Source organism: Ursus americanus, chromosome 27 (genome assembly GCF_024610735.1).
Source record: "Ursus americanus isolate L20-20 chromosome 27, mUrsAme1.1.p, whole genome shotgun sequence".
Taxonomy (NCBI): Eukaryota; Metazoa; Chordata; class Mammalia; order Carnivora; family Ursidae; genus Ursus; species Ursus americanus.
In genome coordinates this window covers 14,874,026-14,945,847 of record NC_142153.1, presented here as the reverse complement: position 1 = coordinate 14,945,847, position 71,822 = coordinate 14,874,026, and the positions used below count along the sequence as shown (strand labels likewise).

At 45.2% G+C, this 71,822-nt stretch overlaps 1 protein-coding gene across 2 annotated transcripts; it reads left to right on the top strand.

The window, feature by feature from the left end:
- Positions 1–36,711: 36,711 nt before the first annotated feature.
- PPP1R3B (protein phosphatase 1 regulatory subunit 3B) lies at positions 36,712–63,480 on the top strand. Of its 2 annotated transcripts, XM_045779303.2 has the most exons (3): positions 36,712–36,966; positions 42,973–44,924; positions 56,408–63,480. In XM_045779303.2, exons 1-2 carry the CDS (start codon positions 36,830–36,832, stop codon positions 43,853–43,855), a joined length of 1,020 nt encoding a protein of 339 aa, XP_045635259.1. In that variant the 5' UTR covers positions 36,712–36,829; the 3' UTR covers positions 43,856–44,924; positions 56,408–63,480. The 2 variants fall into 2 exon arrangements, with proteins under 2 accessions (XP_045635259.1, XP_045635260.1); XM_045779304.2 differs by lacking the exons at positions 36,712–36,966; positions 56,408–63,480 and adding an exon at positions 37,004–37,785 and having other exon boundaries at positions 42,973–44,484.
- The last annotated feature ends 8,342 nt before the right edge of the window (positions 63,481–71,822 follow it).

The window sequence follows — 71,822 nt, the reverse complement described above, 5'->3', positions numbered from 1 at the left end:
TAGAGGGTCCCTCATGCCTAAAAAATTTTGTTAAAGGTAAGAATTAAATTTCCCAAGTTTGCCAACACTAAATCTTACCAACTCACGAGATTGGGGGACCCAGGCTGGACATCCCAGTGGGGAAGCCCACTATACAGAGAAGCGTCTGAGGAAGGGCCATCCAGCCTGGAGAACTGCACATGACTCCTGCTTCTCTGGGGCTCTAGAAAGAGTCAGGGAAACCTGGCAGGGCAGAAGTTTACATCCAGAAAGAGCAGGAGTGCAGGCCTAGGCAGAGCTGGGTTAGAACCCTAATATCTACCACTAAGTGACCATCCTGGCCCTAACATTTCATGACCTTCTCTTCCCTTATCTGTATAATAGGAACAGGGTCATTGAAGGACTAAAAATCTAATAGACTGAAAAAGTAAACTAGGCCTTGGCATTGTGCCTAGCCACACGGTAGGAAGGCACATTCATTTTCTGTCCTTTATCTGGACAATAAACCTGTGAACACATGCCCAAAACTTTTTTTTTTAATTGTGGTAAGATACACACAACCTAAAATTTACCATCTCAACCATTTTTAAGTGTAGGGTTCAGTGGTGTTAAGTATATTCACACTGCTGTGCAACCGATCTCCAGAACCCTTTTCATCTTGCAAAACCGGACCTCTATGCCCATGAAGTCAGTCCCCATTTCCCTGGGCCCCAAAACTTTTTAATTGAAAAGAACAAATCAAAAAGTAAGAACTTCAAGCACTACCCTGAACAGCTACTTAGAATCAAGTTTATTTAATGAACTAAATTCCAGATTAAAAAAACCAAATAAGACATCACAGTTGTTCAACAATTAGCAGTTCATGAAGGAACGCATGATGAGTTAGAAGTGTGTAAAAAGCTTGATCTGGTAGAACTCCATTAAAAAAAAAATGACAAGGACTTAAAATTGCCATATTATATTCAAACCACCCGTGGAAGAGCACACCTTCATTACAAAGACAGCATGGATTGTGGGGCAAATATTTCGCAGGTCTATGTGACTGGGGTGCAAAAGAGAAGAGGAAAGTCGAGTATACAATAAAGCAGTGTTTTCCAGGCTTCTCTGATGATAAGAATCATCCGAGATACTTGTTAAAACTACAAATTCCTGGGCCTCATCCCAGACCCACTGAATCAGAATCTTCAAGCTGGATTCCAGATATAAAGTTTTCAAACAACAGTCTTCCAGAGAGTAAGAGATCTGTATCCAAGTACGGGTCCAACTTTCGCCAAAGCTGCCTGGTAACGCTGATTACAATATAAACAAGTAATCGAGTATGGTTGTTCCAATCTGTTAGACTCTGAAAGGTGAGCTCAATTGTTTATTCCAAGCACAGCCACTCAATTAGTTGCAAATGAGGCTAATTGTTTAGGGGACACTGTTAGGGGCACTTGGAATGAAATCAGAGACATGGCGCCTGTAGGACTTGGGTAGAACTGAACTAAGGGCACGGGTCATAAATACGACATGGTGGAGGGGGAAGGGCTTCTGTATACCCATGTCACAGTGCTCCTTCCAACCTCAAAAAAAAAAAAAAAAGTATAACTTTTCAGAACATCACAGAACATGGAGCTAGTTTATAACAGGGCTCTATCTGTTCCTTGACATTGAAAACATCACCCATTTCCCATCACAGTGGAAACTGAAAGCAAAGAAAAGTTCTGTACTACCTCCTAGAGAGACCTGTCTATACCACCTGGAGCTTCTAGTCCCAGGTGCAGGGTCTCCTGCAATCACCCAAGCTGATGAAAAGGGGAGATCCTGGGGGTGCCGATGGGGACTGAGATGGGAAACAGGTTCATAAGAGGAAGTTAGCTCTGGTTCTGAGTTGGGGGGCCCCAGTTGTCTTGTGCCCGATGAAGCCTCCAGCCCTGTGCCTCCTGCCCAGCGCCCACTAAGACAGGTTCTAGGAGAACCACCCCTCGTTGGCTTCTAACCTGACCATTGCATGCTCAGTTACAAGTACGGGCGTTAATGCCACCATCCGTGGCAGTGATTCCTTGCTCAATGTTATTTATTTATTCTCTTTATTTCAATACCTCTCTTTATTTCCATAGTTCAACCCAGTATCTTAAGTCCCTTTATTTCAAATTTACATCAAAGAAGAAAAATAAGAAGCATTTCTTTGCAAAGCTCAACCAACGCTCTCCATTTGTTGAAAAATGAGGTTTTCTTGTATTGGTACGTGCCTTCCACTCCAGTACTTTAAGCATAGATTCACATACAATTCATTCCGCCAGATTTTCCATTGCTTTCCTTTCTCGTTGTTGAAGGATTAATAGATCGTGTCTAACCAAAGTCATTTAGAAGGCAGTGGTGTGGGTGGAGGAGAAAGTGGGGACTGTGTCAAAACCATGCAGTCGATGTTTAAAGAAACTCCATATACTTCTAAATTCTAGACTAACGCACATGGCCTCAGGTACATCAGTCTGTTTCAATCCCCGCTTCCTTCAGATCCCCATTACTGAAGCACAGCCCATTATTCTAAATGAATGCTATTCAAGTCACCGATGAAAAGCACGAATGATTGCAAATCCCTTTTGCTATTGCAACGTTTCACAGATCTACTGCTGCGAGATCGTGGTTCGACAGTAATGGAAGAACTTACCACTCAAGGTCAGGGGATGGAGGATGAGGCAGGAAGAGAGGACTGGAAATATGGGAAAAATGGAACATGTCTATGAGGGTCCGTACGTTTTTAATAAGACTCGATTCTCAAAACTGCCCAAACTTGGCACACGTTTGCAATTCCTAAAAGAGAGATGGTCAGTTAAAAACTCTGCCAAATTGTTGACAAATATATATTCTCCAGAAGAAAGTAAGTTTTTCAAGGGCTTCATCTCTCTCATAGGACCGTCTTAGAAATTACTTCGCTCTAACTGAAGAATTAGAGGGACACATTGAAAGGCTACATTGACCTTTCAAAGCTGAAAGTGAGACTTGTACCCAGCAGAGAGAGGATAAGGATGTAACTCCACCTTTCGCGCCAGGGAGAAATGCAATGACCAAAATAATTTTAAGCAGCAGGAAGTCCATTATTTTCCCAGGCTTCCCGGCAGTCCTGATCATCCACTGGTCATTGTGTCAGAATCATAGAGCTAGGAAGCCACATGATTCATAGAGACAGAAATACATATACCAATATTTTATCTGGATTCCACACCGCAAATGCCTAGGTATAGTAACAGGTGGGAAAGTACTAGGGAGAAATGAACCTAAAGCAGTAACCCTAGAAATAGGCAGAAAAGCTAAGCCAGTGCAAACAATGGCTCACAAATTAATCCCATGGCAATTTCTTAGAAAGCTGGCACCATGGAGACCTGCAGTTCCTCACAGAGAGGCCACAGTAATTGGGACAGGTGTGCACTGGTCCTGGTGGTGACTCACAGGGTCCCTGAGGGAGGGAAGATGTAATAATAATGATAATTCAGTGATTAATGTTTATCAAGCATTGACTACCTTCCAGGAACTGTGCGAAGGGCTTGACATTTAGCATCTCATATAATCCACGTTATATCTCACATAATCCATGCCGTTAGTATCCCCACTTAACAGATTAAGAAACAAGGTTTTGTGAGGTAAAGAAAGTTGCTCAAGGTCACACAACTGATTAGTAGCACATGACGTTCCTGGTAGAACTTTCTGGAACTTCCTGATGTTACAGAGCATCAGAGTTCTACCATTTCAAACTTCATGTTGCAGTCAAGCAGGAATGCTGCCCCCTTGCTCAGAAAAGCCTTGCCCCATCTACCTTTGCTAGTTCACTTCCACTTTACCTCTCAGTTTCAGCTCCAATGCAACCTCTTCTGGAAAGCTTCTGCTCCTTGATATTCTCACGGCCCCTTCCACTTCCTGTCACAGAACTTAACTCTTAATACTGTGAATTCCTGATGACTTAGGATTCCGCCCTCCCCCAGAAGACTACCCTCATGGAAGGCATAAATCTTATCTATGCTCCCACTGTTGGACTATGGTGCTAAACACAGTGTCTGGTACACAGCAGGTGCTCCACACATATTTCTGGAATGGATGAGTCCTCTAACTGCTCCATTTACTGTTGAGGCAATGGAAATTCAGGAAGGTGATGGAGCCTGCCCTGTGCCACACAGGAAGCTGGAGCACATGTACAGAGATATGAGAGCTGGAGCACACACAGAGAAGACCCAGGTCTCCTGACCCCTGGGGTTAGAGAGACGGGGAGAGATAGAGAGAGAGAGAGCACCAGCAGGGGGGAGGCATAGAGGGAGAGGGAGAAGCAGACTCCTCACCGAGCAGGGAGCCCGATGCGGGACTCGATCCCAGGACCCGTGGATCCTGACCTGAGCCGAAGGCAGACACTCAACCGACTGAGCCAGCTAGAGGCTGGCTGCTGCCACTTTCTACCGAAAGTGTCTCAGCGGTGCTCCCCACCATCTAAATCCTCCCGTCCTTAGAGCCCCAGCTCCTGTCCCGTCCTTGCTCATACTGACTCAGAGGGTCTATCAAGATCTAAAGCATTCATCAGATAATTGATCACAGGCCACCTTTTGCTAGAAATTTCATTGTGGTTTCCATTTACTTTTTAAGGCTCTCCCACCCATAGCGAATGCTCTTCAGCACCCCCGGCCGCCCGTCCACTTCACTTGTAGTCTGGAGTACAAATCAATATTGATTTGATTTGGCTGCACCAGGCAAAGCACAGACTATCCTTCCTTTTTCTGAGGCTTGTAACAGCAAAACAATCAACTGAGAGATCCCCACGCCGAGACTGCCGGAGAGCGCAAAGTGGATTCCTATTCCACATTCTTGCTGCAGTTCTAAAAATGCTAATACTTCATACCAATCCTAATACTTCATAGCAATTCTAGTCCTAGTGGCCAAGGGTTTTCTGACACCTGTCTCCTCCTCTACTGTATGTATTGATTTAGTGAGGGGCCTCAACCATCTCCCTGGGAGATATTCACATCAAAATCAGCAGATTACCTCCAAAACACTGCAGGCCGGTCAACTGGTCAACGGATGAGAACAATCAATGCCAAGATTTCAAAATCACTACTGAATGGAAGCCTAAAGGAAGGAAACAGAACATAAAGGAGAGGAAGAGCTTCAAGGAAGCCGCTGTGCTGTCCTCGAAAGTACTGGAACACAGGAGCCAGCAGACAGGCAAGGGCACAGAGAGCAAAGTAGCCAGGGCCCGCCACCCTGCCTGTGTCCAGGTGTCACTCTGACCCTCAGGCAAGAGAAATAAGAGGGAAACACAGCCTGCTCCATATACACTGTCCCAAAGAGAAGAAAATATTAAAATATATTATTGACGTGTAAAAAAAATCTGGTTGCAGGAGAAAAATCTTGGCCCATTTTACTGCTCTGTTACACAGTAAATATATTCATTCATCACTTAGCCAGCATATCTCTTTGAAATTCTATAAAATGCTGTCTACTTCATCTTGAAATATCTGTGCTTGGAGAAGAGTGTGCAGTTTAAGCACAAAAGCTTTAAAATGCCACAGGAGTAATATCAAAAATCAGCTTAAGAACTTAATGCAACAAGACAAAAGAACAATAAATTCTAAGTATGAGTATGTGCGTGCATTTTAATAAGAGAATTCTTGAGGACAGTTTTACTGTTTTGCTTGCCAAATATAAGACACTTTCCAGTGTCCTATGTTCATAATTGTAATAAAAGGTCTTCATTGTAAATTCTACAGTCAGGGGCAGGTGGAGAGGGCATTTTGGATTAAAGAGTTTTACTAAGGAGGTTGATTTAAGATTACTGGAAAAATTTTCCATTGACTTTTCCAGCTCAAATGCAGGATTTGAAGTAAGGCAGTTGAGTCTAGCCTTTTACATTTTTTTTTTCCAAACAGCTTTTGGGTTTTTAAAATGGTGATTACGGGGCGCCTGGGTGGCACAGCGGTTAAGAGTCTGCCTTCGGCTCAGGGCGTGATCCCGGCGTTATGGGATCGAGCCCCACATCAGGCTCCTCCGCTATGAGCCTGCTTCTTCCTCTCCCACCCCCCTGCTTGTGTTCCCTCTCTCTCTGGCTGTCTCTCTCTCTGTCAAATAAATAAATAAAATCTTTAAATAAATAAAAAAATAAAATGTTGATTACATGGGAAGCTCCCATGACTTCTCTTCCCTTGCCCTTACTTGTTAACTTGATCAGAGACACAGTATTTACATTAATACTCATCCACACATTTACCTCTAAGTGCTTAGGAATACTCAGATGTAGTTTTTAGTGTTAGGAAAAATAACATTCCCTTCCGAACTTCCACTTCAAACACACAAGTTCCCATTCAGCATTGCAGCAGGTGATGAGAAAAGATTGTGGCATCTCAGCTCCTAGAGGCATTGCAGGGAGACTGTCATCAGACTCACATGGTTGAAAGGCACTGGGCCAGGTGGCTCTCAAGAGATATGAGTTTGCTTTCCTGCATCCCTAAGGGGATGGGACAGAGTTAGAGCAAAAGCTATTTAGACACCATGGCAACTGAAATGTCCTATCAGATGGCAACATTGTCCATGGACAGAGGAGAAAAATAGACAAAGGATTTTCTGCTTCCTGAAATCACGAGTAAATCACTTTCACCCTAGGATAAAATCGAGGTAAGTTATTTACTCTCCACTTACTGTTACTGGAAACACACACACACACACATACACTCTTAACTGTTAGAACAATTGAATTATACTTAGAATGCTTGCCTTCCATCCCTAGAAAGGGCAGGCAGGGGCAACTCGGCCACTGTAGGCACTCAGGACAAAGTACTGGAAAAGTCACCCTATTAAAGTATTGCATAAGCCCCTGGGGTGTCACTAAAGACAAAAAGCTAGAAATAGATTTGAATGTTAATCAGGGAAGAGGTGTAAGTTACAGCGCCTCATGTGGTCATTCTGCAACTCATCTTCTTTCTTGGGCCTCCAAGTGTATCATCAGTGTGTGTGTGTGTGTGTGTGTGTGTGTGTGTGTGTGTGTGTGTGTGTTGACAGAGAACATATTGCTTTCTGCAGTCCCCTTTGGGCTCATAAGCAAGCGCTTGTTTACAGGAAAGGGAAAAGTGGCTCTTTAGCACCTTATATTGACAAAACAAGCCATCCAAAGTGTATCATGGATCAACTTCTTGACAGCTCAATATCAAAAGGTCAAAACCAGAGAGGGGAAGAAATCCCGCTGGGGAAAGCCAGCCGCATTGGCCAAAGTTCTAAGTGCTTAATCATTATCTCTTCTCATCCCCAAAGGTGAGCAAACACAATCCCATTTGTTATCTTCTGGCATTTATTTCTAGACTTAGACAAATTTGTCTCCAAAAGGACCACGAACCATCTCCAGTCCCTTCCCCTCATTTTAGTATCGAGAAAGCTGAGCCTCAAGTAGGTTTGGGGGTTTCCATGACCTTCTCACAGTCTTACCTGGTGGTAACTAAGTAAGAAAGCCCAGCTTGCCTGGCTCTCTCTCCGTCTGGGTAATACAAGGCAACTATGAGAGCCGCAGGGTGGGGACAAGAACGTATTCCCAGCCTTGTCCCGTGGTGGTGATGGTCATGTGTCCCTGTCCCTGTGTTAATGGTGACCAACACTGCAGTAGGAGTTTGGCGTTTTGATCCTCCTGATAACCTGCATCCTTATTCTTTTTTTTTTTTTTTTTAAGATTCACTCATTTATTTGAGAGGGAGATAGTGTGCAGGAAGGGCAGAAGGACAGGGAGAGAAGCAGACTCTGCTAAGCGCAGGGCCCAACACGGGGCTCGATCTCACGATCCTAAGATCATGACCTGAGCTGGAAATTGAGAGTCAGACGCCCAACCAACTGAGCCACCCAGGCGCCCCCACATCCCTATTCTATAGATCAGAAACCGAGGCTCTGAGAGCTGAGACAACTTACCAAATTACCTAGCTCATAAGAGACTCTGAATTTTACTTCCCTGCTTCCCTTTCTGCTATGTCCAATATTTCAAACAGGTCCACTCATTACACAGACGTGCAACTCTTACAAGGTAGAGGAAAAGAGAAAGAAAACAAACACAAAGCTCCATATACCTCCTCCTGACAAACTGTAGTGAGGCTGACCCATCACGCACACACACACTCTTATCTGTTCAAACAATTGAACAGTACTTCCAATGTTTGTCTTATATCAGTTTTCTACATGAAGGCCAACATTTATTATTACAGTGCAAACTGAGTTGAAATCAAAGTGAGATCCTTCAAAGAACTACATGATTCCCCCCTGATTCACGGACTACCATTGCTGCCATGCGTTTCGTTAACTTTTAGGAATGTCTAAAACTCACACTCCTTAGTGGAAAAATAAGACAGAATTGCTATTGTTACTGCAGACTACTGGCAAGTATCCATACCTTTCTATTAAGTCATGGTTCATCTGTACTTCCCTAGCATTTCTTGCTTAAAAATGAAAACCTGATATATTGTACACCTGAAACTAATATAACAGTATATATTCACTATACTGGAATTAAAGAGAAAGAAAGAAAGAAAATGAAAATCTGACCCTGGGCAAGCACCAAGCACTGGTCTTCACATTTCAGCCTCTCTGTCCAAAGCAGAGGATTAAAACAGTCAGATGCAGCCCCTTTGAGACCTGCTCCCAGATGTTGTTTTGGTCAACAGCAGTAATTCCAAACCAGGGTGTCTGGTCTCTGAGCTGTGCTCAGAGCAGATTTATATCATGTAAATGGATGTTCTCATGAACAGACTGGCACATTAGCCAAAACTCAGGGACATGCAGAATGTATTAGGTAATTTATAGTCCAACACGTTTCCTGTAGCAGAGGCAGAGAAACATTTCCAAAATAAATGTCATTTTAATTCTTAATCTAAAAAGAATCATCATAACCCCCACTAGTTTTCCCCTTTATAATTCTTCATTATCACTTCTAATGAAGCAGGACATTATAAAACTGTGACAACCTTCTGCCCCCACTGACACCACTTTGGGAGAAGTTCACCACTGCTCAGCATGACAATCGCATCTCTCAAATGCACAGAAGTCCTTTGAATTCCCTAGAACCACATAAACCTAAAAATGTGGCATTATTCTGTAGACTATGTTAGTATACTTTCAATCAGTAATAATTGCCATTGCTAAAAATGATCTTTAATGGTTGTATGTATTTACCACATTCAAAATACTCATGACATTGCATTGTGGAAATAAAAGGGAAATGGAAAAAACTCTCATTACTGGCAGAGCTATGATTCTGAGTTATTATAACTCTTTTAAAAAATGATGCAGAGGAATTAGTAGTAAAAAAAAAATAAATGACCCAAATCAGAAAAACCATATTTTTATCTCGATGGATTAAAAAAAAGCACTTGGTAAAATTTAGCATCAATTTATGATAAAAACTCTCAAAAGAGTAGGTATACAAGAAACTTATCTCAACGTAATAAAGCCCATATATGACACACTTACAGCTAGTCTCACATTCAATGGTGAAAAGTTGAAAGCTTTTCCTCTAAGATCAGGAATAAGACAAGGGTGTCCACTCTCACCACTTGTATTCAACATAATATTGGCAGTCCTAGCTACCGCAATAAGGCAAGAAAAAGGAATAAAAGGCACCTAAGTTAAATGGGAAGAAGTAAAACTGTCACTATTGCAGATGACAGAATACTATATATATAAAAGACTACACACACACACAGTTATCAGAACTAATAAATTAATTGAGTAGGGGCGCCTGGGTGGCACAGTGGTTAAGCGTCTGCCTTCGGCTCAGGGCGTGATCCCGGCATTATGGGATCGAGCCCCACATCAGGCTCCTCCGCTATGAGCCTGCTTCTTCCTCTCCCACTCCCCCTGCTTGTGTTCCCTCTCTCGCTGGCTGTCTCTATCTCTGTCAAATAAATAAATAAAATCTTTAAAAAAAAATTAATTGAGTAAATTTGCAGGATACAAAATTAACATACAGAGATTTGTTGTGTTTCTATACACTAATAATGAACTATCAGAAAGAGAAACTAAGAAAACAATCCCATTTACAATTACATCAAAAAGAATAAAATACCTAGAAATAAAGTTAACCAAAGACATGAAAGAACTATATTCTGAAAACTAAAAAGATGTTGATGAAAGAAATTGAAGATGACATAAATAAATGGAAAAATACACCATGCTTATGGATTGGAATAATTAATACTGTTAAAATGTCCACACTATCCAAAACAACAGATTCAATGCAATCCTCATCAAAATACCAATGAAACTTTTCAAAGAATTAGAATAAAGAATCCTAAAATTTGCATGGAGCCATAAATGACCCAAAATAGCCAAAGCCATGTTGAGAAAAAAGAACAAAGCTGGAGGTATCATGCTGTCTGATTTCAAACCATACTACAAAGCTATACCAATCAAAACAGTATGGTACTATCATAAAAGCAGACACGTAGATTGACAGAACAAAATAGGGGGCCCAGAAATAAACCCATGTGTATATTGTCAATTAATCTATGATAAAGGAGACAAAAATACACAATGGGGGAAAAGACAGACTCTTCAATAAATGGTGTTGGGAATACTAGACAGCCACAAGCAAAAGAATGAAAGTAGACCTGGGGCACCTGGATGGCTCAGTCGGTTAAGCTTCCAACTCTTGATTTCTGCTCAGGTCATGATCTCAGGGTCATGAGATTGAGCTCCACGTTGGGCTCTGCTGGGCATAGAGCCTGCTTAACTTTCTTTTTTTCTCCCCTCACACTCTCTCTATTTAAAAAAAAATTAAAAAATTAAAAAATAAAAAAGAATGAGGGGCACCTGGATGGCTCAGTCTGTTGGATGTCTGCCTTCAGCTCGGGTTTGATCTCGGGGTCCTGGGATTGAGCCCTGAGTCGGACTCCCTGCTCAATGGGAGAGTCTGCTTCTCCCTTTCCCTCTGCCCCTACATCCACCCATGCTGTTTCTTTCTTGCTCACTCTCTCTCAAATAAATAAATAAAATCCTTAAAAAAAAAAAGAATGAATGAAACTCGACCACTATCTTACATCATATACAATATTAATTTCAAAATGGATCAAAGACTTGAATATAAGACCTGAAACCACAAAACTCCTAGAAGAAAACATAGGCAAGTAAGCTCTTAGCAATATTTTTATGGACCAGTTTCTTCAGGCCAGGGCAACAAAAGCTAAAATAAACAAAGGGAATTACATCAAACTAAAAAGCTTCTGCAAGTGAAGGAAACAATCAACAAAACAAATAGGCAATCTACTGAATGGAAAAAGATATTTGCAAATCATACATCCAATAAGAGGTTAATATCCAAAATGTATAAAGAACCGACACAAGTTAATACAAAAAAGAAAAAAAAAACTGATTGAAAAATGGGCAGAGGACTTGAACAGACATTCTTCCAAAGAAGACATCCAGATGAAAAAGAGGCATGAAAACATGCTCAACATCACCGATCATCAGGGACATGCAAAACAAAACCACAATGAGATGTCACCTCGCACCTGTCAGATAGGAATTATCAAAAAGACAGAAAATAACAAGCATTGGAGAAGATGCTGAGAAAAAGGAACCTTCATAAACTGTTGGTGGGAATGCAAACTGGTGCAGCCACTGTGGAAAACAGTGTGGACGTTCCTCAAAAGACTATAAATAGAACTAACATATAATGCAGCAATTGCATTTCTGGGTATTTATCCAAAGACAATGAAAACCTCAATTTGAAGAAATATATGCACCTCTCTGTTCATTTCAGCAATATTTACAATAACCAAGACATGGAAGGAAAGCAACCTAAATGTACGTCGATAGATGAACGGATAAAGAAGATATTATATATACATAAATATAGTGGAATATTATTATAATATATAAAATAGAATGAGATCTTGCCATTTGCAACATCGATGGACCTAGAGGTATATATGCTAAGTGAAATAAGTCAGACAAAGATAAATACCTTATTTTTTCATTTATATGTGCAATTAAAAAAAAGCAAAGAGAATGAAAACAGGAACAGACTCATAGATACAGAGGACAAACTGATAGTTGCCACAGGGGAGTGGCTTTGGGGGGGAGTGACTTTGGGGGGCACAGACAAAATAAGCGAAGGGTATTAAAAGATACAAACTTTCAGTTTTAAAGCAAGTCAATCATGAGAACGTAATGTACAGCATAGGGAATATAGTCAATAAAATTGCAATAACTTTGTATGGTGACGGATGGTAACTCCACTTATGGGGGGGATCATTTCATAATGAATAAAAATAATGAATTTTTTTCATTTGAAAAAAGAGGCACAGAATTTAATGCAGGTGATAATGGGTTCTACTGGTAGAAATTGCCAATAACAGATAATATTTAAGACTTTTCTGTGTTCAGTTAGCAAAGTATTATCTATCATCAAGGCTGCCGCTGGCCTCTAGAGCCTTTGTGCTAATTAGAAAAAATGTTCTTCGGCCTGCGCCCTTCCCCCACCCCCACCCTGTAGCCTGTGCATGCGCAGGTCCCAGGAAGGAGGGCACCAGCCAGATTTCAGCCTTGCCCCAAACTGACAGAAGCCCCTTTGCAGCACACAAAATAACACACTTCCTTTATGAAGGCCCTGTCTCTAGAGGGAAGGAAATCAAGGAACAAATCAATAAATTATGGTCTCTCTGTATGATGGAATATTAGGAAGTCACCAAAATTGTGTTTTACAGAATATTTATTCAAACTATGCTTTAACTAGATCAAGGAAATATTCATGATATAATGTCCAGTTAGAGAAGTAGATTGTAAAGCCAAAAATGTAATAGAATTCTGATTTTATGAACAAATTATCATATGTAAATAAAACAAGGAGGTGTATACCAAAATGTTCACAATTACTATCGCTGGACAATACAATCATGGCTAACTAGTTATTTTTATGTTAAGAAATTTCTTCATTCCAAAGATTTTCTTCAATAACCATGAACTCCTTGTATAATAAACAATGAATTCCAAATAACAAAGAAATATCTATAATCCCATCTGCGTTTCAATCCAGGAAATAATACCATCTAGTTACTCATTTTGATTCAAAATCTGTCCAATTAAGGACACATGGAGAGGCTGAACACGAAATTCATTGTTTCTCCGAGACTATGATCCCCTTACGGACAGGAAAGGACTCTAGAGCGGTTTTAAAAAGAAGAAAAGTACAGTTTAAAGCAGGGGATGAGGGTATGAATTCTATCTCCAATAGCCATTAGAATACGACCTTGGAAAAATGATTTAATCTTTTTGATTGTGTTTCTCCTTTTTATGATACGGTTAATCATTTCTACGTTAAAGACTACCCTGAACATCAGAGGAGCCCGTGGACCTAAAGCACATCCCAAGGGGCCTGGGACTTCATACCTATACAATAATTTAGGTCCTGTTACAGTGATCTCATATACCTTACCTGTCCCTAGCCCACAGCCTTGCACACCGTAGGAGCTCAATAAATGCCACAATGTGTCGTATTAGATTTAGAAGATGCCTGACAGTCTCGAGAGGAAATCTCCAATGTTACATGGTGAGGTAAGCCCTATAGAAGTGGCCTGGTTAGATCGGACCCTAGATTGTGTTAACAAGCACAGAGCCTCTCCAAAAGATCACCACCGCCACTCCTGACTAGACGTTTGATGACTTGTTATGCGTGTGAATATAGGGCGCCAGCCCCTGGGCTCTGCGCCCTCTGTGGATGGCCATTTAAAAGCACAATTCTCGCTGTGTGGGAAAGGCAACTCGGGGCTGATGAATGAATCTGGACTTCCTTTGAAAACTCTTTTTATTAATCACCGAGGCCAGCCGCCCTTGGACTATTAGTAATAATAATGGCAAATACACAGCACTTACGAGGTGCTGGGCACCTTTATAAACACCTTACTTATGCCCCTCCCCCCGCCCATTTACTACACGAGGACCTCTGTCCCCCTCTGCAGGGGACAGAACCTCTGTGAGGTTTGACTCCCTAAATGTTCTGAGCTCTGACAGGACAGGAATTTGTAGCGATATCAGGGGAAGGCAAGACCAGACCAGCCCCTCCTCAGACGGGGGCGACGCAGGGGATACTCCTCATGTGGGAGCAGGAAGCCCAGGAGACGAGACTTACAGAAAGTTGGATGAGCTCTCCGGGGCCGTAACGTAGCTCGTGCCCTCTAAGAGGTGTCAGGACTAGTCCAGAAATCCCTTCGGTGCTCCTACTCCACTCCGCGGACGCAGACACGTCACCGTGCAATCCGGACAATGTTCACATCATTTTTCTTTTCTCTAACTCCTCCTGGCATTTTGCTTATGTTCATTTTGAAAATACCAGCCGATCAGAGGGGAAGGTGTTCTCCTGCTGCATCCTGACCCCTCTGACTTGGGGACACTTGGAGACAGGGAGGCCACCTCCCACAGGACAGGACTATACAGGTGACAGCCAGGGGTGGGTTCATGTGAATTTAAGAAAGTCAAGAGAAGGGGCCTCTCACTTGCCTGGGACCCTTCCCAAATCTTGTACCCAGCTCTGTATTATTCATCTGCTTCCTGTGCGGAGGGCTCCAGGCTGCACGCGCTCCGAGCCCCGCCCACCCGGTGCCCAGGGAAATCAGATGAGAAATACAGAGGGACACCGAGTCCGGGCAGAGGCATGGGGGGCCGTCTCATCACGGGCTCTGACCTCCGCCGCAAGCTTGCCTTGCTTTAAGGGTTTGGACTGGGTCCCCCACCGCCCACCAGCAGGGAGTTATTTGTAGGCTTTTATTGTTTTATGTACTGACAACTGGTATCTGAACAGAGTGAAAAGGGCTTCGTTAGCATCTGATGCAACACTCCATCAGGCAATCCTGAACGATACAATGGAGCAGGACTGGAGCCTCAGATGATTATCTCTCCCTGGGCAGCACTAAAGGCTTTAAAAAGAAAAAAGAGAGAGAGAAAGGTAGCACTTCCAGTGGTGGGGGGGCTCTTTGCCTGTAACCCAGTGAGAGCACCTGTGTCCTCGGGAGGAGGTGGGGAGCTGGCCTAGCAGCTGACTCCTTAGAAACTGCGGGGGTCCGACTCTGAATTGTTAGCATACCCTGAGCTCATTGCCCCCTGAGCAATATTGCGGTGGGTGGGTGTGGTGGGGAATGGGGTGGGGGCGTGGTGAGCATCTTAGAATAACAAACAAACAAAACCCTTAAGGTGATTTCTCAGAACACTCAAGGCCCTCGTTTGCACTGACTTATCAATCTGCTCTGGACTTTGGAATGTTCCCGGAAACTCTTCCCGCTACCTTGTTGCATCCTAGCCACTAGCGTTCATAAAATGGCCTCATTCCGAAAAAGCAGAATAAAATGTTTTATATTCAGCATTATTACAACCGCATACATATTTTATGCACCCAGGAAGAAAATACATCAGAATGCTACCAGCAGTTATATTCGATTTTTTCCCCAAATTTTCTTTAATAATGTACTACTTCAAGGGACACAATAAGTTTGGTGGGGGAGAATATTTTTTTAGTGGCTGTGTCCCCGTGACAGGACCTACTGGAAAGCCCACAATATACGCTGTTTGAAATGAGTAATCCTTAGGGAGAGATGGGGATGCCAGGCTTGTCAACAGTACTGAGCAGAACGCACAGAAGCCGTAAGGCTGTCTTGGTAGAGATGGCTGTCACTCTTCTCAAACTATTTTCATTAGACTCTTTCTTTTTACAATTATTTTCCTGGCCATTTGTATGGGTCCAGCAAAAAGGTGAAGACCCAAAGAACACACTGCTTTAAGTGACAATAAACAAATTACTTCTTTTCCCTAAGATTCTGAAACACCTAAGTTCTTTTTTTTTTTTTTTCTATTTGAGATAGAGGAAGCGTAAGAGAGAGAGAGCACTAGGGGGGAGGGGGGAGGGGAGAGTAGAGGGAGAGAGAGAAGCAGGCTCCTCGCTGAGCAGGGAGCCCGATGCAGGACTCGATCCCAGGACCCTAGGATCATGACCTGAGCTGAGGGCAGGCACTTAACTAACTGAACCACCCAGGTGTCCTGAGCCACCTAAATTCTTATGCAAAGTTGATGTTTAATTCTTCAGCTTTATTATCAGTATTCATTTGCACAACAAAAAAATATGCCTCTGGTTTCAGCCAGATGGGCAAGTATCAACTCAAGCCAAGTCAGTAACAAAAATTCTGATTTAATTCACCACTTGAAGGTCCCCTGCATGGGATAAATTGGCCTAGCAAACCTTGTGTATTTATTTTAAATACTGTAACCTAGAAGTGGGGAAACAGCTGTTTTGGAGGGGGCGGGGTGGGGGGGAGCAGAGCGAGAGAGACACGCAAGCTAAAGCAAGGCTTATTAAAGTTTCCTTATTTTTACCAGGGAGACCAGCCAAGGTCACCGGCCCTGGTCACGCTGAGTCAATGCTAACTTCGACCACCTTTTAATCAGGCTGCCTTTTCTCTGTTTGTTCTCTGTTTCGTCTCTCTCCATACTTTTCTCCCTCCAGTGGCTCCTCGGCCTTGGGATGATTTCTCACCTCTTTTGCCGAGACCAGGTGTCTAGGGTTGGTAGGTGTGTGGTTCCTTTAGTTCCCACCAAGAGGAGATGGCCACAAACAATCGAGGTGAAGAGCCACATAGTGGAAAACATCTCTATGGTAACTGTTGGTACTTGGCCGAATCAGACGTATGCCAGTCCAAACACAGAACAGCTCCAGGCAGAATTTAGGTCAGGCCCTGGTTTTTACATGAAGATCCAGCGACCCACAGGTTGCCCAAGGCCACAAAGCTAGTTTGTGGCTGAACAGACTGGGAGCCCAAATGCCTCCCCAGTTCCTTCAATTCCTAGTGGAGAGCGACTGAATATCACCCATGGGTGACTCTGAAAAATCCCAGGGACTCTGGTGGCTCAGCAGGTGCTTGGGTGCCTCGCGACTACTCTGGATGGCCTTTTCCATCGTCAAAGTCCATCCGTCACAGATAGGTGGAGGTATTATTTACTAGGGCGCTTGGTGAGTGGAATGACGATAGCCAAGAACTCACAGTGAGATGAAACCTTGTTAACCAAGAAAGTGTGGCAGATGGTATTTTCCAAAAATGCTCGCAACAAGATTTCCAGACCCTCGTGCTCTTGCAGAACCTTGCCACTCTCCCATCAAGAGGTAGAGTCTCTGTCCTCTCCTCTGTACCCGGGCGGGCCTTTGTGATGGCCTGGACCAATACAGTGTTGCGAGGCTTCTGAGAGTGGGTCACAAAAGGCTAACTGGCTTCTGGCTACCTCCCTTCCTCTCTCCTTCCCTCCCCCCGTGCAGCTTTGGATCTCCGAGCCACCATGCAAGAAGTCAGGCTATTCTGACGTTGAGAGGCAGAAAAAGAGAGCGAGATGCCCTGTGGGCAGCCCCAGCTGGTACAGTCCTCCCAGCCCAGGCGCCAGACACGCGAGTGAGTCTTCAGATAATTGCAGTCTCAGCCACTGTCTCCCGGCCATGGCACCCAACTGAAGGCCAGTAAGTGCTGGAGGCAAGAGCAAGGCCCAGTGTGGCCTGTGGAGAAGAGGGTGATAGGCTGGGATCAAGGTTGTCTTCACAGAGAGGATACAACTGGACTTGGGTCTTGAAGCATGAATAACAGCCCATCAGAGAGACGAAGGAAGAGGCTCTCCAGGCAAAGCAGGTGGAGAGCCTTGAAACTGACACAGGAAGGCGCAAGAAGTTCCGGGGGTAGAAATAAAGGACTCAGCTTAGAGAGCCGAGGAAGGACCTGGCAAAAAGAAACCATAATCTGATTCTCATTTGAGAAAGATCATTCTGGCTGCAGGGCAGAGGGCAAGGTGGGGGTGGCCACATCCCTGAACGCTATGCAAATAGTGCAGGGGAGAGACAAGCAAAGCTCCAAGGGAAGGCAGTAGCAGTTGAGATGGAGAGAAGTTGACAGCAAGGAAAAGGGAAGTCAGAAAAGATTTGATCGCCTGTTAGGGATAAGAGGGAAGAAGTCTGAAGTGTCTCTAGGTTTCTAGCTCAGAGAAGGCGTTGGCTGACCCTGCCCTTAAAGAGCTTTAGATTGCAAGTGGCTGGAGGGCAGGTGGACTCATGCCTTCCCCACTCCCATCTCTGTGCTCCCGGGGGTGGGGTGGAGGATGCTCAGGAACCAAGAGGATGTGTAGGTCTCATCAGCAACAGAAGCATTTTTTTAAAAAAGATTTTTACTTATTTTTTTATAATAATATTTTTTATTATATTATGTTAGTCACCATACACTACATCCCTGGTTTTTGATGTAAAGTTCGACTATTCATTAGTTGCGTATATCACCCAGTGCACCATGCAATACGTGCCCTCCTTACTACCCATCACCAGCCTATGGGATAGGAAGATTTTTACTTATTTATTTGACAGAGAGAGAGAGAGGGAGAAGTAGACGCCCCACTGAGCAGGGACCCCGACTCAGAACTCGATCCCAGGACCTCAGGATCATGACCTGAGCCGAAGGCGGACACGCAACTGACTGAGCTACCCAGGCACCACAACAGAGGCGTTTTTAAGTTCCAGAGCCTTGGAAGAGTAAATATTCTAGGTATAAAAGAAGAGCAAGGACAGAATCCTGAGGAATATCAGCCTTTCCTGGATGGACAAAGGAAGCAGACCCTGGAGACGAGAATGGAAAGAAAGCGGAGAAGCAGAAGACAAGTCCAGGCACCAAAAAGCTGAGAGGTCACCCATTCCTGCTGCAAAAATATCGGCTCTGAGGAATGCTCGTCTCTGGATGGAATCCAGATGTTTCCCCTTTTCCCTTCTCTGGGTCCTTGCACAGCTCTTCATCCTACAACATTCAAAGAAATGCATGGGCCAGCATGAAGCCCCGATGGCTGATTTATCACTTATGGTTTATAATGACAATACAATACTGTGTTACTTTTTTTTCCCAATTTACCCAATGACTGTAATGGTTTTGGCTAGGAGCTCACTTAATTCTTTAGGTATTCATCAGAATGTTCAGTAAGAACACACTTGAAATTCAGGAAGCAGAGTGTTGCGGCCTTTGGATGTGGCCCAGTTGACACAGTAACCAGATCTGCAGGTATATCCAAATTCCTCGCGGGCACACACGATGAGTGAGCTTGCACATTTTTTAGAATAACTAAGGAATGCTGAGATCCGCCAGCACTTAATTAATATTGATGGGTCCCTTCCTAGAAATGTTGGACTTTGAAAGCAACTTGGATGTCATCACCTCTGAACCCTACAGACTTTGGGTGTATCATTAGATGGCAGGGGACAGGGAGTTTCAATTCCACTGGAAACAGAACAAGTCAGGGAAACCTGATTCTACACAGAGCTGACCAGCCAGGGTATATAAATTATTAATGAGGACTTGCCTGGAGGGTAAAGGTGGGTTGGCCACAGATGAATCATAGACTTCCTCTCAACAAGAGTGCCCATGGCCAGGACTGTCATTTTCCAGATGAAGAAACAAAGGACTACGGAAGTTAACCAACTTGCCCAAGGTCAAACCCAAGCTAGATCCAGAGCCAAGATGATTCCTGCAATCAAATCCCTCACAGTGTCTATTTCTGGGCCATTCCTGATTTTGTCTTATGTGCTTTATGCCAAATGTCATAGATATGGAAAGCTGAGATATTGTTGACATATGCTTTTCCAACATAGGCAGCCACTTGCGTTTGGGGATTTTCTTTAAAGCTTTTCCAATGTCCCCCAAATGCAAAAATGGAATATGAGGGGCGCCTGGGTGGCACAGCGGTTAAGCGTCTGCCTTCGGCTCAGGGCGTGATCCCGGCGTTATGGGATCGAGCCCCACATCAGGCTCTTCCGCTATGAGCCTGCTTCTTCCTCTCCCACTCCCCCTGCTTGTGTTCCCTCTCTCGCTGGCTGTCTCTATCTCTGTTGAATAAATAAATAAAAAATCTTTAAAAAAAAAAAAAGAATGGAATATGAAAACAAAATGCATACTGCTTAAGGTCAATGTAATACAACTTAGAGATAAGTGCTTATTGGACTCTTAAGATGGGTTTGGAAAATTAAGTGAAATTTTGTCCACAGAGAGGAAATGTAATTGTTAACTGCTTCTCAAAATCTAATTATTTTTATTTCTTGAGATAAAGCATCACCATGGGTTACTAGGAACTTGCCAGTTACAGTCTAAGACTTGCTGGCTCCAGGCACAGTGCTCTCTTGAGCAGGCAGCAGACAGGAATGCAAGCATCTGCTTGAATCCTGCGCTGACCACAATCCTGCTGCTCTCCTACGGGTCCACGAGACCTTCTAGTCACTTAGTCCAGCTGGCTTTTTTCAAACTTTGTTCTCTTCTGTGTCTCTTATATAAAAAATGGCTCCTGCCTACCTTCTCTTCTGTACAGGCCTTTCTTTACTTGGCTTCCATGGCACCAAAGATAGCAGAGTTTTTCCCGCAAGAGCCAGATCTGATTTATTAGTGTTGCTTCCTGGAGCATGGTGCTGGGAAGGGCTCTGAGAAAATTGTCACGATCCACTAGTGATGTCTGCAGTGGGTAGAGCGAGAAAGAGTGGTGGTAATTGGTAGATGTGCTGTCTGCCATTGCTGAATGTTGTTTTCAACTATCTGCCTCCTCGTTTAATTTTATAAATGTTGGTACTTTCTAGGTCCTCAGGCTAGCATAGTGTCTGGTACATTACAGTGGACAATGTACACACTGAAAGATTGTTAATTTCTGCATTTCAATACTCTCTCCCTTAACACTCTCTTCCCTTGTTTCAATGACTACTGCCATATACTCCGCTCTTCAATCTATACCTCTTGACCTGAATGTCCACCTGCCTGGTGGACAGCTCCACCTGGATGGCACACCAGTAATTCAAGTGCAAAATTTCTAAAACCAAATTGGCTTCTCTCATCTGCATGCCATTCCTTTCTTTTCTTTTTCTTTTTTCTTTTTTTCTTTTTTTCTTTTTTTGCATACCTTATTTTCACTGATGACCTTCTCACTTCCTTCCCTTTTATCTCCTTCAAGCATCCTCTTACCCTGGTACCCCTTATCAGACAGCTGATGTCATCCTTTCTCTGGTCTGTTCAGGCTGGCTCTCAGCCCTGTGATCTTTCACGCACTGCTCCCAGATTGGATTTCCTAAACCCAAGGGCAGATCCTATGATTCCTGTCTTTGTCCACAAGCAGACCCGGAGACAGACTACAAACAAGACAAGAGATGGCCATGGAAATGATTACAGCTGGCACAACTGTTCTGAAGAAATCAAACAGGAAGGATCTAGACTAGCAGGGCTGCAGGGGTATGAGGGGACCTCTTTGGGCATGTGATACTTCAGTTGAAGCCAGGAGGATGAGGAAGAGGCTGCCCAGGGAAGACAAGCGCGGTGGGAGCTGTTCGTTCCGCACTTGGCACAGGGAAGCCTGCCAAGGCTCTGTTGACCATATTTGTCGGTACCTACTTACTCGACCAGGAGCGGAAACTTCAGCCTGGCTCCTTCAGAAACACGCCGGGTATCCAGCTCCCACAACAATCCATGGCAGCCCCACTGAGAGGCAACCTTCGAAACTGGGATCTTAGGGGATGCTGGTGACAGCTGGACGGTGAGGTGTTTTGGCGGCTCTTGGGCTGCTTCTCGTTGTTTGCGAGTGTCTCTAGGGCAATATGCACAGTTTGAGAGTTTTATGGTTTAGGAATAGCTTATTTTATTTTTTTAAAAGATATTGTTTATTTATTTGAGAGAGAGAGAGAGCATGAGAGAGAGAGCACGAGCAGGAGGGAAGGGCAGAGGGAGTGGGAGAAAATTGACACGATCCACTAGTGATGTCTGCAGTGGGTAGAGTGAGGAAGAGTGGTGGTAATTGGTTATAAGACGCGGGACTCAATCCCAGGACCTTGGGATCATGACCTAAGCCAAAGGCAGACGCTTAACCAACTGAGCCACCCTGGTGTCCCAGGAATAGCTTATTTTAGGGGATTAGGCCAAGTGGTGTGGTTGTGATTACTAAAGACGTAAGCGCCCTGCCCATGGCTGCAATTACCCGTTTACTAAAACGGATAGCGTTTGTACCAGAGACGGAAGCTTCAGGGGCTAAAATGCAGGCAACAAGAAAACGAGGCCAGGAACAAGGAGACTACACACGCTCTTGGTGAAGGGGCCAAATTCCGCAAACACATCTTTGGCCAACATGCAACTTGATAGAACCCCTTCATCTCCAGAAAGAGGTTTTGTGAATAGCTTTCTATTTTATCGTTTATAGAGGAGCAGTGGAAAGCCCTTCGTCATTCTGTCCAACGCTCCCGTGAAACCCTTGAGCGGTCTCCACATTGAGCCGTGACAGAAGTTGTAGCTGGGGACAGTGCCGGGGCCGGATTCTGAGTTTCCACACTTCATCTTTTAATGTTTCAGCATCTTCCAGAGTGTTGTCTGATATCTGCTTCCAGAGCCTTCAGGAGAAGAGATAGATTGCCAAGCCCAGTAGCTAATGTTTGGTTTTATAAACACTCATACAACCGTCTGCCGGTTTGCTTCAGGGACTGAGAAAGCACTGTTTAGTCGCTGTTGAGATCAAAGCAGACAAGCTACATGGGTAATTCCATTCTGGGTTCAGTCCAGTGGCCCCAGTCATCCCATTATGAAAGATCCCAGCGTGGCGGCCTGTGGTTTATGCTTCCATCGCTCCTCTTTCCAATATGAGAGCTGACCCAACAAGGATCCTGGCTTGCTCACCCGGCAGCCTCAGCTCTGACCCACACATATTGACATTTAATCAATTGTATTGAATGAATGAATGAGTGAGGGAATGAATGAATTTTGATTCTACAAAGACAAAAACTCTTCAATTATATCTTCAATTATAATTTTTTTTGGCTTAAAACAATAGAAATTTATTCTCTCACAGTTCTGGAGGCCAGAAATCCAAAATCAAGGTGTCCACAGGGGCAGACTCTGTCCGAAGGCTCTAGGGGAGGAGCCCTCCTTGACTCTTCCAGCCTCTCGTGGCTCTAGGTGTCCCTTAACTTGTGGCTGCATCACTCCCATCCTGGCCTCCATCCCTATAAGGCCCTCTCCTCTGTGTTTTTGTCAAAACGCCTCTATTTTCAAAAGAAGTAAGAGTTTTCCCCTTTCAGGGGCGCCTGGGTGGCTCAGTTGGTTAAGCGTCTGCCTTCGGCTCAGGTCATGATCCCAGGGTCCCAGGATCAAGCCCTGCATCGGGCTCCCTGCTCAGTGGGGAGCTTGCTTCTCTCTCTGCCTCTCCCCCTGCTCGTGCTCTCTCCCTCTCTCTCTCTCTTAAATAAAGAAAATCTTTTTTAAAAACTTAAAATTAAACATAGAAAGTAAATTAAATGGAGTTTTCCCCTTCAAACCTGCACAAAACGTTAACGTGGGTGGGTTTGGGTCTAGTACCAGAGCTGGTACCATGCGAAGCCCTTGAAGGCTGTGCACGAACAGCTGTTCTGGTACACTGTCATTACTTACCCATAAGCCTTCAACTGCTCCATTTCACCTCTTCCATTTGGTTCCACTTCTTCCACTGTGGCTTGCTTCTGGCCTTGCATGGAAGAAAACACCCTTCTGATTTTCCCGTCCTAGAAAAACGTTTCTGTCCTTGCTCTCTATGGAGGCCAAGCGTTACACAGAATTAAACCATGCATAATATATGTCCCAATGCTGCTAGACTTTCTTTTCTAAAATTTCAGTCATGCTCACCTATGTTCTTTTTTTTTTTTTTCACCTTTACTCCTTGCCATACAGTAAAATGCAGTTTTGCAGGAAACACTGGTTCTCAGGTCAGTCTGGGAAATGCCAGGTTAAACAAACATCGCCAGCTTTCCTCACTGTAGGATTTGTCAGAGCCTTCAGGACACTCGCGAGCGCTGGGACTTGCCAATGTTTGTCAGAGTCTCCAGATGTATTTAATCCCAGAAACCTTCTCTCCGGACTAGCATTTTGGCCAAGGCACTTTGGAGAGCCATAACATACAAGCTTCTTCCTTGTTTTTCCTTGTTTTTCTATCACCTCTTTTCTCCAACGTTTCTTTAGATTTAAAAATGATTTTCCTTTATCCAGTTTTGGTTGTCTCTTAATCAAAAGGTCTGATTTAAACAAATGGATACTAAATACATATGAAATTTAAATGAAGTAAAATACATTTCAATGTTTGGAAGATTGAGAGAGGCTACAGATCTCCAGCCCCCGAGCACCCCAGGAGGGCAGTCACAGCCCACGTTCCGCCCGCCCTGGGAGCAGAGGAGGAGAACTTCGCTGGCAGCTGGCGGCCTGAGCCACGGTCTGGGAGGTGCTTCTTTTCTGCATCATTGTTCCGTAGCCAGCAGTGATCAGAAAAACACTAGCAACACATAGCCCAGGATAAAATTTTCCAGAATCCTTGTAACCCTACACTTGTGCCTTCCCAGAGGTCTTGGGAGCCTTGGAATGTTCAGTACTTGCTTCCGCAACATTTCCTCTCATTTATAAAAATGCCAGATGGCACATATTCATGCTTTAAATTGGAGTGAATTAGAAATAAAGTTAATTTTTGTTTGGGTAGGATGTCTTTGAGGTTGGTGTGACCCCCTTAAGAAAATCATCTGTCTGGAGATTCCAGGAGTCTTCAGGCACAAAGGTCCGTGGAATATAAAACTCATGTCCAAGATGACCCACTGGCAAACTGTGCTCCCCCTTCCCCTACCGCCTGTCACTGTTCTGTCCTGATGCCTTGCAAGAGTCACTGCTTCACACACCGTATGACAAGTGCCAGCCCTGGCTGGGGGCTGTGGAGGGGGTGCCCAGAGATGAGAGGACCAGGGTCAGTCACCAGGACAGACCCGAGTGTGACACCCCTTTGGCCCATGGCAGCTCTGCGCCCCCAGGTTGTGGCAAAGCCAAAGAAGCCAGCAGCTCACAAGCTGCCCTGTCCCTGAGCCACTCACCCACCCTAAAACAGTTTTGAGTAAATGAATTCTTCTGGGTTTACTATGACATTTCCTACCTTCACTGTGTTTATAGCAAGTGGTTTCGTCTATTTATTTTTTAGGCTGCCTCAGAATGTACGGTGTACTTGAGGATTGTTTGGGGTCAGAGGACTTCTTTCCATGCCTGCCTTCCTCCTGAAAACAGAGATGTTTGGCATCTGTTCATCCATTGTGTGGCCTTTCCCTTTTACCCGGCACAAGCCTCAGAAACCTTCCTCCCCACGTGTCCCCTATCTTCCTCCCTTTTCTCCAGCCCTGTGGTTTCCTTCTCCACCTCCCCAGATTTCCTTCCGGCCCACTCTGCTGCAACCGTCCAGAGAGGCTACAGACCTCTCTCCCTCCAGCCTGAGCCACAGCCACCATGAACCTAATGACCCTTTCGTTACTGCCCGCCTGTGAATGAGGCGGTTGGCCTGGCGGTCAAAGCAAATTGAGGGCTATGCTTGCAGACTCCAACATTTATTCTGCTGGGGCCCCAGGTAAGGCCCTGTAGTTTAATTTAGCCAACCGAGGAAGCAAGACCAGAAGTCCCTGAGGTGGGACTATCTGCCTTTCTCATCTGGTTGTTAGGAGCTGCAGCCTGGTGTGGGGGGGAAGTAGCCTGGGCTTTGGGGACAGATTTGACTTTGAATCACGACTCTGCATTCTGCTACTGTGTGATCTCAGGAGAGTTACTTAACTTCACTGGGCCTTGGTTTTCTTACCTATGAAGGGGAGTTAATAGAAATAGCTACCTTCCAGGCTCCTGGTATAAAGTATGCAGAGTGCCTGGTACTGAGCTCAACAACTGGAAGCCCCAGGGGCGCCTGGGGGGCTCAGTCGGTGAAGCATCTGCCTTCGGCTCAGGTCATGATCCCAGGGTCCTGGGATCGAGTCCCGCATCGGGCTCCTTGCTCAGCGGGGAGCCTGCTTCTCCCTCTGCCTGCTGCTCCCCCTGCTTATGTGCTCTCTCTGACAAAAAAAAAAAAAAAAAAAAAAACGAAAGCTGCACAATGATGGAGCCAAGGGCCAAGCGGGGTCGCCGGCACGGCCCGCCTGCTCAGGCACGATGGCATCATCTTGGAGACTCCAGCTCGGGTGTCTCCTCCTCATCTGAGATGACCCCATAATGAGTTTGTTTCTTGCCTGCACCAAGGGAGCCTATTCCTCTGGCCTCCCTGCTGGTGACTGTCTTATGTAAGCGAGGGGGGACAGCATCACCAAGCCCCCTGCAGTGGCTCTGGGCAGTCCTCCCTGGCCAGCAGACAGCATCTGATACCTTCCAGAAGTGGGGCTGGTGATGGTGGTGAAGGGGAAGGCAAAGGAGAGGAATTACTAACTTCTTTCCTCCTGTTTTGGAAATACAAGAGAGCATGCTGTCTTCCACACACTCTATGAACCCTGCTACAGATAATAATCAAAACACTGGCTATCGTGGACATCTGTCCTGTACCCATTTCCTGTGACAGAAAATGTTCCTCAACAGAGAAGTGAGCGCAGAACCAGGCTGGCCATCTCTCTGGCCACAGTGAACAGTCCATCGGTGTTCCCCATGGAATTTTGTTTACCAACGTCAGGGGAGAGAGGCCTTCTTCCCTCTCTGCGCTTTGAGTGGGGTGGGTATTGGACCGCAGTGCGGGTAGCAATGTTCCCCACAGTGCGGAAAAGTTAATCCTAGGACCAACCCCACCCCTGCTTTCTGGTATTTGGTTGTAGGAACCAGCTTATTTTTTTTTCCTTTTTATTTGTTTGATTAAGCTCTTTTGCAACTTAATGAGTTGCAAACTTACCCAAGTACAAGTAAAAGAGCTATGGAATCTCCAAATGCAGGCTGTGAACTTGACCCCTGTTTGATGACAGGATGCCAGATATCATGAGCTAAGTCTGCTTGTTTAGAAGGAAAATGTTCTTCTTACTAGAGCCCTTAAAAGTTAAATCTTGGAAGCATTCTGAAGAAGAACTGGCACATCACCTGTGTCCTCAATCTCTTCTATGCTGAATACCTTTGGTTGTCATCTGCTTTGAGCCGCCATGTTGAAAGTGCGTCTCCACACATTGGAAATTCACTAGTCTTTTGATTTGTGGGTATTAGCTTTGCATTTTGCCATTCCATGGGCTGTGGGCACTGGCCTACATAAGCCTCTCCTTCACCGTGAACCCTGGCTTGCGTGGGCCTGTCCATAGATCTTGCCCATCAGAGCCTGCCTGGTGGTGGGTACAGAAAAATCAGGAGCCTAGTTAGTCCCAACTCAAACACTATCTGAATCTATGGCTTTAAACAAGTGATGGCCACCTTCCGGATCTCTGTTTCTTCACCTACAAACAGAGGGTGCTGGATTAAAGGAGACAAAGTCCTTCTAATTCTATGAGCCTATTATTTTTCAATATGATTTGTAAACTAAGGTCTTGGCATTTGGAGTGAAATCAAGGAGCAGAAACTTGGTATGTTGAGCTCTTCCACCTGAGCAAACACTACACCCACAAAGTGTAAATTCCCACCAGCACGGAAACAATAGGACCACCCTTGGAGTGAGAGAGGTGATGTTAAAACGTCATGGGCCTCCGGCAGGGGAACTTTCTCAGCAGCAAATAAGACAACCGCTGCCAGATGTCAGGGTCACTGAAACCAAAGAGAAATAGGAGCATAAAATAGACTTTTACATGTAACATTAGCACCTCATAAGGGAACTAAATTAGCATGGTGGATTAGATATAATCACTTTTTTTTTTTAAGTACTATTCAGTCTCATTGCTATATTTTGTGGTGTGGAGGAAAACTGGTAAGAAAATTGAGAAGTGTTAGGAAAAGAGGTCATGTACACATGAAAGTCAACTTGGCTGAGTACAGAGTTCTTTTAGATGCTTCTCCAAAGTGTTCTGACAGTGCTAGAAGAGGTCAGAAGTCACGCTGGTATTTGTTCTCCCATCAATAAGTTGTTTGGGGGGTTAATCATTTCCTACCTAGATCCTTGCAGCACTTCTGGGCTTTGTCCTTGTAATTTAAAAAAATGTCATTAGTATGTGTCTAGGTGTGGGTCTGTTAGGACTGATTTTCTCTGAAATATGTGAGCCTATTCGGTCTATTTACTCTGGTCTCTTTCCAGCCTGGAAATGTTTTCTTCAGCAAACTTATTATCACTTCTCTTTCTATTCTGGGGTTTTCCTAAGTAATACTATAATTCTTAAATTGGATTCCTATTCTCTTTCTCAGTAGCTCTTTTTTCAGAAATTCTTTGCTTAGGGCGCGTGGGTGGCTCAGTCATTAAGCATCTGCCTTCGGCTCAGGGCCTGATCTCTGGGTTCTGGGATCGAGCCCCATGTCAGGCTCCTCCGCTAGGAGCCTGCTTCTTCCTCTCCCACTCCCCCTGCTTGTGTTCCCTCTCTTGCTGGCTGTCTCTATCTCTGTCAAATAAATAAATAAATAAAATCTTAAAAAAAGAAAAAAAAGAAATTCTTTGCTTGTGTCATTTCTAATTCAATGTTCTTTTCCCATACATCCCAGCAGGTCTCGCAGGATTAACCTCCAAATTCTTGATTCCATTCTCTACGCTGTCAGTTTTGCCGATGTCCACATCCACGATGATGGCATTTGATTCTTCAACTGCATTTTTGGCAGTACATTCTTATCCGTCTCATCTCTCTTCCTAGCTCATCTGGCTGACTTTTTTTAAGATCTGATTTTTTTTTTTAGAGGAGTTTCAGGTTTACAATAAAATTGAGAAAAGGATGCAGAGATTTCCTAAATACCCCTTGCCTCCACACCCGCACAGCCTCCCTCATGATCCACACCGCTCACTGGAATGGTACGTTTTTTACCGAGGACAAAACAACATTGACACATCATAATCCCCTGGGGTCAGTAGAGTGTTTACCTTAGGGTTCATTCTTAGTGTTGTATATTCTGTGGGTTTAGAACACATGTATAGTGACCTATATCCATCATTAGAATACCATACAGGGTATTTTCACTACCCAAAAATCCTTTGTGCCCTGCCTAGGCTTCCCCCCCACCCCCCGGACCTCCTTCTGGCAACCATAGACCCTTTTACTGCCTCCATAACTGTGCCTTTTCCAGACTGTCCTACAGTGTATAGCCCTCCCAGATTGGCTTCTTTCACAGAGTAATATGCATTTAAGTTTCCTCCATGCCTTTTCATGGCTTGATGGCTTATTTCTTTTTAGTGCTGAATAATATTCTGTTTTCTGTATGTACCCCAGTTTATTTAGCCATTCACCTACAGAAGGACACGCTGGTTGCTTCCGAGTTTTAGCAATTGTGAATAAAGCTGTTGTTAAAATCCACGTGCAGATTTTTGCGTGGACCTAAGTTTTTAACTCCTTTGGGTAGAGACCAAGAAGCATATGGTAAGACTATGTTTATTTGCAAGAAACCATCTTGCTATTGTGTTAGAAATCAGGGGGTAATTCCTTATCTCTGGTAGGCAGTTGGGAATAAAAGAGGCTTCAGTAAAGCTAGTGGATGAACATTATGGCTATTTGTTCATCTATGCGCTTAGAAGTTGTTCACTTTTTTTTTTTAAGATTTTATTTATTTATTTGACAGAGAGAGAGACAGCCAGCGAGAGAGAGAACACAAGCAGGGGGAGTGGGAGAGGAAGAAGCAGGCTTCCAGCGGAGGAGCCCGATGTGGGGCTCGATCCCAGGACCCTGGGTCACGCCCTGAGCCGAAGGCAGACGCCCAATGACTGAGCCACCCCGGGAGCCCCATAAGAAGTTGTTCACTTTTCAAAATGTGTGCTATACTATACTAAATGTTTACTACAAAAATTATTATATGGCAGAACTGCCGAAGAAAGCAATGAACTATATAGGACATATTCACATATTTCTAAATAAATTTTTCCTAATTAAAAAAGAGAAGGAAGCATCTCACTAACTTTTCATCTGAATCTTTTCTCTGTGTGTGGTTTTCTGTAACTCATAAAGACCATGCCTTCTCGTGATCAAAGATCTCTTAAATTTCTCTTTTGTTTCCTATGGTAGGACCATTTTCTTTTCAGTCTTTAGAAATATCCCTTCCTCTTTTTCATAAGCTATATCTTAGTTGTTGTTCCTGTTCCCCAACCTTCAAATAAGGGGGATATTTGGCAAACTACTGATGCTTTTGGAATATTTACCATATGCCTGATAGTTTATAAATATGTCAGCATATAAATTTGGGCTTCATTCTCATACACCCCAACACCTTACACTACAGAAAAAGATAGGTCTTTTTTTTTTTTTTTTCCTAAAGTCCTGGCTCTATTAGGCCTAAGGAGGTGCCAATAGCTCCTTCACATTTCTGGAACCCCTGAAGAAATTGCCCCTGTACACGGCATTGTTTGGGAATTCTGGACCCATGCAGAAAGAGTCCAGAACAACTCAAGAGTGGGAGAGATTTAGAGCCTAGTGTTTGAATGGGTTTGCAGAAAGTTCCAGCCCAGAGAGGGGGTGAATTCCCTGTGAGCTGTGGGATCTGAAGTTTCTGCAGGTGATAGAAACCAACTCCTTGCTTACGTGAAAGAGGCTTCAATCTGGGGGTACATGAACTTCACAGCAGGTCTGCTAAGTGAGCAGTAGCTCTGGCGGGCGGTGAAGACGGGGTCTCTACAGAGGATGGGCTGCGGAAGGAGCAGCATCCAGGGCAGTGACCACAGAGTTTAAGAACAAAGGGCTTGTTCCCAGTTTGGGGGTCTGCATAAGCCAACTGATACTAAGTCTCTCGCCGGCTTTGGTAAGTGGAATGTTCAGACCCAGATTTTATTGCATTAAGAATTATCAAGAAATGTGACTTTCCTTGCACTTGGGTTCTGTGGAAGAAGTTATCCTGATTACACATCAAGTATTCCCGAAATCTTCCGAGGAATCCTGCCAGGCAGTATTCCCATGTTACAGTGACGGAAACAGAGGTACAAAGTCAGGAATAATTTTCCCAAGGTCCACAGCCCATTGTGCAGAATTGATATTCAAATCCAGGACCACCAGATGGCCAAGCTCTTAACCACTGTGTGCCATTACTCCAGGCTGGAGGGTGTGTGAGTCTTCATCTTTTTACGTGTCTTCCTAAGACTTCTAGCAGGAAGTTAAACTAGACACTTCCTTGTATAGTTTGTCATATACTTCTTCTTATAACATTTGGACCTTGGATTTTCCCTGAAAGTTGATGGAAACTGCTGATTTATAAGAAAGAGAAATGCTTACTTACTAACCTTAGAAAAAGAAATTTCTACATTTTACAAATTAAAGAGCAATGCCAAAAAAAGAAAAGAAAGAAGAAGGGAAAAGAAGCAAAGTCAAAATCAGGGAAGAAAGGAGAAGTTACTGCACTGTTTGGAGCAACGAGCCTTGAGAACGTTAGGAGGCAACAGACCCTACATTTAGGGGGACTTTACATTTGAAGATGACTGAAGAATTAATAGAAAAAAATAGGAACGATGCCCAATATCTTTGTTAAGGTTTAACACATAGCTGTATCAGTTTCCAAGGCTTAGATGGAAGCTGGGCTTTGTATATTTTATAGTCCTGGCTAGTCACCAAGTAAGACTCATACTAATAGTTATCAGGTTGTTGTTTTTAGTGAAGTGTAATTTTATAACAAACCCGAGTAGGCTTTATAACAAATGCGCTATTGTCTTCTACATTGTTTTCTGCGGGAGGTGAAATAACCACACTGGACGATGGGTCCCCCTCTGCCCTCCAAAATCTGTGCTCCTTAAGAGCACGGGCAAGGCAAGGGGCAGAGAAAGAACATTCCCCACGTGGGGGTGACTCCCTTGCTTTAAATGCTCAATTTCTAGCTCCCAAACAGCCCATGGCTCCATGTGGAGAAACTGTTACCACGAGTTTCTCCAAAGAAAAATGCAGTCTTTAAGTCCCAGTTCTCTAGAGGATATCGAATGATCGTAACGAAAACCATGAAGGCAGTTTAGCTTCTGACTCTAAATGTCAAAGAAAGAGAGGAGTGATGGGAAATTAAGGATTGCTGGAGAACGTGGTGGTGTACATTCAGAAATCACCGTACATAACTATTTAGTACTTTTCCTCCCCCCTCAAGTGAGTCATTGTTTTCTTATTACAAATCGCATCGTTGCCTGTTTCTAAGAGCGCTATCCAGGCAGTTTTGTAAATAGCAGGATGAAACTGGCCAGCATACAGTTGCTTACAGAAAACCCTAAGTGTCTGCACTGTCCAAGGCTTGTGACTCCAGAGGCAGGCGGCAGAAACAGCCAGACCCAGGGTACAAGGCCCTCCAGGGCCAAGTAGGTGGCCGCAAGCCTACAAAGAGCGTGACATACTGTTCTCCTCCAAAAAACGCATGCCACTTGTCATGAAATTCTGGATGTTGTACATTGGATCATATGTATATAGTTACATGTATAAATATAATTGATGACCCCACCAGTCCTGAACAGGGGATGAATAAGCAAAGAATATAAATATATACAGAGTTCTGCCTAATTTCTTTTAAGCCTGTGGCAAAGTTATTCCCTCATCCTCAGCCTCTGAAACTTCTCTCTGACCAGCCACCACTTAATACCATTTAAGTCAATAATATGGGTCATGAAGTCCCCATTCATAACACAAAGTGGTTGTGTACTTTGAGATTCAAAGCTAAAGCAAAAGATGGGGTATGTAGCTATTGTCACCCAGGCACAGAGCATATGATTCATTAGTAAAAATGCTCGTATGGCTCTTTTTTTTTTTTTTTTGTAAGATGAGGTGTAATTTGCCCCAAATCCACAAACCAAGACCTTATTAAGATTATTTAATTCTTTCTTTTCCCCAATAGTGGGAATGAAAAGTCAACACTGCTCTTCCTAAATACAATTTGGCAATATAAATCACGAGTCTAAAGAATGTCTGTACGTATGGTCTGTACTCAGGGAAACAAGGCTATAGGAAATAACCAGGGATGTGGACAAAGATTTAAGTATAAAGATGCTTATCAAAGTCTATTAAAAATACAGAAAATTGAGGGGAGAAAAAATCTAAAGGACCCTCCATAAGAATATAGTTAAAGTATGATCTTTGTATGAAAGAATATTAGGCAGCAATTAAAAGGCATGCCAGAAAAAATAGAACAATATTAATATACTCAAAATGAGAAGCAGTCATGACTAAAAAAATTAAGACATTATACTTTCTTATACTATGATCCTGATAATATGACGTTTATGCATAGGAGCAATACTGAAAGAAAGATAGTGAATTATATTGGTCTTTATTGCTGGGTGGTGCTGATTCTATTTTCCTCTTTATATTTCTCTGTATTTTCCACAATGTCTACAGTGATCTTGTAATAGTTTTAGGTATTGTATGGGGGTCATATAAAGCATGTAGGAGGTATGAAGCTGTTTAAGCTGCTCTGCATATGTAGATTTTTAAATAGCGGTACCTCTTAAGAGACTCTTAACAACAGAGAACAAACCGAGGGCTGCTGGAGGGGAGGCGGGTGGGGGATGGGCTAAATGGGTGATGGGCATTAAGGAGGGCACTTGTAGTGAGGAGCACTGGGTGTTATATGGGAGTGATGAATCGCTCAATTCTACTCCTGAAACCAGCATTACGCTATATGTTAACTCACTAGAATTTAAATTAAAATTCGGAAGAGACACAAAATAATTAAATAATTAAATTAAATTAAACTACATTAAAAAGTGGTACATCAACCTCACTCGGGAACTCAAAAGCCTTCAAAAGCGGGGAAAATGCCCAAATGGGCTCTAGGAGCTTTGATGTGTAAACTACTCACAGTCTTCTCCCAAGCTAAGGACACATTCTCCATAGACAAGAGGCTCATGGAACCCCTCTATTAGTATTCATCTGCCTATCCCATAAAACATGACCTAGCAAGTCATTTCAGTCAAGTCTGAAAGAGGGGGCAGAGGGCCCCAGGTAACATAATGCGCCCAGAACATGTCTGAAGCTCTGACAGGTGCAAACAACTCCACTTGTCTAAATATAAATTCACTTAGGCCGTTTGGAAACAGTCTTTCCCGCTTTCTATTCTGATCAGGCAAAAGAATGTTCTCTCCTTCAGTTCTGACTCTCGATGCTGGTTATTTATATTTACATGCACTGTGCAACAGTTTTTATTCAAAAAGAAGGGAAGTTAGAACGCTAAGAAGAAAAAAAAAATTCTTCCAAAATCTGGGGTGAAGTTAAGACCTAAGTTTGGGCTATTTTTGAAATGTGCTCAGTTGAGAAGGAGATAAGATATTAATAATATTTTTTCAAACTTTCTGGATGAATAAAAAGCTGATGTTAACACATGCATAAAGAAACGTTGTCTAATTTTTAAGCCAGAAAGAAGACTTAATTTTTAATCAGTAGGGTGGAAATTCTTTGGAAGAACATATAGAACTCTGTTCCTCTGCTAATTCCTGCCATGCTTTCTCCCATTACCCCTAAACTCCAACTCCCCCTTCAGGATCCTGGTCAATGCTCACTTCCCTAGAAGCCTTGGCTGACCTTCTTCATTTCTCACCCCACCTCCACAGTCACACATGCACAGTCCTCCTCTTGGCTCCCAAAATACAGAGAATCACCTTGTACACATTTATCCTACATCGTTATTTATTAGTCTAAGACCTTCTTGAGAGTAAGGTTATATTTCACTGGTTTTTCACTTCCAGGACTCCGGTTTACAGTAGCTACTCAATAATATGTTGTTAGATGAATAAACGAATGTATAAGAGAGGATTGAAGAAGTCACAGATGAGCCCAAGTGCTACGGAGATAGCCACCAAATAGCCACTAACGGCCACCAAAAAGAAAATTTATGGGAAAACGATAATTGGCTTTGCTTAGCTGCTGCTAAGCTTTTGGTTTATTTTTGTGGGAAGGGTTGGCTTATTCAGCGAAATTAAGGCTAAAATTCAATGCCCGATATTATAAAAGGGACTTGGTATGCGTTGACTGAGAGATTGACACTCTCTGTTTTTCCTTTTTTTCTGCTATAAAATGAGGGAGAAGCAAGATCATACAGAACTAAGGGCCAGTCCAGCGCTCAGGTTCTCGGGCCCTGGACCTGCCGAGTTCGGCTGCAACAGTCCTCCAGAGCCTGCATCCCAACTCTATTCTGATCGCTAAGGAGACTGTGCTCTCTTCAAACTCACAGACGCCACACTCCTACCTACCAAGACTGTGGTGAGCCACAACTAAGTTTAGCCCCACTCTCCTGCTCCGAAATAGTCATCTAAACCACAGGGGAAATGATTACCCATGGTTTCCTAGACCTATGTAGGAAGACGCTTCCAAACCTTAATGCTGTGAGGTTGTATTTACTTGTCCCAACTCCTTCCTGGTTTGGTTCAGATCACCCCTTGCCTGCATTCATTTTGCAATACCAGTTGGCTCTTCGTCTTTGCCCACTCCTCTAGCATGCTCACTATGCTTGAGAAATGTAGCCAACACTTGGCTTCAAAAATCAACCTACTCATCAGCTAATAAAAGGGGTTTAGAGTTGGCAAAGGGAATATTGAACAGAAACTTTATTTGCCAACCGCCCACCAATAGGTGATTTCAGAGGTGGTCCTTTAGCAGATATGCCCCTTAAAAGAGAAGGAAGAAGACTAATAATTGCCCTTCAGACAAGGAGACTGTGTCTTGAGCTGAAGGCCTGTACTGGATTAAGGCAACCTACCAGCGTTTCAGTTTTACATTTCAAGTAAAATTAGAATTTGCTCTCATATCCCTTAAAAGCAGAAATTCCCAAATGCCATGTTTAACATAATGCATTGTCCTAAAGCTAAATATATCCAGTGTGAAGGAACGGCCTTTACTCTGATATTACGTTTGTTATTTTGTTTTTATTGTTGTTAAAGAATTTTTTTTTTTTTTTAATAAAAGGTCGGTAACAGAAGATGGTAAGGTTTGTTGATTTTAATGTCTTGGCACTTGAAAAAGCTGGCAACCCTCTGTCGATTTCCAAAATTCATTAAAACTAGAAAACTAGGATTCTCATCCCTAAAGTGGCTCACTCAGAGCTGGGCACCAAGGAGATTAATATATGATTATGTGAATACGTATTTAAACTGATCTCATCTGAGAGGGAGGGGCTGGTCTTTTCTGGGTTCATCATTCTCTACAGACCTCAAGGTGTATCATAGAGATCACGGGGGCCCTGCAGGTACAGGGAGTCATAGCAGATTCAAGTCAGGTAATTGCGTCTCAAATATACCCACCTATAGACCTATATATGTGGCACTCCGTGGAATGGCCCCAGTACCAACTTTATAAGACGATGTTACGGTATCGCTTTCACAGTAACAACTGGACCGCTGACGAGCACAAAGCGTCAGTAATTACTTGTTTTCCACACTATCCTTACAGCTGGAGATGCCGATCCCAGAGAGCCTCCACCTAACACGGAGGCACTTGGGTCTCTCTTGGGGCTTCTCTGGGATTGACAAGTGATGGGGAAGTTAACGGTCATCGGTGAATCCCCTGGCTAAACCATACGAAGAAGGCGGGGGCTGGACCGCGTGGATGCAACCGCAACTACTACTGCGGCTGTAAGAAGGCTTTGCCGGGCCAGTAGTTTGCCTAGGAAACTGCCTGCGTGCCAGCCTCCTTGCTGTAAGGGGACGCTCTTCTGTAGGAAAGCGCCTCTGCCCCCTGGCGCCCTTCCCCAGGCTTCTGATGAAACACTGACCCCACTGCCCCCTTCCCAGCCCCTGGACTGCAGCCTTATCACTCTGGGCGCGCAGCCGTTCACGTGGCGAAGCGGTGCTATCCAGGACCTCGGCTCTACGGCCATTGGTCGACGGCTCGCGTCCCGAGCGCGCCCATTGGCCGTGGGGGGCGTTCACGTGAAAGGGGTTCCGGGATGGCTTCCCAAGTGGGGAGAGGTGCTGGAAAGTTAAAGGGAGCAGCGCGGCGGCAGGGAGCCTGAGTCCCGGTGACCGGCCACTGGGAGGAGGCGAGCGGGCTGCTCTCGAGCAAGGACGGATGCGTCTGCCCTCCAAGGGCGCGGACCTGAGTCCCGGCCCCCACTCCTGCCGTCGCCGCCGCTGCCCCTGCCATCCCCGCGCGGATGCCGCCGCGGTCTGGCGCATCTGTACATCGGGACTTATGAGCTGTACCAGGTACGTCCGTCCCCAAGCCCTCGAGTCCCAGTGCAGGGCCGAGAAACGGCGGCGAGGGACGCGCAGTAGAGACCTTCTTTGATTCCTGCCACCTGCACTTTTACCGTCCAACTTGCAGTTACACTCCGGGGGTGGAACACTCTAGACGGGGTCGAGGACGCTATTGCTTCCAGGTGGAAAGAGCAGTCCAGGGACGAGCGGGGGGGATGGAGCATGGCCGGATCCACGTGTTCCGCCGAAGTGCAGGTCTGGCCGCCAGGGTAGTTGGGGGTGGCTGGGGCTGGGACTACTGTGCCGAGTTCGAACCTGAGACAAGGCGCTTCCAGCCTGGGACCCGACACTTCCGGAGGGTGTTCCCGAAGTTGGGCGGTGGGGATTGGAGGACAAGGAAAAGTCGCCTTGTCTTTCCCCGGTTTTGGCTTCCCCGTAATACGCAAGGAAACACACTTGGGAGTCTCTTGGGCCGCCGAGGGCGATGGGACACAGACCCAGCCCCGGTTCACGGTCTCAGGTCCCCAGGCAGAGGCTGGCTGTCCCGGGCCGGCGGGGGCGAAGCGGCCGCGCGGGGACGCTCGCGCGGCGAGGCTCCGACCGGGGGTTGCCCCGCCGCCCCGCCCTGGTGTGATAACTTGGGCTCCTCCTCCTCGTCGTCCTCCTCCCCCTGCCGGTCATATCTCCGGGAACGGAGCGTCAGCCCTGCCTCCCGGACACACGACGCTCACGTAGTCCGGTGGCGGTCGCCTCCCCTGCCACCTCCCTCCAGGCTCTCCGATGCAGCAGCGAGCCAGCTGGAGAGGGGGCTTCCCCACGCCCCAAAAGGTGGGTGCGGGACAAGGCGAAGGAGGCTCATGGAGTGCATGGGGGCGGGGTGCAGGCTGGTATGACCGAGGGGGGTGCAGGGTCGCGTTGACCTGTGGGATCTTCCAAGTCTGGAAGCTCTGGCCTGCCTCCTGCCCCGTGCCCTGTTTATGCCACCCTTTTGAACCAGAGAAAGGGGTGTGGAGGGGACTTGCTAGCAAAAGAGAGGGTATAGGGCTCAGAACGACATCCCAGAAAAGTTGGGGCTCGTCTGGGTATTGTTTACTGCAGAAGTGGAGAAAACTAAGGACAGACTTGACTTGAAGACAGGAGAGTTGCTGAAAGATGTTGGAGCCTGTGGTCTGTGCGGCCCGGCCTCCCTGGGAGACCCGGGGTGCGGGAGAAGAGAAGTTAGGGCTTTAAGCAGGGGTGGGGAGAAGAGGAAATCTGGTAGGATTGTCCAGCAGCCAAGACTAAAGTGAAGACAGCCAGTGGACTCACCACAAAAGTAAAGTAGAGGTATTTAGGGAAAGGTGGGAGGGAGGAGAAGAAGAGAAGTTAGTGGGCATTATTAGCAAGGAGGAGTCCGAGCTGGAAGGGACCTGGGAGGAGGAAGCCCAAGCCCAGAAAGATTCAGGGACTTGATCCGCTAAAGTGGCACAGCTAGGGGGAGGCCTTCCTAGGCTAGTGCTCTGTGTTTCACACTGGGCATTTTTAGATGGCAGGTTCTGTGGCATTTTAACTTAACCTCTGTCCTGTAATGTGCAGTCTGTGTGTGTGCACGTGTGTGGATCTCAAAGATGCTTTAGAAGGTGACAGGATGGAAGAGCACAAGTGGCCTTTAAGGCTGTGAGTAAGGGCCCCATGGTCGCAATACAAAGGAAAATATGTCAACTTTATTCATACTGTGTCAGCCAAACCTTTTGGGAGGGGGTAAAGTAATGCCAGAGAGTAGATGGACATGTCTTTTTAAGAAGTATAATCTCGTAACCTGGTCGTAAATGCTTACCTAGTGTCTTTGCAGTGTTCCTGGTGGGTTCTTGGTGCATCTGACTTTTCTGTCTTTTCCTGTCGGAGTATGAGAATGGAGGGAAAATATCTTGGCCTCAATACTGAAAAAAGATATACTTCGCAGAAAAGGCACAGCCAAAAAGTCAGTAGCTCCGCTGCCTGGAACTGTGAAGGTCATGTGGTTATTGTCTATACAAGTCTGTAGTTTCCTCAGGAAGCTCCACCATACCCTGATGAGCTGTCTTGAGAAGGTGTGTCGTCACTATTGGAACAGGGAAAGTATTTATGCAAAAACTATCCCTGTTCGCTTCCATTTTCATGGAGTGTTAGGGTTTGCCCTCTTTTGACCAAGAACCCTGAAATCTGCCCTTGGGCATGGCCCATTCCCTCCTGGGGCAAAATTGATCTCTTAGGCATCTATTTGGAAGTCAAGAATCTGAGTAACAGCCACTCATACTCTCATCGTCTTGTCCTGCAGCAAACTGATATCGAATCCTAAGTCATACTCTGCTGTTTCAAATATGTGTCTGTGTCTTCTCCTTCTGGCTTTTTCCCTGGCCATCCTTGGTGACTCATATTGCCTGGCCTGGGAAAGGGCTGAGCAGCCAGCAGAGCGTGTCAGGAGAGGGGGCCCGAAGTACAGCTCCCATTGCTCGGAGTACTTCTGGGTGATGATCACAGCCCACTGGGGAGTTCTCGAGCAGAGGGTCAGGAAGGCCTACATCAAATCAGCATCTGGCACACTGGTTCTCGTGGAATGATCCAGTTCATCAAAGCTCGAAGCTACCTGTGAGGTTAGGCAAGTGGCCAACAGTCAGATCGTCCCCCTGTTTAAGGCCACAGGGGTTAATGTCCTCCCTCCAGTGATGGTGTCACTTAAATAGTAAAGGGATGCCGGGCAGTGGTTGCTGAGTGCCCCTGACGCAGTAGCCCTGTTAGTAACTCTAGGGCCACCAGATAGTGAACTTTATTTTTGCTTTCCGTGGAAGGTTGTTTCAAAACCAGTTAGGCCCTAGAGCTGGCTCCGACCAGCACCTCACCTTCCGACCCCCAGTTGCACTAGTTCTTAGAGTTAAGTGAGAAGAGGGATCTCAGGGGCAAATGTACACCCACTGGGTCCAAACAGTGAAACTTTACCAAGGTCTTCAACTAAGTCTTTTTCATCTGTAAGATTAAAATTGAGAGTGACTTTAGTCAACTGAAGTATGTAGAGCCTTTCACTGACCCACTTGTTTTAGGATTCTGTTTCCGCAGTATCTTGAGAGTTTCCCATCCTTTTTCTAATGAGCTGTTTTAACATTGTGTGGGGAAGCACGTATGAGGTTGGTTTGCAGGCTTGAAGGGAGAGAAGAGAATGGAGAACTTAAGTTCAGCTTCTGCTGACTCAGGCAAGGAGGAAGGGCTGTAGGGTCAGAGGAGGGACCCAGCCTCCCACAGTTCACGCCCAGGTTGTCAAGGGCGGGCAGAATGGGAGGGGCTGGGATGCCAGGCTTTGCCCACTTTGGGGGTATTTTTAATCCACATTTAATTAAAAAAAAAACACTACCTGTGTTAACATTAGAGCTGAAAGTATAATTCCAGTGCATTCTAACGCAGTTTTTCAGTGGACAGGGGGGAAGTAAAATTCAAGTCCTTTGTAAGGGTAGGGTTGTTTGTTTTTCCACATTGACCCAATTAGCCAGCCCAGTGACCCTCTGTAAAGCTATCACGCCCATTTCAGTGAGAACTTTTCCTTTCCAGAACAATTGCATGGGTACAAGAACAGATCATAGAAAGCAAATTTGCTCCTAAAATTTTCACTTGTTGGTTTCGTTAGAGGGGAAACAGTCAGACAAATATCCTTTAAAATGTATGCTTAGATAAGTACACTGTGGCTATAAGTTATTGTTTTGTACCTCTGAATGTGTGTGTTTTTCCAGTCAGTCATCACCACGTGGTTCCTGCATCCTAGGGAATGACTGTATTTCTTTCGGAAAATGGGATCAAACCCAATGTGTCTTTGCTCTTAGTTGTCTTCATGTATTTGATTAATCAAAAGCAGAAGTTGAAAATGAGATATTTATTGGGCTGAACCACTGGTCTCAGCTCCCATCAGAAGATGAGCAACATTATGCCTATTGCTTCTCCTTAATTATCACCATCACCCTGAAGCCCCCCCATCAGTAGGCAAGAACTAGGGGAGGCCTGAAAGCAAGCACCCCAAAAAACCACCACATACCTACGCTTTTACCATAGTGAAGGGGGAGAGGTTTGGGACCTTATCCAGATTCTGTGTTCTGCGGTTCACAGACTATAGATTTTAATCCTGGATGGATTCATCACTGACTTCTTGAGGTAGCCCATTGTAACTATCAAATCAGAATATAAATTCGCTATGATAATTAAATCATAAAAATTGCTTGGCTTTAGTGAGGCAATAGTGTTGGATGGGATAGGTTTTTGGCCACTCTTACATATTTGAAGCATTTTATTAGATTCATTTTTTTCTCCCTGATTATAGAAGTGCTGTTATTTTAAAAAATGTAAGAAACAACACAGGAAAACAAATTTCCTGAAATCGCATCACCTGGATATTCTAACAGTTTTAAGTATATCTCTAGTTACTTTTTTTCTGTACATATACCGCAAGTATATGCAATATTCTTTTTTCCCCCAAGTCTAGTCTCAATTTTATCTTCTCTATTTTTTACATTAACAATATAATTTTTTCCATGCAACTTAAACCTTTTTTCCAAATAATCGTTTTAATAATGATAGAAAATTTTATCGCTGAATGTCGTATACCTAATTTAACCAGATACCTGTTATTGGTCCTTTAGGTTTTCTCACCTTTTCCTCCCTAAAATGTTGCATGGAACATTTTAGTACATTAACCGCTGTGCATTAAGTAACTGCTTAAGATTAATACCTGTATGTGATATTAGAACCAAAACTGATAAGAATATTTAGAAAGGTTATGCTGATTTAGACTAATCCATGTATTTGTATTATTTTTAAGAAGGCTTTACTAACTCAGTATGTAAAAACAGGCATTGTTTCCTAATCTAAATTCTTTAATTATAAGGTTGGACATTTTGCGCATTTCTGGGACATGTTTAAGTTTTTTTCATGAGTTTTCTATTCATGCTCTTTGCTCATTTTTCTGTATGGACTATTTGACTTTGTTACTGTTTCATAAGAACTCTTTATATATGAAGGTATTAACTCTTTGCTGCCATACTTTTGTGAAATGTTTTCCCAGTTTGTCTTTAGTCTTTTGGTTTTACTTTTTTTTTCACTTATAGAAAAATATCATTTTTATGAAGTCAGATTTAATCTACTCTTTAGCATGATTCTCTTTGCCTTTTATTCTTATAGAGGTTATCTTCACTATAGAAAAAAAAACAAATACCCACCCATATGTAAGGTTTAAAAAAACTGAACTGTTGGCATTTTTTAAGAGAAAGATACGCTGGCATATAAAAATCTAGTGTACAGGATTGTGTCTGTCTTCACAATTGAATTCCAGTGTCTAGCATAATACCTGGCATATAGTAAATACCAGTCAATATTTGTGGTATGAATTCATTTCTTTTGGGGCGCCTGGGTGGCTCAGTTGGTTAAGCATCTGCCTTCGGCTCAGGTCATGATCTCAGGGTCCTGGGGTCCCTGCTTACTGGGGAGTCTGCTTCTTTCTGCCCCTCTCCCCACTTGTGCTCTCTCTCTTTCAAATAAATAAATAAAATCTTAATTAAAAAAAAAGAATTCATTTCTTTTTGTCATATTAAAGCAGTATCTACCAAAGCACGTTTCTCAGAACCTGTGTTCTGCAAGATGCTCCATAGGAAAGGGTTCCTTAGTCAGATCAGTTTGGGAACTCCTGCAACAGCACCTTGTTTTTTGCTATTCCCCAAGGCCCTCTAGCGTACTGAGGGCCCCAAGAAATCCTGACGGAAATACCTGTGTATTTAGTTTTAAAACCAACAGCTGCTCCCTAACTTTTTTTTGTTTTAACCTTCATTTCCACCCCCCCCCCAACTTTACACTCTTAATCTCGCCTGAAGCCAAGGTCACGCTGGCCGGCACTTGAGTTCATGCCAAACTGCAGCCATGTGGGCAGAGACGAAGGCAGATATTGCTTGCCAGCCCCCGTTGGAATGATGCCTTGAACGTGTCTGTCTGATCTCGTTGCCGTGTCTTTCTCTTCTCTTTGGCCAGAGTTCTAGCCTATTCCTCTAACCCGATGATGGCTGTGGACATAGAGTGCAGATACAGCTGCATGGCCCCTTCCCTGCGCCGAGAGAGGTTCGCCCTCAAGACCTCACCGAAGCCCAGCGAACCACTGAGGCCTTGCATTCAGCTGAGCAGCAAGAATGAAGCCAGCGGGATGGTGGCCCCCACCGTCCGGGAGAAAAAGGTGAAAAAGCGGGTGTCCTTCGCAGACAACCAAGGGCTGGCCCTGACAATGGTCAAAGTGTTCTCGGAATTCGATGACCCGTTAGATATTCCGTTTAACATCACCGAGCTCCTAGACAACATTGTGAGTTTGACGACAGCGGAGAGCGAGAGCTTTGTCTTGGATTTCACACAGCCTTCCGCTGATTACTTAGACTTTCGAAACCGGCTTCAGACCGACCACGTATGCCTTGAAAACTGTGTCCTGAAGGACAAAGCCATCACAGGCACAGTGAAGGTGCAGAACCTGGCGTTCGAGAAGATGGTGAAAATAAGAATGACATTCGACACCTGGAAAAGCTTCTCAGACTTCCCCTGTCGGTATGTGAAGGACACCTACGCCGGCTCGGACAGGGACACGTTCTCCTTTGACATTAGCTTGCCTGAGAAAATTCAGTCTTACGAGAGGCTGGAGTTTGCTGTGTGCTTTGAGTGCAGCGGACAGACGTACTGGGACAGCAACAAAGGCAAAAACTACAGGATCATCCGAGCCGAGCTGAAGTCCACGCAGGGCACAGCCGAGCCACAGAACGGGCCCGATTTTGGAATATCCTTTGACCAGTTTGGGAGCCCTCGGTGTTCCTACGGTCTGTTTCCAGAGTGGCCGAGTTACTTAGGGTACGAGAAGCTAGGGCCCTACTATTAGGGACTGCGTGTGCCGGAGCATGGCTGAGCAGGTGCGCAGAAGCCTTCCCTGCGGTCGCGGGCAGGTGGAGACGGAAGCCAGGAGAAACGCTGAACTGCCATTAGGCCCGGTTTTTGAAAAGAAAGGATCCTATGCACATTTTTCCTTAAGCCAGCAAACCCAGCCAGGTTTAGATCACAGGATTGGTTTCACACTGGGAGTAGATGTGGGGTGCTGGTCGGCTGGGCACCCAGGGCGGCCACGAGGGGAGTAGATTTGGGGTGCTGGTCTGCTGGGCACTCAGGGCGGCCACGAGGGTCCGGAGCAGGATCGCGGTGCCGGCAGGGGCCTGGGCGGGCACCAGGCCCGCAGGCACTGCCGGCGACCCTGGGGGACGGTGGCTTCATACGGCTTGGGAACGAAGCCACCAGGAGTGCGCCCCGGCTGCCTGAGGAGCCGCTCCTGCCCCCTGGGATGTGGACAGTCACCTGAAAGTCACTCCATCTCCAGCCACCTCCCCTTGGACCCTTGCCGTTCAGCTCTGGGTGCGCTCCACCCAGCAGGGTCCTTCCTGCCTGTCGTGGCTGTTCCCTGTCTACGCGTACTTTACCGCACACTCTTATCGCTGCACTTTTTTTTTTTTTTTTTTTTTTTTTTTGCATTTTGCATTTTGTTTCTTCACGGTTCATCTGATATTCAGGAAAAGATGAGGCAAATTCGCCTGTGACGGAAACAGGCGCTTCCTCTTTCTGACCCCACACACGTGTCCCAGCAGAGAACGGCACAGCAGTTACCAGAAGTAAGGAGGTCCTGTGCCGGGGTCCAGACTGCCGGCTTCTGACAGGCAGGACGGTCCGAGGGGGACACCTGTAGCTTTTCCTCTTGGCTTTTGGGGGAGCTTTCGAAGTACTCACTCCTACCCCGAGTCACCAGACAGCCCAACTACAAGATGTGTTGGAACTTGCTCGGCTGGCTTGCAGGCGTCGCCTTCCTCGCAAAGGGATTTTAGACTCTTTTCCTAGAGAGCCTTCCTCCATGCTGTGTTGAGGATGTTTTGATTGGCAGATCCGATACAGCCTCAAAGCCTTCGGTGAGTGTTTGGTTTGACTTTGACTGTGATCTGCGCTGTCCGGGACTCTGTACCAGCACCCAGGGACTTTGATTTGGGTGCCCTTATTTTTGGGGTGTGAGTACATATAAAGGGATAGAGGAGAAAAACACCAGGTTCTCATAGTTTATTGTCAATGTGCAGCAGCTCTGAAATCTCAGAGATGAGTCGTTCTTACCCATACTGGACAATGCATTAAAAGTCTGTTGGTTCATACTGTCCTGAGACCCCCTGGGATGTTCACTGACAGATGGATCCCCAAACCCTGTGATTTTTCGGGGACGAGATTGGTTTACACTTGGGGGGTGTTGAAAAAATATTTTTACATATGTATTTGGAGAAGGTTGGGGTTTTGTTTTATTTTTTTGTTTTGTTTGGGAGCTTAATTAAATGATTGTCTCATTTTCCATGTGCCTGATCTTAGTAAGGTGAGATTTTCCCAAGGGAGGCAGGAAGAGGGAGCCCAGCTGCCTGCATTTGGAGGCACGGCCCCTGGACTCTGCAAGCAAAGAGACTACTTCTGCTTGCCTTTGCTTGCATATTCCAGATCAATTAGAAAAGGCCTCCTGGCTTCTATGGCTTTGTCGGTTAGTGTCAAGGCAGGTAGGGAGTGTCTTGGCTCCTAGAGTTTTGTGGTTGGTTGGTTCCCCCCCCTTCTTTTTTTGAACTTTAAAATGTTTTGACTTTTTAAATGTTCTTAAGTGATGTTTGATGTAATTCTCGTTCCTAAAATTGGCTGTTACTCTTCTGCAATCTAGTGCTTTGTTTTTTTATGCCTCGCCCAGATGGGTAGGACTTGGGGATCATATAATACAATTTACAGGAAAAATCGCATTTTCATCTTCTGCTGAATTGGGCGGAATTGAGTTGTATCTAGACGTACCTACATCGAGTACACAAACGGTACTTCCAGTGCTACGGATCTGGGGAGGAGAGCTATTGATAGTGCAAATCAAAACCGAATGGAAGCAGACCATTTTATATAGGTCGTGAATTTATTTCAAGAAGTCCAGTCCCTCCTCCTCCAAGAAAGGTACAAGGTGCACTGTCATTTACATGTTACCAGACTAAAAGTAACAAGATCATTCTGTATTCAAAAGAAAAATGGCGTCAAGAAACTCCTGTTTGGTTTTCAGTAATGGTGATCGTAAGACATTCCCATGTCAAAATTTGAAATATGGTAATTCAGCAATAAGTATCTCTTAAAACAGCTAAAAGCCCTCCCCTCCCCTGCCCCTATTCTTACTCCCAGCTCACCCAGCTTTTTTTGCTGGGGGCACTGGTTGCAAATCCCCCACCAGTGCACCTGGGATGCTCGCCCTACCAGGCAAGTCCCCACCTGCCTCGAAGACCCTTCTGTGACTGGAGAATGTGGTTGTGAGACTTCCCTGTCAGCATTGTCATTCGGGGAGGCGGGGGCATCTGAAGAATGCTGTCTTTTATTCACCAGTCAGTCTCTCTCCCTTGGGCCCCGTTCTGTCCCAGGATATCAACAGATGGTCCCAGGATCCACAGAACCCCTCTTGATTTCGGAGCGCACCAGCAGGAAATAGGTCTACAAACTTCAGACAGTCACAGGTTTCCTAGTTGGAGACGTCACTGCAGCCTGACTTGGGGGTTTGCCCCTCACACAGCTGTTGGTGATGGTGACGAATGTCCCCCAGCCCTAGTACCCTTTACAAGTTGCCCCCGAAGGACAGGCCTCCCACCACTGGTGTCCTTGTCCAGAAATGGGGAAGCAGCCCCATTTCGTTTCGTATTTATTTCCCCCAAATGCCCTGGGGAGCATTCGCAAATTAGGTGCAATAAATAAGCTGGATTATAGAAAGATACATAATTAATAAGCTGTCAGTGTTTCTTGGAAGCTAGGAAGCATTTGAATGCGTTTCTTTTTATTTTATTTTTTTAAAGTATTCTGATGATAGAGGAAGCGGTGAGAAATAATGGGAGTTCTGTAGTTCTCCAGAAATTAAAACAATTTCAGTGTCAAGGTAGAATTTATTTTTTTCTCTAAGGTTTCATTTTAATGGTGGCAAAACATGACTCTTTCAGTGTTTTTTAAAGATGTAAATTTTGAACAGCTAAACAAATGTTTTGTGGTTTTGATCTTTGCATATAATTTGCTTTTTAAAAAACAAGCATTACTTGTAGTCACTTGGACATTCAATGGGTTATATGTGTGTTTCTAAACCAAAACAGCGTCGGCTCCTTTGTGGGAAGTGGCCGTTTTTCTGGGTCTTCCCTCTCAGTGGACAGCGAATGAAAACCTTGATTGTCTTGCATTTGTTTCCTCGTTGAAAAGTCCTCCGCGGGGCGCGGTTTGCCAGAGCAGGCCGCATGGCCCTCTGCTCTGGGGGGTTCCGGTCACTGAAACTGGGGATGAAGAGTCATAAGCCTAATGGCATCCTACACGGTCATCGAAGACATTCTGGTGGCTTCTCTGCACTTCCTGTGGACACGTGGGCCTGGGAAGGGCGTCTGTGGTTTCGGGCGGCTTTTCCTCCGTGTGGTTGGAAAGCGAGGCAGCCCCAGTTGTAAAGCTATGAAGGTTTCGGCAGTTTCGGTGATCGGTTTCTAGAGCCTGCAGGACCTGCGAGGCCTCCCGAGAAGGCAGCTGTGAGGACACTGTTTCACTTTTACTTCAGTGTGAACGTGGAACCGGAGCCTCATCCTCCCCCGATGCCTGAGAGTGCCTTGTCAAGAAATGCCCGCGTGTTTTAAAAAAATAAATAAATATTTTTGTACACGAAGTTAAAGGGGAAATGCACTTTAAAATCACAAGAATGGGTGTCTTTTGTGTGGTACAAGAGAGTGGTTTGTATGTATCTCAAACTCAAAAAATGTAATAAAGGTAGAAAACAAAAAACTGAAACTCTTCTATTTTTTTTTTTTTAAAGATTTTATTTATTTATTCGACAGAGATAGAGACAGGCAGCGAGAGAGGGAACACAAGCAGGGGGAGTGGGAGAGGAAGAAGCAGGCTCATAGCAGAGGAGCCTGATGTGGGGCTCGATCCCAGATCGCCGGGATCACGCCCTGAGCCGGAGGCAGACGCTTAAACCGCTGTGCCACCCAGGCGCCCCTGAAACTCTTCTATTTTTAAAACTGACTGTATTCTGGGAGTCAGTCGGAGGCTGGTGAGAATATTTTTTTTTAATTTCCTTTTTTTTTTTTTTTTCCGTTTAAGTAATCTCTAGACCCAACATGGGGCTCGAACTCATGACCCCAAGATCAAAAATTGCACGCTCCACCGACTGAGGCAGCCAGGTCCCCGGGGAGAATTATTTTCAATCAGTGTGTTCCCACATATAGAGTGTAGGTCTTCAGAGGGCTAGGTCTCAACCAGGGGCTGAGTTAGAAAGCTAAGGCACACAGGAAGGGTGGCAATTGCTGTTCAGAGGTCACAACGGTGAAGGCCGGTCACAGCTAAGTGCTGGAGAAGCACAGGGCCAGTGTTGTTAGGAACCCGTTTTTACTGATCTGAGGGCGTGTCTCCTACCCTCTCACTTGCTCATGAAACCTATTTTGGGTTGACTGTTTTTAAAGGTGGGAAAACTATAAACAGCCCTGGTAGCTTCTACCTGCTTCTGCAGACACACTGTAACCAGCAATCCAACCAGCTCCTGGTGAGACCTCTTCTTGGGGTGTCAGACACTCATCCTAAGTAGGATTTCCGGAGATGTTTTATGTCAGAGCTAGATGGGATGGACGGAGGGGCAAATTGCTGCCAGATGTGTCCTGTCACTCCGTGTGAGCCACGCTGAGAAGGCCAGTGGGAAGGTGGAGCCTATCAAACCTCGGCACCTAGTGAATAAATGCGAAAAGGGAGCGATGCACGTACCTGCCTGCCTGCCTTTCTCAAGACAGTCAAACCGCCCGCGGTTTGCCTTCGCAGAAATGGGAAGGGGGAAAGTCAACAGTAGTTTTTATGAATGTCTATTGGAGATGGCAGTGTGGTTTCCATAATCATTACACAATTCTAACTTGTGAGACAGACATCTCAGAGATGTCTGGAGGGGAAAAAAAAAACAACAGTACAAAACACTTTCCTAGGGCAATGTCCCCAGATTAGCAAATATCCAGCTCTGAATTATTCAGTTGAACGTTTATGGCTTATCTACTGTGTGCAGGGCGGTGCTAGGTGCTTTTTCTCCCCAACTGCTCTAAGAGCTATTCATGTTTTAGATGAACCCTCTGACAGCCAGGAAAAGCAGGGCGTCCTGCTGACTCTCGGTATAACGAGTCCGGAAGCCTGGGTCCTGGCCTTGACTCTGCTGTCCCGTCAAGGGCTCCACCAAAGGGGCTCTGGGTGTTTTTAGCCGGGATAAAGCAACCAGGGGATCTAGTGGTGCCCTGAGTACTGAAGAGTCAGCCAACATGTTCATTTTAAAAATGCTTCTAAATATAAACTAGTAAGAAATACCATGTACACCACTTCCATTCTTCACAAGAATCACAGGAATAAAGAGCATTCCAGACAACAGCTCGGACTACATGAAATCCGTGTTCACGCTGAAGATACAGCGGCTCGTGTTCAGGGGTAAAGATACGAAGGCCTTCCGTGTGTGTGCTAAAGTCACAGAGCCAGTCTGTGACAAAGCCAGGAGGACCACGTGGGTCCTTCATTCTTTTTCCAAGAACTCTGCCCCCTGACCCTGGAGTCCCTCCCACAGAACTGACACTGAAATGGTCGATTCTGAAAAGGAAGTCCCTCCCTCTGGAGATACGCAGTCCCTGGGGGAGAAGTGAACACTCTCGTCTTTATTTTTTAATTTTTTTTTCAAGATTTTATGTATTTATTTGTCAGAGAGACAGAGAGCGAGAGCACAAGCAGAGGAAGCAGCCGGCAGAGGGAGAGGGAGAAGCAGGCTCCCCCCCGAGCAGGGAGCCCAATGTGGGGCTCGATCCCAGGACCCTGGGATCATGACCTGAGCCGGAGGCAGACACTTCACCGACTGAGCCACCCACGTGCCCCCAACACACACGTCTTTAGATGCAAATGGTACATCCCTCCCAAAGGCTTCCTCAGCACTTGTGAGGCCCACAGGCCACATGGAAGCGTAAATGGAAACAGTGCATGATTTGAGTATCCAAGGGCCCAACTGGATTTGATCAGTGGCAGGAAACCACCAAAGAGGCCTGTGGCTACAGAGGCGTTCTAGCCCATAGGCAGGACCCGTGGCCTCAGCGTCGTCTTCCACCAGAAGGGAAGCCCTTTGTCATGGCACAGGACGGCTCTAACCCTCCTTCCTCTCCTTGCACCGTGAAGAGCCCTCCGGGAGGAGATAGGGAATCTCAACAGAGGTCTATGTCCGTGTGGGATTCTCCATGTTTACTTGGCATCATTCATCTCACACAGACGTCCCTCCCTAACCTTGAGCCCTCAGCTGGACTTGAATTTGGCAAAGGTAAGATGAGGCTGCATAATGCTCATTTTTCTCTGGGGTCAAAAACATTAATAATGATCCAGGATCCCGGCCCTCCCCCTCAAAATGCAAGATCAGGGGTTGATTATATCAGGGATTGGCAACCTTTTTCTGTAAAGGGCCATATAGTTAACTCTTTTAGGCTTCATGGGCCACCTGCAGCCTCTGTCACATTATTCTTTCAAAAAAAAAAAAAACTTTAAAAATGGAAAAACTGTTCTTAGCCGTGGGCTGTACAAAACTACAAAATCAGGCCAAGGGCTAGACTTGAACTGCTGCCCACAGTGTGCTGACCCAGGTTGAAGAGTTGTCTGGAAAGAGTGAGACTTCAGAGCAGACGTGCAGACCCTCGGCGGAGGCCAGGAGTCAACTTATCGGTTCATTCATTCAGAGACCCTATAGTTGATGGTCCAAATGAGAATGCTTTCAAGAAGGAGCAGGAGAGGGGCGCCTGGGTGGCACAGCAGTTAAGCGTCTGCCTTCGGCTCAGGGCGTGATCCCATCGTTGTGGGATCGAGCCCCACGTCAGGCTCCTCCGCTATGAGCCTGCTTCTTCCTCTCCCACTCCCCCTGCTTGTGTTCCCTCTCTCGCTGGCTGTCTCTATCTCTGTCGAATAAATAAATAAATTCTTTAAAAAAAAAAAAAAAAAAGGAGCAGGAGGGCTATGAATTACCGCGGAGCACTCCACCTGAGATCCCAGCAGTGCAAGCAAACCCTGCTGACTGAGCCCTGCCCGTGCTCCCCTATCCTGGGCCTCTAGGGTCCTCTCAGACCTTTGGGGGGCCCAGAGAGCCCAGGCTGGTCATGGGCTAGATTCTGGCTGGATAGTGCTTTTTTCTTTCTTTCTTTCTTTTTTTTTTTTTTTTGGATGGGTTATAACAGAGTGGTGATTTCGTCTGTGGTTTAGATGTGTTTATGTTGGTTAGGTTTTCTGTTTCCTAATTGTAGTGCGGATGGCCAAACGCCCTCTGGAAACTCCAGTCAATTCGAAGAGGAAAGGGGTTATTAATGGTTTGGATGTAAGTCCTACCACCTCTTTCCCCTCCATCCCGTCCCTACCCAGTAGGGCACTGAAGACCTCCCTGAGAAACTGTTTACTGGGACAGAGGCTGAACCTAGCCATATGGCAGGCCTCAGGCCCCAGAAAGTAACCCTGAAGTGCTCCTGGGAACTTGGCCAACTACACGGTCTCAGCTCCTCTGTGGCCCAGCACGTTCAAGAGGCCTTAAGAGGCACAGGAGATCAAGGAGGTGGGGATTCCTCTCCAAAGCACTCCAGCCTCCCTTCCTGCTGGCCGTCTCTATGGTGCAGACACACATGCTCTTCCTTTTACATCTGTCACCTCCTCCCCCTGGCCTTGACCGTCAGCTAGAACTGAAGGAAGGTCTCCCATGCCGAGAAAACCCTAATGGGGACTTGGAACAGTTTTTATGAAGCCCCAGTCTATCCGAAGGGAACTCCACCAGCAAAGGGGGGGTGAAGCTTTCCAGAGCTCACATCTCTTTCAGAGAAAGTAGAAACAGTTGCTGAGAAAGAGAAATCACTCACTGCTTCTGCTGGGCCCACCCCCAGGGTCATCTAGTTAATAGTCCTTCAGTGGACGCCTTGGTCCCATTTGAATGTGGAACTAACTAGGTGACATTTCACTGATGTTATTACATACCGTTTTACCAAAAAATTATTGTATTATTAATCATTTGCTAGTAATCAATTATCTATTGAAACAAACACTGACACATTCCCCCCAAATATTTTCATAAATCCCTTTTGCACGCTGGCACACTTGCCTGTCTAATCAAGCATCTGTTCATCTGAATTCTCCAGTCTCCAGGAGCTTTTCCATCAGCTAAACAATCACCTCGCCACCTTGAATCCTCACACCTTCTATTACTCATTCATTATTCTTACATACACACACACTGAAAAGAGAAAGCAAAGAAAAATTGTTTTCTTTCCAAAAATCCCTTTCACACCGGTTCATGTTTCTGCTCTTTAAAGGGAAGTTTCTGGCCCAGAGCCTCAGGCCGGGCGTTGTCTGTTCTCCCAGGACGGGGGCCAGCCCTGCATGAGCACCGCAGGCCGCAGTAGCGAGAGCAGGAAAGGAAGAGCAGCGGCTCAGGGCCTTTGTTGTCCTCCTCCTTTCCAGCATGTCTCACTCCTTCTCTGCCAGGCGTCCCAGCTGTCTCCCCAGATGCGGACAAGGGTCTCTGAGCGCAACTTCAGCTCTGAGGGACAGCGTGCGACAGGAGCAGCAGGTGGTTTCCAAATGTTTTAGGAAGGGCTGGAATCTATTCCTAAAGGAAATCTGAGGTGAACCCAATTAGTAAAATAAATAGAAAAGGTGCTGCCCAAGGTGGAAATTGCAGGAAGGAGGGGAGCACGCCCCTTTCCCCCTCCCCAGACTCCTGAGGCACTTCCTAAGAGCCCCGGGACCCAGAAATAAGGGTGAGAACCTTTTCCTTAGAGCACAGACGTTCCAAGGCTCCTGCTTCCTATGCTAGTGAACGTAGTTCAAGGATATCCTGGAAAATAAAACAAAAGCAAGCTAACAAACAAAACTTCTATGGGATTGAAACACAACCTAACCCCATATTATGAGAAAGGACTTGATTATGTTTTGGTTATATTCTCGAAGCTAATTATTATCCTCTTTCACAAAAAGATCATTGGCTTGTTCACAAGAACCGCATTGGAGTTGCCTATTATCGTTCCTAAGTGTCTCTCAGTTCCATATACAAATTGAACTTCCTGACAAGGCAACTTGTACTCCATGCTAAGAATAATACACAAAACAAAACTACCAAGCGCTTCTATGGGCAGGGTTGTAGTTGGGGCCAAGTGCTCCGGGAATATAGACAGAAAAAGATCATTGTCACCAAGCTCTATACAATCTCTTTGGTGGTCACGTTAGCCTTTTCTTCTCCTGAACTGCACACCCTTTCACGCCATTTACTTGCATCAAACTAAGCCCAGGGGCACCTGGGGGGCCCAGTGGTTAAGCAGCTGACTCTTGGTTTCAGCTCAGGTGGTGATCTCAGGGTCATGAGATGGAGCCCCGTGTGTCCAGCTCTGCACTCAGCAGGGAGTCTGCTTGTGAATTCTCTCTCTCTCTCTGTCTCCCTCCGCCCGTCCCCCTCATGCTCTCTCTAAAAGAAAGAAAGAAATATTAAAAAAAAGAAAAAAGAAAAAAGAAGAAACTAAGCCCCAACAGACAGCACTCAGGTTTCCTTTTATAAAAAATTAAACTTGTGGGGCACCTGGGTGGCCCATTCAGTTAAAGCGTCTGCCTTCGGCTCAGGTCATGATCCCGGGGTCCTGGGATCAAGCCCGGCATCAGGCTCTCTGCTCAGCGGGGAGCCTGCTTCTCCCTTTCCCTCTGCTGGCTGCTCCTCGGCTTGTGCTCACTCATGTGCTCTCTCTCTCTCTGTCTGTCAAATAAATACATTTTTTAAAATCTTAAAAAAAATTAAACTTATTATTTTGAGATAATTGTAGATTTGCCTGCAATTTTAAGAAATGAGAACCGGGTTACTGTTTACCAAGGTTCCCCCAGTGATAACATCTGGTGAAAGTATAATACAACGTCACAACCAGGATGCTGACATTGACGTGGTCAAGACATCACAAAGGCCTCCCACGTTGTCCTTTTATAGACTCACCTCCTCTCTCCCTCTGCTCCTCCTCCCTGCCCCGTCCTCCATCCCACCCTGGGCCTTGACCCCCGGCAACCACGAATCTGGTGTCCGTCACGTATGATTTTGTACTTTTGAGAATGTTATATAAATGGACCAGTATGGTATGTAACCTTTGGGAATTGGCTTTTTCCACTCAGCGTACTTCCCAGAAGATCCATCCAAGTCGTTTCATGTATCAATTTGTGACTTCTTATTGCTGAGTATATTCCACGGTATAGACGCTCCTGTTTGCTAAGCAATTACTATCTTGAAGAGCACTTGAGTTGCTTCTAGTTTAAGCCGATTACAAATAAAACTGTTTTGAACATTCACTTACAGGTTTTTATGTGAACACAAGTTGTCATTTATCTGCAGTAAATGCCCAAGAGTGATATTGTAGGCTCATACGGCAGAGCCATGTTTAATCTCGTAAGAAACTGCCAAACTGTTTTCCAGAGTGGCTGTACCATTTTACAATGTCACCAGTCACGGATGCAATTTCTTCACATCCTCACCAGCTTTTGGGGGGTATCACAATTTTTTATTTTAGACATTTTGAGAGGTGTATAGCGCTATCTCGTTGTGCTTTTAATCTGCATTCCCCTTACAGCTGCTTAAGCTGAATATCCTTTCATAGATGGCTTAGTTGCCGTCCGTGTGCCTTCTGTGGTGAAATATCCTTTCATGTCTTTTGCCCATTTTCTAATTGGATTCTTTGGAGATTTTTTTTTTGTTTTTCAACTGTTCAGTTTTGAGAACTCTATTTAGATATTCTAGATACCAGTCCTTTGTCAGATGTGGAGATCGAACTTCTCTTAATCGATAGTTTCCCTTTGCACGCTCTGCACATGGACCTTCTCAGAGCAAAAAATTTTACTTTTTTTCAATTTGCCATATTTTCTCTTGATGGGATGCTCTTATGTCAAGTCTAAGAATTCTTTGCCTAGCCCCGGATCCCAAAGAGTTTGCCCTATGTTCTCTTCTAAATGTTTTATAGTTTTGCACTTTAAATGTAAATGTATGACTCGTTTTGAGTTCATTTTTATATAAGGTGACAGGCTTAGGTGCAGGCCCTTTCCTTTTGCCTGTAGAAATCCACCCGTTGAAAAGGCTGTCCTCCTTCCATGGACTCGCTTTCGGACCTTTGTCAAAAAGCAGCGGGGCCTATTTATGTGGGTTCTCTATTCTGTTCCGGCGCAGTACGTGTCTGTCCCTCTGCCATGACCACATAGCCTTGACCTAATATCAGGAGAGTGATTCTTTCCATTTTATTCTTCTTTTTCACAACTGTTTTAGCGATCCTAAGGATTGTCTTTTCATACGAATTTTAGAATAATCTACAGCAGCAGCTGTAAGTGGCTTTCTGTTGTTCTTCCTGTAATTGCACACGCACACGCCAACACACACACACTCACACAAACACACACACACTGAGAAAGCGAGGTTTGGAGCTTAGTATCCAGAGAAAGGTCTTTCTCGTGTTAGCATAGACAATACTTTCACTCTCTGTTTTCCACTTTGCCATCTTTGTGCTGTGGTTCAGGATGTGGCCATGAATCGTAATATTTCATAAGGACTGAGTAAAAAAACTCGAGAACCACAGACTGTTAGAGATCATGACGTCCAACCTCCAATTTGACAGGCGCACACAACCACGAGGCCGGAGAAATTAGGTGAGTTGCTGGAAGTTGATCAGAGTTTCTGGCAGAAGCCAGCCTCCCGCAGTCCTGAGCCGGGATGTCCTGCTACGCGGCTCTGGACTTGAAGTCACGCAATTCACAGCAGGGCCATTTGCTCACCTAGACTGGGGTCATTCTTGCATCAGTTCTATCAGCCTGTGTATCAGAGGCAGGGAGGGAGGGGTGGTGAAATAGAAAAGGGCTTTATTTCTGCCTCTGACTCCCTTAACCAGTTCAGTAGTTTACACATTTCAGTCCTACCTAAAATGTAAATGATGGAGGTGACCAGTAGACTATACAAAAATAGACGTGAGTCCTAACTCAGTGTTATGGTGAATGGTCTAGCTGGAGGAAAAAAAAATCAGACCAAAACAAACCTTGAGCCATCAACTCCTAATGGGCCACTAACTGCAAGTCACTGTGGGCAATTGCTTAAGTGTACCATCCTGCCCCTTGCCCTCAAGGAGCTTACAATCAGCTTGGAAGGGCTAGCAAATACTTATTGCCCAAGTGACGGGAAATGTGGGTTCATCATTAGGTAACCGTCATCCTGACTATAGGAACACATTTATTTTTCCGGTGCTCGTTTCGACAGAAGTCAATACCGCCTTGAGGATGAATAGTATAACCTCTTGGTGAGAACCGCTGAAAATTCAATTGTTTGTTTTTGTTCTTCTTTCATTAGGCATGATACACGTCTAGACCAGTTGAAAAGCATTCTGCTGATTTAGCAACGTGAAAATCAGTGCTGACAGCCCTACTCCTGCCGCTCTAGCGAAGGCCAAAATGCACTGCAGAATGCGCGAGCACCACCTGCTCCCACTCTCCTGGAGATAATTACAGTCCTGAAGTCGACTTACAGGCACAGAAGACCCCTTGATGTCAGTAGTCATACGGTACTGGTAGATGGCTTGTCTCGTGGTGCGTCAGCGAACCGAGAAGTAACTGTTGCAGATAATTGCAATTTAGCCTTTGATCCTTTTTCTTCTAATTAAGAAACACAAATCTGACTTCCTCTTCTTTCTCGTTTACTTCGGAAAGTCGTTGGGCAGGTGCCAGCGGGGGATAACAGGGCCTGGGCCAGGACAGTATTGGACTGAGGCGGCAAGGGCAGCTGGTGACAGCTAGTGATGACAAACTTTGCAAGGACAGTGTCAGAGCATGGCAGAGAGCCAGCCTTACACAGTTGAGGGAATGGATACATACAAGGCGTTGAGCAAGTATGCATACTAAGGATAGCGGGAGCAGAGAAGCAGAAAGAAAAACTGATGGAAAGATTCATGTGCAGACATACATACTTGGGAAGGTATGTGTGTATGTATGAAAGTACATGCACTTCTGAGCTCTGTCCACTGAGAGGGCCTGCTAGAAGCAGCACTCCGGGAGCAAAGGACCCAGATCTTGGCTCTCCACGAAAAGAAATCAAGGTCTCCTAGAGAACTCACTGATCCAGAGCTGGGGCAGGGAAATTACAAAGTAAGCCAAGAGCAGCTTGTTGTGGAGAAAGTGTTCGAGGATGATGGGCACGAGTCAAAAGGACACAGAAGCCAGGTTTACGGGGCTTCTGGTGTCAAAATCTAGGTCAGTTTGAACATCAAAATAATTAATGATAATAAGGCGTTATAACCCATTGAAGAATAACTCATTTGTTTATAAGCAAATGAATGAACTTAAGAATGGCAGCTGAGAAAGTTCCTCCTTGCAATAGAATGCCAACCAATAAATGTGTAAGGAATGATACAATTAGAAATTGTCCTAGTTGGCAAACATCATAGCGATAATAAATTCAGGCAAGGTACCGCCATGGGTGCAAGTAGGTGAAAGTCGAATGAGTAATGGATATTTACATGCTACGTATTAATTATAAAAGAAAAAAGTAACTCGACAGTGGAGAAATGGGGCAGACACTATCTTAATCAAGTGATCACAGTGACCACTGGGACACAAAGTTAATGGGACAAAATGACAGCAGGGCTCACCTGATAGGGAGCAATAAGAACACAATATCACTTTTGTGACATTCCTGCTCAAACCGCATAATGTGGGCTAGTCCTACTGAAGCATGGGGCAAACCCACGTTAAGGGTCATAAAGGTCAAGGATCTGAAACTCATTCCAGGACTAGAGAGACTGGATCATGTGATCCAGACTTGGACTCCGCTAGCAAGCGCATCATGGTTGAAAAGGGGCTTGGGTGAAGGGTATAGAGTTCTTTGTTCCATTCTTGCCATTTTTCTGCAAGTTTGAAATTGGTTCCAAAGCCATTGTTTTTAAGTGAGTTCAGCTTAATGACTATAAACTGTAAAGATGACATGAGAGACAGTAATGTGTGTCAGTCTGCAGACAAGATGCGGGTCTGCAAAGCCCCCCTTCTCCATCAGGAGGAGGAGCTTAAGCCGTATTGTATGTCAGCCGTCTCCCCAAGCACTCGTCGCTTCCGTGGGTGGGTTTGTGCAAAAGTAGTACGTGGATTTACATTCTCTCTCCAGCCCCACCTGTCACCAGGGACAGACACTTCGAGCAGCACTGGTGTACACAACAGGGAAACACTTGAAACTTCATCAAGGAGGCAGTGAAATGGGGGCGCCTGGGGGGCTCAGTCGTTAAGCGTCTGCCTTCGGCTCTGGGCGTGATCCCAGGGTCCTGGTATTGAGCCCCGCATCAGGCTCCCTGCTCTGCTGGGAGCCTGCTTCTTCCTCTCCCACTCCCCCTGCTTGTGTTCCCTCTCTCGCTGTCTCTCTCTCTCTCAGTCAAATAAATAAATAAATAAAATCTTAAAAAACAAAAAGGTGGCGGTGAAATGGGAGCTCTTTCCTGTGAGAGTCAGAGGTAGAAATAATCATAATCGTGTGATCTTAGGTGCCCAGTTCCGAGCATACTCCTTAAGGCATTTTGGCTAAAGTGATCGGCACCAGCCTGAACCAGCGTGGGCCCCAAGTTCCGGCCCAGGAACCTCGTGGACTTATCCTGGTGTCCATATCTTGGCATCCCCAAAATCCCAAAAGGAGGGGAATGCCTCTCCATGCTCCCTTAGCTCATCATTGATTCTTCACCAAATGAGCCCTGGTTAGACACTTGTCATGGAGAAGAAAAAACACCAATCGAAGAAGCGTGTTTAAGTGAATTAGTGAAGGGAAATTTTTTCACCCAACTTGAAGAAATCCCATCTTGTACCTTAAAGAGATGTTACTTGAAGATACCATGCTTAGAGTTTATGTCTAGCAAACTCAAAAGCAAGTAATCTGCCCTTGGTTTTAAAAGTTCTTGGCCAAAGTGTGCCTGGGTGGCTCAGTCGGTTAAGCATCTGCCTTCAGCTCAGGTCATGATCCCGGGGTCCTGTGATCGAGTACCACATGGGGCTCCCTGCTCAGCAGGGAGCCTGCTTCTCCCTCACCCTCCTTCCCCTCCCCCTGCTCGCGCTCTCTATCTCAAATAAATAAATAAATAAATAAAATCTTTTTAAAAAGATAAAAAATCAAAGTTCTTGGCCATCTATTTCCTTTTTTAAAAAAGATTTATGCATTTGAGAGAGAGAGCACGTGAGCAGGTGTGTAAGCAGGGGGAAGGGCAGAGGGAGAGGGAGAATCTCAAGCAGACTCCCCACTGAGTATGGACATGGGGCGCAACACGGGGCTCTATCTCACGACCCCAAGATCATGATCTGAGCCGAAATCAAGAGCCAGATGCTTAACCAACTGAACCATGCAGGCACTCCTTTGGTCATCTACTTAATAATTTTCTTATTTGAACAAAATCCTTGTCGGCGTGTCCCTCTCATAGTTCTACACGCTAGTTTTACATTTTGCCTTTTTGATGGATTCTACTTGCTCATTCCAAAATGATACAAGTCTTTTTTTTTTTTTTTAAACTTATCTGTATTTATACACCAACCCATACTGTTCTGCTTCTATTGCCAAGAACTTACGTTGCCAGGGTAAATAAGATCACCTGATTTGTCTACTGCAGTTCAGAGGGGTAGGAACTTCAGGATCCAGAAGCTTGGGGGTGGCACACCAAGCCGGTCACATGGCCTTTGGGGCCATCCAAGTCCACCGGTGGGAGGAATGATCAGAGGAACCAGCGAGATCTTCGTGCCAGCCCCGCACTGTCAGCAACTGCTGCTCTCTCGGGAAGAGCATAAACACTACTGCTACCTTGACCAGTGAATCAATTGTCCTTGCTGCAGGAGTTCATCTGTAGCATCTGGAGGTGACACCAAACATGGGGACATCGGCCCAGGGCTGGGTGTTCCCTCCTAGCTAGCTAGCCTTGTTTGTCCTGGATCTGCAGAAAGTGTTTCATCAGCCCTGCCAAGGGCTACAGCATGTGCCTGCAGCATGCCTGTGCACAGAGCCCTGGAGAGGGCAGAGAGGGTTTTCAGAGATCAGCAGGAACCCTGAAGAGATCCTGTTGCTGGACATGTGGTGGCAGCCAGGGACGTCGGGGCCCTACGGATGGAGTCGTATCTGAAGTCCCATCTCATTTCGAAACTTAAAAAACACTGCATGCTTGCTGTAGGTTCTCTGTTCTCTGGCTGCTGCCTAGCTCCTTAGCCTCCATTAGGCAGATCCACTGTCACCGGCTGACTCACCGGGCACCGATGCCAAGTTGCTTGGCGGTCCCCACATAACCCACCCTCTTTCCTACCTCTGGGCATTGCTCATAAAATTCCTTCTGCCTTGTTGACTAAAGGCCCAGTCCTTGGCTTGTAGACACTCTCAGGCATGGTTGTTGAGCTGAGCCAATGAGACCTCAAGCCCCTTTTCTGGATGTGAACTACACAAGCTGCTAGCGTTTACTTGTTGCCCATTCTTTAAGGCTTCTTCTTGATCTGTGTGTCATAAATGAGAGACCTGACATGTCTCAGCAATAGGTGAATCCCATCTCAGAGACCTAGACGCTGGCCAGAATTTTAACCGGGAGGAAATACCCCTTTGCGTTAGATTTGGCCAACGGCACAACATAGCCCATACAAACATCTCAGCTAACAGAAGTAATTGCCCCATCCGAACTAAAAAATACCAAGAGTGTGACGATGTCTATTCCCGTGTTAACAAAGCACTGTTCATCCTGGTTCTTAGTTGCTATGGTAATTTTCTCCATTGACTTGATTCCCATGGTTGAGCGTACAAAGGCCTGGCCGTTCCCCATCATTAATGCAACCTTATAAATTATCATCCAAAGTAGGACACTCTTGAAGGTCAGAAAGATTGATATTAATAATTACTCCAATACAACTTGTATAAAAGGATAGTTTCTGGACAATGGGGCTATGTGGCCACACTACCCCCCAGGCTTTATGGCATCTCATACAAATAGGCCCTCAACAAGTGATTCCTGACTGAATGTACTGTGGGTTTTTTCTCCCCAGTTTCAACTTATGGATTACTCAGAATGTTAGATATATATCAGTTGCTCAAAAAATACCTGTTGATTGACTTGAGGTGGGATGTTCTTCCCAAGTGAAAACTTCCCCAGAGTAGCTACAGAGGTAAGAATAGAACTTTGCTGAGAAGTTAGGGCTAGAATATTTGGGTGGGTCTTTAGCATAGAGAAAATAGTGTTAACTACGAATTAAAACTCCCCCAAGGGGCGCCTGGGTAGCGCAGTCGTTAAGCATCTGCCTTCGGCTCAGGGAGTGATCCCAGCGTTCTGGGATCCAGCCCCACATCGGGCTCCTCCTCTGGGAGCCTGCTTCTTCCTCTCCCACTCCCCTGCTGTGTTCCCTCTCTCGCTGGCTCTGTCACATAAATAAATAAAATCTTTAAAAAAAATTAAAAAATAAAATAAAACTCCCCCAAAATAGTGTGTCAAAGAAAACTCAAGTCAATGATGAGCCCTGAAATATTTCCCTAAGACGGTGAAATCCTCCTGTCTCTTACTGAGCTAGAACGAGACAAAGGTCATGGGCTTTTATTAATCTTAGTACTTGGTAAAGTGTGAGAGGAAGTAGGAGAGGAGCTTGGAGATTATTTTGTTTAGGAAAAAAGGTAATAAAATGAATAATTTTAGGCAATGCCAGCTTTGGTAATGATCACTGGACACAATAATAGTGAAAAGACAGACGCAGCCTGTGAAGACGAGACAGAACATTGGACCACCTGTGACTCCTACTGCCTCACCTCACAGATGAGAAAACAAGGACCCAGAGCAGTTAAATGACATCCAGCTACCTGTTGCCATTCGGGGAAACTCTTGCTGTGAGAATTTAAGAGCATTGAACTGTCCATCGGTGATAACTGCAGCAATCCTGGGAATCTTGAACGTAAGGCATGAACATTGTCACCTTTTAGATAGGGAAGTGGAAAATTTCGAAAGTTTTGCCAAGATGAGGGCCTTCTCTTATTCTTTGCTGACTCTACCCCCGACCAGGTCTAAGTTAGCAGATGGGGAGCAGCTCTTGGAAGCAACACAAGTGTGAAGAGGGAGAAGGCAAAAAGAAGTTGTAAGCAAAAGTGGCGACATCTGGCCCCCCGTGAGGGAAAATCTGCCCCTTGCCTTCTTTGGCACACAGACAGTAAAATGTCAACATCTGATGCAGATATCCCCAGAATGACCTGGAGAGTTCTGTCTCCGAGTACATTGAGGACCTAAGTTTATGACAAGTCAGAAAGCTCCATTTAAATACTGTTATAGTTTTAGCAGTGACCAGAAACGTCACCTTTGTAAGGTCACTTTATCTTTCCAAGCCTCTCCTAATATTTCAAGGGTCTTCGCTGACACAAAGTTATAAGAGGCAACACCGTGGCATCCTTTAAGGACCACAGAAAGGCTCAATTCATTTCCCAAAGTTACACAGTGAGTCAAAAGGACAGTGCAGTTTATGCTCCTAACCTCCTACTAGAGCCATTTCTGGGAAGATGAAGAATGTGAAGTCCTCTCCTGGCTGTGTCCCAAGCTGTCATTCTCAAAAAGACAGCTCTAACACTATGAGTCTGCACCATATACCTCTTTCTACTCCACTAGTCCCCCCCCACACACAGGATGCTTTTTCCAGCATGATTATTAAAAATTAGAAAAAAAGAACCAGGTAGGGTTGAGAGAGGGGAGAAGCAGACCTTGGAGATTCCAGAAACTGTTAAGATTCTGGGGCCAAGAAGGCATTTTAGTCAGGACTTTAATTCTTTAATTTATCTGATCATAAAAACTTGTAGACCGAGAATTCCTCAGAAAACCGGTCCCACATCCAAACTACCATGCTGTGAGTCTAGGGTTGAACACAGTGACTGAAAGGCAGGCATGGAAACTGAGTCTCAAGGGAATTAGACATGTAAACAATCCTTTCCTCCCACCCTGAACAGGTTAAGCAGGTAGATTCTTTCTGTGGATGGGAAAGTTTAACCACCTAAGCCTAGAGCACAGGCCACCAAGATACATGACTATTGTACCCTTGAGCTTGGTCCCTCTGTCGGAATTAGAGCTCTAGAAGCAAAAAGTGGCCTAGCCAGATCAAGGTAGCCCTAAGTAATGACGGAGAGGCCAGCAGCACTGAGCGGGCAGGGAGGCTGTAGCTGGAGTCAGAGATTGAAGAGCACCATGTTAAGAGCCTGGTTTTCGGGGCGCCTGGGTGGCACAGCAGTTAAGCGTCTGCCTTCGGCTCAGGGCGTGATCCTGGCGATCCGGGATCGAGCCCCACATCAGGCTCCTCCGCTATGAGCCTGCTTCTTCCTCTCCCACTTCCCCTGCTTGTGTTCCCTCTCTCGCTGGCTGTCTCTCTCTCTGTCGAATAAATAAATAAAATCTTAAAAAAAAAAAAAAAGAGCCTGGTTTTCTTATTTCCGTTTAGTTTTTGACAGATATCTGGGGAGTAAAGATATCAATGACAATTCATGGTTCACAAGCAAGATTTGGGCAAGAGGCTTCTTTCTAGCTCCTGGCCACCAAAAATAAACCTTAGAATTAGGCTGTTAACAACTTTAGAAAAGATCTCAGAGTTTATCCCAACTTACTGGTGAATAAATAAAGAACAGCACGGTGACTTGCCCAGCACACCAGGACACTGGCAACAACGAGGTCTACAGTCAGAACCCTTGACTCTCAGATGAAAGCATGTCTTCTGCAACGGGGTTGTAGAACCCCTTTGGGGTTCCTGGCACTGCAGGGGCCATTGGACCTAGATATTCTCCCTACTGAGGGAGGAGACAAGGGAATCAGAAAAGTAAATATTTATGTATTTATATGATAATGAACTTATTACCATGTTTGTCTGCAAGGAAGGACAGGTAAAACCTATAACTATGCTTATAAGAAAAGGGCCTTAAAGTCAGGCAGATCCAGATTTTAGTCCTTCCCCCACAGGCATTCAGCTATGTGACTGAGAGAAAAGTCACTTGCTCTCTTTAGGTCTCACTAATTATTTACATAATGAGGATAATAATTATACCTAATTTAAAGGTTCTGGGGAAGGCTAAATGAGATCTGTCTATGGAACACTTAGCATAGTGCCTTGCAATGAATACATAAGCTATCATCATTACTTTGGCTTCTTCATGTTAGTTGGCCATGGCCCATGAGCTCCGCTCAAAGTCACCTCAAAGGCTGCCCATCTCCAAGAGGGCTCTCTTCTGTGCCCTGGAGGCCAGTGTCCCGAGATGGGGGACCTTATGAGCACCTTAGCAGAGCTGGGACGGGGATCCCAGCCTGGGCATATTTCTCTCATTCACATAGGCACGCACATCCCTCCAGCTAAGCCTTAGACCTCTCTCTATGTCAACTTCCTTCTCTCCAAAATAAAGCAGTTGGTTATGCTCTTGGCAATAGAATAGCTCCTCTCAGACCAATCCTCCTGCAGATAACAGCCATCAACTCTGTATAAAACATCATAGACAGGGGCGCCTGGGTGGCACAGCGGTTAAGCGTCTGCCTTCGGCTCAGGGCGTGATCCCGGCGTTATGGGATCGAGCCCCACATCAGGCTCCTCCGCTAAGAGCCTGCTTCTTCCTCTCCCACTCCCCCTGCTTGTGTTCCCTCTCTCGCTGGCTGTCTCTATCTCTGTCAAATAAATAAATAAAATCTTAAAAAAAAAAAATCATAGACAACTACCAGAAAGCCCCAGAGAATGGCCAGGAGCAGGAACAAAGTAGAAGAGCCAATACTTGGAAGAAGGAAAAGGCACTTGGTGAGTTCCTGCCTATTCCAAGACCTTTTTCTCAAGCTCCTGCTCCTGGCCCACAGGATACCTACAACTCAGGCAGAAGGCGACAGTTCTAATAGCATGATGCACCCTCTGTAACTGGAAAATGAAGAGGGGAAAGACAGCTCCAGAAAGAAGTCATCTAGAAAGAGGAGACCCAAATTCTGCATTGAAATTTTCCCCAGATCTCTGACTGACCCCTGAACTATGCAAAGGTGGGGTAAACTCCAAAGAACCCATGGCTAAAAGAACTGAGCCCAGATTTCAGCCTCTGCTCACCACAAGGTTTACAGGTTTTGGAGTTTGAGGCCAGCCAAGCTACTTGCTTGTTAACAATAACAACAACAACAACAACAACAACAACAACAACAACAACAACAACTTATCTCTTTGGAAGAATAGATGAGAATGCATTATCATAATGGCTGCCATATAACCTAGAATTACATGATATATAAAGAATCAGAAAAAAAATGGGCCACTTTTCTAGAAAAAAGTCATCAATGAAGAACAACCCCGAGAGGACAGAGATGTTCGAATGAGCAGAAATGGGTTTGAGAGCATCTAGTATAACTATGCTCAAAGGCATAAAAAAATATACTCATAATAAATGAACAAAGAGGAGATGTTAGCAGAAAAAGAGAAAGTAAAAGTAAAGTAAAAGAATGGGAACAGACACACCATGCAAACAGTAAGCATAAGAAGACTGAGTAGCATGATTCAAGTATCAATTTACTAGGAAGATGTAACAATTGTGTATGTAACCGAAAGTATATACTATACATATGTGTATATATATATATATTCCAAATATATAAAATGAGGACAACGCATGTGACATTTTATTACCCTACCGGAGAAGGTGGTGGTGGTAGAAGGTACTGGCTGCAGGTGGAGGTGGAGGGAGGCACTGTATTCAGGGAAGCACTGGTGAGGCTTCCCACCTCCCCACACAGGACAAAACCCGGCTCATTTGCTATAACTTTATGAACAAGACAGCAACATGTTCTTCGCAGTCTTTGGTATAATTTCCACCACAACCTGGGCATTATTTGGAAATGCTTCATTGGAGCATGTGAATAATTGTATATATTGGTAACTAATAGTAAGATCCGTTTGACACCAACAGACTCTCTTGAAATCTTGGAGAAACTTGCTCTATGCCTGCCATTGTGCTGCAGGCTATCAGCTCTCTGCCTTCAAAGGGCTTAAAATACATTTGGGGCAATAAGTCAGAAAGACAAAAACAATCCTTCACAATACAAAATGAACTGAAGTTTCAAATAATCAGTGCAGATACTAAGTTACTCTGGTGGGTGGGCATTTAAATGGGTAAGATTTGGTAAAGGATTCCAGGGGTGGATGTGCCGTGAGCAAAGTTTCAAAGGCAATGATTGGCTTCCCAGGAAACAAAGAGCACTGCCGACTGGCTGGAAAGGAGCTTCATAGAACAATCCTGCCCTTCAGATGAATGCAGCGGATGGAGACCCAGGGTTATTGTTGGCTCAGTCTTTCACCATTTAAAAAACAATGTACACGTTTGGATTAAAGCTAGGCAAACAATGATCAGGGACTCTAGGCCAGATGCACCCTACAGGAGGTGGGAAGAAAGCAGAAAACCCTCTTCACTTCATGCAGAGAAGATATGTTTTTTATGCCAAGCAGAGCCCTCAAAATGGTGTAAAAAGCCAAGGTCTTCTTGGTTGGTGTGATACATTTCCCAGGCAGGGGATGGCAGAGGGGCTCTTTCCTTCCCTTTGAAACAAAAGAGAACGATTTGCCCCGAAGCAGAAGCAGGCAGGGGATAAGGACTGAGTGGTGATCTAAGGAAATGAAGGAATAATATCACCCTGCCCCATTCTATGAAGTTCCTTCCTCTTTACTTGATGTTCCTTCGCCATTTTTGTAGTCTCCACCTCTCAGAGGCACTTGCTTGTCTAACATCTTGGATTTTTCTTCTCACTCTCTTGCATACGGGTGTCTCATTACCACTTGACAATAAGTTCCCCCTAAGTCAGGAGCTGCTTTCCTCCACACTTTCAGGTCCCCTAAGGTCCAGGACACTGCAATGCCATGAATGGGTGCAGGGTTAATGCCATGGAAACAATCTGGATCCAGCTGGACTTGAGTAACGCAATTGCCGGAGCATAAGGTAATAATATTTTTAACTTTTTGAGGAAGTCCATACTGTTTTCCAGTGTGGCTGCACCCGTTTGTATTCCCACAAACGGTGCGCGAGAGTTCCTTTTTCTCCACATTCTTCCCAACACCTGTTGTTTCCTGTGTTGTTGATTATGCAACTTTCAAAAGCACATTTCTAATCCATCACTGGAACACACAAGCTACAAATAGTTACTGAGGGTCTGCATACACAGAGCACCAAAGCACCAGCTAGCATAGGAAGTTAACTGCTTAAAGCAGACCTTGGTGATATGGCCCACTGAGAAGATTTGAACACAAGTTGTTTTTAAATGCATAAATGAGCTCCCAAGAAAGAAAGTGAAATACTCATTTCCAAAACATGCAGAGGTTTTAAAAAGTGTTAAAAACAAGAACAAAACCCAGAATCCACACTAGCTGATACTGTGCCTTCTCCAAGGGAGAGGTTGGAAGAATGAACATTACACAATATGGTGATGAGAACAGTGCTTCTCACCTCTAACGTGCTCACGAATCACCTGGAATCTTGTTACGATCAAAGTTCGGATTCTATAGGTCTGAGAAGGACCGAAATTCTGCGTTTCCAACAACCTTCGAGACGCTGCTGATATTGCCAGTTCTGGGACCACACGTAGGATCTCGGCAGCGCTGGGTTTTGAAGTAGTTAGCTTGTGTATTCAACCTCGACAAGGCCTAATAGACATACGAAGCTGGGAACCGAAATCCCTGCATGAAGTTAGAACCCTAATAGAGCTGCCTCCTTGGGTAAATGATAGCCTAGAAAAATCTACCCATTTGACCGAAGATGTCATGAGGAAGTCTGGCTGGATTCTGGGTAGGGAAATAGAGTCTCCCCTGAAAAAAATGGGGACTCTAGCCTATATCTAGCACGGATGAAGGATTCAAACTTACCCATGTGGTTCAGAAAACGCTAAGTTCAGGAATTAATGTAAAAGCCTGGTCCTGAGCCAGTGATACCCAGAGTCCTTGGCATAAAAGAGGCAACCACTAGAAGTTGCCTCAAAACCTTGCCACGAGAGCTTTTCACACACATGCAATCTCTACTGAAGCACGAATAAATAATTATAAAACGTGAGCGGAGGAATATTAAAAATGATTAAATACATAGGCCCAAAGGCAAAAACCCCAAGTAAAGACAAGGCATTATGGGGGAAAAAAGATGTGGAAATTTTTTGCTAAAAATAAACAAATGTCATTCTAAGATTATTATGCGTATACGGGGCGCCTGGGTGACTCAGTCGGTTAAGCATCGGACTTTTGATTTCAGTTTGGGTCATGATCTCAGGGCCATGAGATGGAGCCCGAGCCCTGAGTGGGGCTTCGGCTCAGCGTGGAGTCTGCCTGTCCCTCTCCCTCCCTCTCTGCCCTGCCCCCGTGCCTGCGCATGTGCTCTCACTCTCTCAAATAAATAAAATGCTTAAAAATTTTTAAAAATAAACTGCAGATTAGCTGAACTGAAGAGAGAATATGTGAATTGTAAAATAGATCCTTGTAATTTGTAATTGCGAAATAGCTATGCACAGGTTACCCATTATGAAGCCAGAGAGAAAAAGAGATCAGAAATAGTAAGAAGCACCTAGAATAATAGAAGATGGACAAGAAGGACCAACATTTAGTTGGGTTTAAGTTTTGAGAAAATGAGTGAGAATTCATATTTGAAGATATGGAGGCATTAGTGAGAAAAAGAAACGTACACCAAGGCAACATGGCAAAGCTACAGAGCACACACGAAAGAAAGAAAGAAAGAAAGAAAGAAAGAAAGAAAGAAAGAAAGAAAGAAAGAAAGAAAGAAAGAAAGGAAGGAAGGAAGGAAGGAAGGAAGGAAGGAAGGAAGGAAGGAAGGAAGGAAGAAAGAAAGAAAGAAAGAAAGAAAGAAAGAAAGAAAGAAATCAAACAACGTAAAAGCAGCCACAGGAAAAGGTAAGAAAGAGAGGGAAAACAGAGAGAGAAGGAGGAGGAAGAGGAGGAGGAGGGAGGAGTGGGAGAGGAAAAAGGAAAGGGAGGGGAGGGGAGGGAGAAACACCAATGAGAGAAAAAGACATATTATGCAAAGGACAGCAAGTAGTCCAATAAAAGGCTTCTCAACAGCTGCAAGAGGCACTAGAAGATAATGGAATAAGATTTCCAAATGTTGAGGGGAAAATAATTTTAATCTGGAATCTATGCAAGCCTAAACTACCAAATGCAAGTCAAGATGAAATAAGCTCCATTCAGGCAAAGAGAACCTACTGTTCACAGACCCTCCATGGAAAGGGTGGACTTTAAGAAGGAAAAGAAACCCAAATGGAAGAGGTTAGGTGCAAACAGCCCCCAGATCTGAATCAATGACAGCAAAACAGCAGGTGGGCCAGATGAGAGGAAGGGGCGTCGGAAGGCATTTGCAGTGGAAGAAATTGTTGAACCGCGTCCAATAAAGACATAAAAGCAACTACTCTCTCCCCTTACCCTACTCTATTTTTTTTAACAGTACTTTCCACCACCTGACATTGTACACACTTTCTTTTCTTTGTTTCTTGACTTTCTCTCCTACCAGCATCCAAATGGCACGAGGGCAGGAACTCTATCCATTGTATTCCCCAGCCGGGCGCATAATTGGTGCTCATGTATTTATCGTACACGAGAAAGGGAGCCAGGTGGTGCAGAAAGGCCTCAAAGTGTGTGGAGTTTTGACTTCCTTCTCTGGGGAACAGGTGGCCTAAGGTAGAGAGGTAACTAACATTCATGAACGTCCACCAGGTCCCGGGCCGCACGCGACTCTCGTTTCATGTCAGCTGTGTAGTAACGAAACCCATATGCTAGGGAGCGAAATGAATTGGTCTTTCAATTTGGCTTAAAACACAAGCCGAGGGGCGCCTGGGTGGCTCAGTCGTTAAGCATCTGCCTTCGGCTCAGGGCGTGATCCCGGCATTCTGGGATCGAGCCCCACATTAGGCTCTTCCACTGGGAGCCTGCTTCTTTCTCTCCCACTCCCCCTGCTTGTGTTCCCTCTCTCGCTGGCTGTATCTATCTCTGTCAAATAAATAAATAAAAATCTAAAAAAAAACAAAAATTAAAACACAAGCCGAGCATGTTTTCATCTCAGTTTATTGTTTATAGACATTACTGCCTGTTTCCAAGGGAGATGTGGGCTGTGGTCATATGTCCAATGTGATGTCATAATCAACTGAGGCAGAAGAGAGATTGTGCCCTGCGTGCTTGGGGAAAGCTTCGACACTCAGGACATATAGACGCTCAATACCACTTAATAACCTAGTAATTCCAGTTCTCCCACACCTACCTATGTAGACCCCAGGCCACAGAAACCCTGAAATTCCGGTTCTAACAATGAATCACTGAAAATCAGAAGGTCCCATCTTGAGGTCACGGCCGGCCCCACTTCTTGTCAACAAGCTCCCTCCTCGTCTGTGTTCTCGGCTGCACAGTGAAGACACCCTCCTTCGGCCCCTCAGGTCCCCTAGCTGCCATGGAGATGTCAGGACCAAGAGACGCTCCAGTTCCGACCATCAGCACCCACCCCGCCCCCACCCACCACCCTGCAGCCAGTTCTAGAGACACACTGACCAGAACTTTCTTCTAATGCATAGTGTCAGACACCGTGTTCTCATTCAAGTCCTGATAACATAAGAGTGACCCTGTAAACACAGAGTTGAGGGCAAAGAGCAAAAACCATTTCCCTTCCTTGCCTGCAGCGAACACAAAGGCATTTATGAGAACAGGCTTAGTAGCTGATGAGCCATGCAGAAAATTCCCTGGTTGTACGTCTACAGCAGGAGAAGACAATGAGAAATCATCCTGACTGAGGAGCACACGCAGTGCGGGCCCCCGCCGTAGGCTGCCCCACCACCCACGTTCTCGACTTTTCTGATGGAGCCAGAAGGCTCTTCGCACGCTTTCTGCAGTACCCGCAACCCTACCTCACATCCTTGCTGGGCTTGAAACAGGCTCGGAACCAAACTAAACCTTCATTGCATCTTCTCTTTACCATCTTCTTTCTCTGCTTTTTCCCTCTCCCTGAACCCTTGTCAAAATGACTTCTCCTAGACGTTGGAATTGCTCTCCCAAAGCTGTGGGTAAGGCCTCCCTCCTAGACAGTAACCTGCATGAGTACAAGGGCTGCATGTTGGTCTTTCTTGATAATCCAAAGCTTCATACATCAACACAAATCTCAATATTTGCTAGAAGGAAGGGAGAGAAAGAGGGACCAGTTTGGGAAATGATGTCAACACATACTGTATTCTTGCCAAAGAGTGACTCTCTGAGCCTAGGGACCTTGGAGAAATTTGAAAGAATCCTGATTTCAGACTTATTTTGCAGTAGGCCAAGTGGTTTCAAGTTCTGTTCTCTCGGCTCCTGGGTGGATTCAGCTGGCCGAGCGAGCATCCTCTTTCCTCTCTAAGTAGATTTGTATAAGAGGTCCCGCTGTCCCTCCCAGCTGCCCTTTCTTGTCTATAAGTCACCAGCCCTGTAACAGAGGTCATAGCAGATTCTACCACAACCAGAGCAGGGTGGGGCAAGGCCTAGCTTGAACTTCTTCCATGTTCTCCAGATAGTGGCAAAATGGCCAGCTACCTACTATTTTGTCAAGACTGAGGAGACTGGATGGGAAAAAGGAAGCAGAAGACACAGACTTGGATTCCAAATGAGCTTTTACTCTCCTTTGGACAAGATTAAAACCACCGAATAATTTATGAGCCATACAGATAACACTTAATTAGCACAACAATTACTTGAGCTGGGAGGGGGCACTGCTGACAGGAGAGGTAGAAAGAACTTCCTGGAGGGGCTGG

Coding starts and splice junctions, on each gene's coding strand:
- PPP1R3B (XM_045779303.2), top strand. CDS start 36,830: ATGCGTCTGCCCTCCAAGGGCGCGGACCTGAGTCCCGGCCCCCACTCC. Junction 36,967..42,972: donor GGACTTATGAGCTGTACCAG/GTACGTCCGTCC, acceptor CTCTTTGGCCAG/AGTTCTAGCCTATTCCTCTA.